General features: G+C 38.1%; 10 protein-coding genes across 17 annotated transcripts in view; 3 read left to right on the top strand and 7 right to left on the bottom strand.

Annotated features, from left to right (window-relative positions):
• The window catches only part of LOC140793642 (protein YABBY 4-like), a 2257-nt gene extending 1721 nt beyond the window's left edge, over positions 1-536 (top strand). The window contains exons 6-7 of the mRNA XM_073145253.1: positions 45-119; positions 218-536. Coding sequence (XP_073001354.1) covers positions 45-119; positions 218-298 — 156 coding nt within the window. The 3' untranslated portion in view covers positions 299-536. The remainder of the gene's footprint in view (positions 1-44; positions 120-217) is intronic.
• Positions 537-4744: 4208 nt separating this feature from the next.
• LOC140793641 (protein GRAVITROPIC IN THE LIGHT 1) lies at positions 4745-6653 on the bottom strand. Its single transcript, XM_073145252.1, has one exon. It carries the CDS (start codon positions 6363-6365, stop codon positions 4980-4982), a length of 1386 nt encoding a protein of 461 aa, XP_073001353.1. The 5' UTR covers positions 6366-6653; the 3' UTR covers positions 4745-4979.
• Positions 6654-7440: 787 nt separating this feature from the next.
• LOC140793640 (monocopper oxidase-like protein SKU5) lies at positions 7441-12408 on the bottom strand. Of its 2 annotated transcripts, none has more exons than XM_073145250.1 (10): positions 11718-12408; positions 11350-11593; positions 11083-11192; positions 10717-10987; positions 10505-10643; positions 9541-9907; positions 8890-9255; positions 8723-8801; positions 7925-8124; positions 7441-7830 (listed from the first exon to the last, which is right to left on the bottom strand). In XM_073145250.1, exons 2-10 carry the CDS (start codon positions 11482-11484, stop codon positions 7722-7724), a joined length of 1776 nt encoding a protein of 591 aa, XP_073001351.1. In that variant the 5' UTR covers positions 11485-11593; positions 11718-12408; the 3' UTR covers positions 7441-7721. The 2 variants fall into 2 exon arrangements, with proteins under 2 accessions (XP_073001351.1, XP_073001352.1); XM_073145251.1 differs by lacking the exon at positions 11718-12408 and adding an exon at positions 11684-11698.
• A 1225-nt stretch (positions 12409-13633) lies between these two features.
• LOC140794078 (putative disease resistance protein RGA4) lies at positions 13634-18003 on the bottom strand. Its single transcript, XM_073145917.1, has 2 exons — positions 14637-18003; positions 13634-13969 (listed from the first exon to the last, which is right to left on the bottom strand). The coding sequence occupies exon 1, from the start codon at positions 18001-18003 to the stop codon at positions 14653-14655; it is 3351 nt and encodes a 1116-aa protein (XP_073002018.1). The 3' UTR covers positions 13634-13969; positions 14637-14652.
• A 3784-nt stretch (positions 18004-21787) lies between these two features.
• LOC140793574 (putative disease resistance RPP13-like protein 1) lies at positions 21788-23124 on the bottom strand. The gene has a single exon (XM_073145116.1). The coding sequence runs from the start codon at positions 23112-23114 to the stop codon at positions 21822-21824; it is 1293 nt and encodes a 430-aa protein (XP_073001217.1). The 5' UTR covers positions 23115-23124; the 3' UTR covers positions 21788-21821.
• On the top strand, positions 22840-44771 carry LOC140793573 (histone-lysine N-methyltransferase ASHR1). 5 transcript variants are annotated; one of them, XM_073145112.1, is made up of 17 exons: positions 22840-22982; positions 23085-23150; positions 23683-23885; positions 23979-24113; positions 24273-24359; positions 24892-24963; positions 35280-35490; positions 36021-36139; positions 36749-37150; positions 37260-37394; positions 37646-37783; positions 42447-42602; positions 42682-42915; positions 43012-43190; positions 43272-43386; positions 43633-43713; positions 44495-44771. In XM_073145112.1, exons 3-17 carry the CDS (start codon positions 23757-23759, stop codon positions 44723-44725), a joined length of 2424 nt encoding a protein of 807 aa, XP_073001213.1. In that variant the 5' UTR covers positions 22840-22982; positions 23085-23150; positions 23683-23756; the 3' UTR covers positions 44726-44771. The 5 variants fall into 5 exon arrangements, with proteins under 5 accessions (XP_073001213.1, XP_073001211.1, XP_073001212.1 ...); XM_073145110.1 differs by having other exon boundaries at positions 23606-23885; XM_073145111.1 differs by having other exon boundaries at positions 22861-22982; positions 23090-23150; positions 23606-23885.
• A 662-nt stretch (positions 44772-45433) lies between these two features.
• Positions 45434-52406, bottom strand: LOC140794223 (probable LRR receptor-like serine/threonine-protein kinase At1g63430). The gene is made up of 13 exons (XM_073146151.1): positions 52113-52406; positions 51846-51984; positions 51696-51767; positions 51440-51583; positions 51242-51370; positions 50739-50834; positions 50597-50661; positions 49130-49369; positions 48828-49033; positions 48613-48745; positions 48360-48517; positions 46544-46759; positions 45434-45851 (listed from the first exon to the last, which is right to left on the bottom strand). Exons 1-13 carry the CDS (start codon positions 52198-52200, stop codon positions 45609-45611), a joined length of 1929 nt encoding a protein of 642 aa, XP_073002252.1. The 5' UTR covers positions 52201-52406; the 3' UTR covers positions 45434-45608.
• A 1755-nt stretch (positions 52407-54161) lies between these two features.
• Positions 54162-58090, bottom strand: LOC140794404 (uncharacterized). 2 transcript variants are annotated; one of them, XM_073146415.1, is made up of 6 exons: positions 57767-58090; positions 56366-57033; positions 56087-56279; positions 55765-55829; positions 55448-55658; positions 54162-54846 (listed from the first exon to the last, which is right to left on the bottom strand). In XM_073146415.1, exons 1-6 carry the CDS (start codon positions 57950-57952, stop codon positions 54508-54510), a joined length of 1662 nt encoding a protein of 553 aa, XP_073002516.1. In that variant the 5' UTR covers positions 57953-58090; the 3' UTR covers positions 54162-54507. The 2 variants fall into 2 exon arrangements, with proteins under 2 accessions (XP_073002516.1, XP_073002518.1); XM_073146417.1 differs by lacking the exon at positions 57767-58090 and adding an exon at positions 57118-57182.
• A 2173-nt stretch (positions 58091-60263) lies between these two features.
• LOC140794038 (heavy metal-associated isoprenylated plant protein 39-like) lies at positions 60264-61196 on the top strand. Its single transcript, XM_073145848.1, has 3 exons — positions 60264-60397; positions 60516-60594; positions 60872-61196. Exons 1-3 carry the CDS (start codon positions 60389-60391, stop codon positions 61039-61041), a joined length of 258 nt encoding a protein of 85 aa, XP_073001949.1. The 5' UTR covers positions 60264-60388; the 3' UTR covers positions 61042-61196.
• A 2915-nt stretch (positions 61197-64111) lies between these two features.
• On the bottom strand, positions 64112-66204 carry LOC140793513 (uncharacterized). Of its 2 annotated transcripts, none has more exons than XM_073145030.1 (5): positions 66021-66204; positions 65736-65948; positions 65510-65647; positions 64569-65156; positions 64112-64391 (listed from the first exon to the last, which is right to left on the bottom strand). In XM_073145030.1, the coding sequence occupies exons 1-5, from the start codon at positions 66112-66114 to the stop codon at positions 64321-64323; spliced, it is 1104 nt and encodes a 367-aa protein (XP_073001131.1). In that variant the 5' UTR covers positions 66115-66204; the 3' UTR covers positions 64112-64320. The 2 variants fall into 2 exon arrangements, with proteins under 2 accessions (XP_073001131.1, XP_073001130.1); XM_073145029.1 differs by having other exon boundaries at positions 65736-65939; positions 66021-66156.
• Positions 66205-66469: the final 265 nt, after the last annotated feature.

Raw genomic sequence — 66469 nt, 5'->3', positions numbered from 1 at the left:
CTTCGAGTTTAAAATCCTTTTTTGTTTTTTGTTTTTGTTTTCAGTGGGCCCACTTCCCGCACATCCATTTCGGACTCATGCCCGATCAAGGCCTGAAGAAGAGCAGCGTCCGGCCTCAGGTAAACTCTATCTAAAAATATTCTTTTATATTTGCGTTTCTTTTTTCTTGCAAATATTTGATGGTTTTATTTTCTTGTGGGGTTTTCTTTGCTTTTAGGAAGGGAAGGACGTTCTAATGAAGGACGGGCTCTACGCCGCCGCAGCGGCGGCGGCTAATATGGGGGTTGCTCCGTTCTAGGGTTTCCCTTTAAGGGTTTCCTCTCTACTTAGCTTTAGTATATGGTTCTAGGGTTTTAATCTTTCTTTTCTTTTCCCTTTTCTCCTTTTCTTTCGCTACTTGATGGCTTCTGTGTCGAGTAAAGGGAGGCCATGGATATGTAGAAAGGTTGGTCTGCTGCCTTTTCCTTTCAAGCCCATGTTTACTAATGGACAGCATCTATTTGAATGTATGGGGTTCCTCTTATTTTCTTCTCCAAGCTTTTTTGTCTCTCAGTTGATCTGAAACAATTAAGTAGCCTTACAATTATCATTTGATCTTATGTTAGTATAATGCCTTAGCTACATCCACTTGCTCAGAAGTCGCTTCATATTTTACAGGAGGAAGCAGAAGGAATCACATATAGTTTTGATTGGATTATTTTTCTATACTTCTTTGTTGTCAGCGTAGAGAGAATTTTCATAGTACTTCCATTGGAATTTAACAGAAACTTCTTGATGGACATTACATGCAATGAGAACTTGGACAAGAGAGCACCGTTAGGATTGTAATGTTTACAACTTTTTTAATTTCAATTGAAATAATTGCTTAATTAGTTTATTAAGGAAATCATGATTTATGCAGTTAAAAAATATTATATATCTTTTAGAGATAATTCCACTCAGACTTTTAAACTATCATCGTTTTTCACCTACACTCTCTGAACTTTTTTTTTTTTAACCAAAATGCCTCCTGAACTTAGAAGTTTTATGGGTTTAAAAGTCTGTATAGTTATTTATTTTCTTAGTCCAAAGAATATGTATGATAGGATGCATGTAGATAATAAAAAACTTTAGGAGTGTATGTGAAAATCTAAGTATAATTATCTCTAACCTTTTTATCTAGGATATATCCGAAGAAAGGGGCACAATTCTAGCACTCTATCCCAAAAAATTATTGAAGTAATCTCTATAAGATGCTTAACGTACATCAAGTAAAAACAAGAAGTCAGAAAACTATGAGCTGTGTAGAGACTACTCTTTCAATTTATTTTCTGAGCCGCGACTGTTTAAGAGAATCTTCGTGTTATTCGATCAATCAAACCTTGGAGTTGTCAGGAGTTTGATATTCTCAGTACTGATTCATTCTTCCGCCTTTGTTTCTTTGTCTCCCTCTTCGGACGAGGTGGATCAATCAATTCTTTCAACCGAAAGCATAGCCGTCGTAAAAAGATCGAAGATGAACTACACTTTGTCAAAAACTAGTTATGACATGACATGCTGAGAGTGAAATTTTAGATTCTTCTATAAGCATAGAACTGCTTACGCATGGAGGTATAATAGTAACTAAAAAACTAGTGCCATGGTCAAGAAAATGGTTAACTTTAAATTGAAATTCTGAAGAACCACTTGAGAGTGTCGTCCAATTAATCAAAAACACAAGTTAAGCCTAAGAAAAGAAAATTGCATCAGTTCATGAACAACGTTGTACGTCCAACCCTTCTAAAAGATGATGGAGCATTTGAAGAATTTTTTTGGAGGAATAAGGGCAATAAGTATATATATAACACTCATTGAAGAAAGAGAAGGTGGCAGATACTTGTTCCACTCTTTGTAAAACAAAACCAAAGAAAATGCCTGAGGCAAAGTTGTAATGTATAAAAGAATTAATATGAGACTCATGAATTGGACCTGTTCTTCTTATAACCCGAGTTAATTAGAGAAAGTGTTAGGCAGCTACCTAAAAATTGTGATCAAGAATAAGTGACATATGCGCCAATGAAGACTCTTCCTCATGTGGGGAATAAATATATATACTTCGTCTCATTCATGAACGACAACACTCTTAGGAGCTAGGACATGGGTACATAGTACTTTAAAGTCTACTTAGGAGGATAATATAACTCCCAATCATGGAGTTTTGGGTACCATGAAGCCTTACATTTATCTTGAGAGCAGAAGATTAAACAGAGTACGTACTCTAATTTATCTTAGAACTGGATTACGGAATGTTGAGGATTGCGACAATGACACACTAATTGCAATGGACGACAAAGAGGAAGAAAGGAGGCGACAATGTCACAAAGCCGGATATATCTGTCCACATGTTTCTGGACGATTTGAATCGCCTTCCACTTTTTGAGTGAGAATGATTTGTCCGAGCGAGCATTCATGCAGTGGCTGTTGACACAGTGACAAGTATGGGAGATGATGGGCCATGGCATGAAATAATGAAGCAGCTGCTACTGAGGGCTTTCTGATTCAAAGCTAGCTAGCCATATGGTATGTGGGGACTAAAGCTACATGCTTCATTAGGTTACATGGAAAAACGATCTGGTCTCTCCTGAGAAAAGCCCCTAAGTGATGCTGATAGCCTGCCATCCGACGTACTATAGCCAAATGAAAGTTAATTCAACGGGAGTTGGCTGCATTTAAGTAAGCCTTACATGAAGATTAAATGTCACAAACGACACTGAAACTTATTATTAAATCATGCAATAATAAACTATTTCATTTTTCTTCTTTATGACAACATACTGGTAGGAAAATGTCAAGAAGAAGAAGGTGGGAGAATGGAAACAAGATGGAAGATGGGTGACGGAATACATGTCTTGTCAAAGCAAAGGTGTGATGTGATGCTTCTCTGGAGAATACGGATAAGAAATGCAAATATTATAATAGCATCCATCATACATATATATATATATATATATATGCATGTCTTTCACATAAAGCAGCCAGGCAGCAGGGTGAACAGTGAACTGTTACGTGCCACGAATTGCTTGTCGCCATAATATAATCGCTGGCCCATCGACACGGGCTATCTTCTTATATATTCCCAAAATTTCGACTCCTTTCCAAAATCTGAATTAAATGGGCATCAAGTAGTAAGGCTGATGTTGAAGTTGAAGTGGCGTGGGTTGGATGTGCTGAGATTAACTATGACTGGGTTCGGGACCTTCGGGTTGAGTATAAGTCGGGTCAATTTGGATCGATCTATTTTGGTTTGGTCTGGTCTGGTCTCATGATTCTCGAAAACCAATTAAATTGGGCCCAGATCCTAGCCCAAGCCCAATACTGACATACTTCCAGCCCAATGCTCAACTAATTCTTTATCATTTTACTATTAAACTTAACTATTAGCCAACTTTCACGATAGTTGTGTGAAAATAAATGTTTTAAAGAATATCTATACGAATGCATTTTGAAGGTTATGCATATAAATATTAATTTTAGAGGAGTGAAGATTTTTTTTTAGAAGAGTATACATATCAAAAAAGAGAACCATTCGCTTATCTCTACAGTAACTTAACTGCATATATATATTTATAGATTCTCTGCCACATTACTTCAATAACTTGGGAGAAGTTTGAAGAACTATATGCACATTTGACCTTCCTGTTTTTTGGTACTACTTTCTTGAAAGGTTGGCATTGAAATAAAAGAGTTTCCGAAGGGTATGTGAATAAATTTCAAAGAATCCTCTATCAATTAGAAAAAGTAAAGAACAAAGTAGCACAAAGCGTAAGAAAGCATGCTCTAATTTCCTCAAAATTATTAGGAAACGACAAGCAAGACAAGGATCTACCAGCACTACACCAAGGCCAAAGTTGACAACCCAATCACACGATCTTGCTACTTACTGCAAGATTAGAATCTTTGACAGATAAATTAATGAACAAGCAAAGGACAAACCTACTCCACTCACATGCATGCTGCAATAAATATACTAGATTGTATTAAAATGCCAGCAATTCCAAACTGTGGCTAAACAACTACTCATGAATCATGATAACATACGTTAGAGGAAGATATTAATAGTCCCTAACAAAATTTTAACGTACGAAGTAGGGTTATAAGTACTTAACCACTGTATTAAAATATGCAATAAGTATGGTTATTCTAATTCCTACTCGATGATCATAATTCGTACCCCACTAAGCTCAAGCAACTGGAAAAACTTACCTTCTCAAATAAATGATAGATAATAGAAAATATAAATTAAATAGGGCTTGATGAGGTTTGAACTCTCTATGATATCATATTAAAAGATCTTGATTGTGCTGCAATTGTAGTCCCATAATCATGCTAAGCTTTCTTGGAAAGGTTAAGCGAGACATCTGTAATAGGCTGAAGGTTTTCCTACGGCCTCTGAGTTAATTTCTGATACATACATAAGCACAGTGACATTAGAAATTTATAGAAAATAAAATTGATAGGTATGTCTAGGTGTGATCACTTGGCTAGTAGGCTTCCCAAAATAATGCAGAAAAAGAATACAGAGAAAGTATGGTCTACATATAGTTCCAATCCCATAGAATTCAATTTACAACAGAATTTTTCTTAAACTGAAAGCAATCCTGTTCTGCCCAAAGAACACCATGATCTAGTAGAACCAGGTTTTGAAAGAATCAGAAAGCAACTTACTGAAATTTAAATCATCACTAAAGGAAGTCTTATCCGAAGCTATAGCTAAAAGTCAAGAAGCTTCAAAGCAAGCAAAGATAAATACCTGAATTTTATTACACTTATGTAATATCTGAAGTAATTGATACAATCTTGAAGCCCTTTACATGATCAGAAGACAACTATGTATTTCTTTCATTGAACTCTATACTCCTTCAAGTTATTGATACAAGCCTGATGCCCTCCATACTATCTTACTACAGCAGAAGGCAACTTGAATCTTCCCATGTACAATGTTGACTACTTTGGTAATGAAACTATACTGCCTGCTTGAAATCTAGGTACACCCTACATTGAATCGTTGTCCTTCCAACCCGAAACCCCGGAACCACAGTAAAGCCGACCTTCGGCCGCGCAGCTCGCCCACTCTCCGAGCTCAAAGGGGAAGCCTTATGGATGATGTCCTCCATGAAAACTATCGAGAATCCAGTCCCCTGACCAACCTGAAAGATTTCGACCACCGGGTCGTATGCCCATGCCAATCTGTGAAGCGTCCATATTGAGCTTGCCATGGCGATAAATGACTCGTAAAGAGGGCTCGACGGCCTCAACGAACCCCATAATGATTCCCCGCGTTCTGAATTGCAGAAGAGGGACGACTCTAAGCCTGGATGTATGAGTTGCTGATACTTTTGCTTGCAGAATTTTGCAAATTTACAACTTGGCTGGGAATTTATTAGCTCAAAAGGGTCTGCTGCGGAATGTTCGATGAATTGCCTCAAAGAAACATATCTCCTTTCCCTTGCTTCAATTTCATCCCCCTCAATTCCAAAGCCATAAGAATTGAATCCTCCAAACATCCCCAAGCAGATGCTCGACAGAATGGCATACCGGCAATGACCGGGCTTGGCATAATTCACACCCGGGTAGATCGACTCCGCGGCCAAGCCCAAATCCCACCCGCCCCTCTTCATCAATTCCACCAAGCCCTTCGCAAACCGGTGCGTGATCTGGCAAACGTCCCTGAGAACAGAATCAAAGACCCCAACTGAGAGAAGCGTCTCGACGACGTTCTCGTCGGAAGAAGGCGGCGGCACGCAGGCGATGTCGAGCCTTGCCGCAAGCTTCGCATTGCCCTCCTCGGCTTCTCTGAGCCTTTCCCTCAGTTCGGCGGCCTCGGCGTCCTTCTTGTCGATGTCGGCCTGGAGGCGGTTGATGACAGAATCGAAGGTGCGAAGCAGGCTCTGGTTCTCCCTCACCTGGGCCTCCAAGTAAGAGGAGAGAGGTGGATCTGGAGCAGAATTAGGGTTAGGGTTTTGGAAATGGGAGTAGAAGCGCTTGAGATCGGAGAGGCGGCGTAGGTGGGCCACGGCGACGGCGTCGGCGGAGCGGATGGCGTCGGGGAGGAAGGGGGAGTGAGCGGTCTGGAGGTGGAGGTAGGCGGCGTGGAAGGAGGAGAGCGTGGCGAAGAGGGTGGAGACTAGAGTCTGGGGGTCGAGCTCAGTAGATTTGGGGTTAGGGTTCACGGGCTGGTTTGGATCGGGCTTGAGGACGACGACGCGCTGGTCGGTAATGACGGCCTCGGGGTTGGGGTCCAGATCGCGGACGGCTCTGAACGTCTCCAGGTCATCCTCGTCTTCCTCCTCCTCGGCGAAGAATTCGATGGTCTTGGTCTTGAACGCTAACGCAAATTTCTGAAGCATCTCAGCTTTCTTCTTTCAAAGCTTCGTTTTGGGAGTAGAGACGACCCGAAAGAGTAGAGAAGAAGAGAGGAGAGAAAAAGAAGTATGTTGGTCGATGGGCAAAGTGGGGAATATGGAGAAGACTCAAAGAGGAAGTTTTGCCCGATGAGCTGTGGATTTCCCTGTTTGCTTCTTTGCCATCTCGGTCTAATGCTTTATTAGAATATTTTAACCTAATGGTTTCTTCTTTTTTTCTCTGTCACGCCGAATGGAAGGCATGAGCAGGTAATTGAGTAGAGATACGCACTCTTTAATGTTGAATAATTAGTAATGATCACCTTTATGTGAGGAGCTAAGATGGAAATGACTTTGGAGTTGGGACCCTATCGCCTGTCGGGAATTGGAGAATTACTTCTCTTTCATAAGATGAGAAAGCATTGCTATTATGACTCAAATCGTGGTATTGAATATAGGTGCACATCTGCAAATAGGGAATATTTTGCAAGTTGGCATGTTTGGTATCAAATTGGACATTTCTAATAGATTCAGAGAGGCAGATATTTTCTGGCTTGGATATCAAAGAATAGATGTAGGGGATAAATGAGTAAGTCCTCTTTATGAGTGAAAAAGGTAGTTCTTAAAATATACCATATTACGATCATAATAAAAGGTTATATTCATACACCCTTAAGCAAAAAATAGTGGGAAATAACAGCCTACGATACATGACTGGGCCAGTCTGTTATTAAGGTTCTGTCTAACAGGAGCCAAAGATTGACTTTTTGATCACCAGCAACAAGTTTAGACAATGTCAGTACAGAAGTTGTTAAAGGAAACAAATATATTATTGCAGAACAAGATGGTACTAGTTGGATTACTAGGCGAAACAGTGAAGTCATAAAAGGAGCATTCTTAGCTTCCAGCTAAGACTTCCACAGGAAAATCCACCTCTTCAGTGGCATGGAATAAGCCTACTACTACAGCCAATGTTTTTATTCAAATATGTTCAAGCTTTCTGAAATAGGACAAAATGATTCACAAAAACAGATATCGGATGCTACTTCATCACATTACTCAGAATTAGAAGCACAATCTCTTAAAGAGGAAAACTTCTTGGCCAATCAATAAATTAGTGGCACAACATTACAGACCTTGTCCAAAGACCAGATGGAATAAATAGTAATAACAACCATCATGAACTTGGCAGATAAATAATTAATCTTCAAGAACACTGACAGAAACCATATTGAAGGAATCCAGGGAACTCGCTAACAGTTATAGGACACTCATATAGACAAGAAGGATTTCTAGTCTAAGATTGACATTAATGTGACTCAACCAGTCGTCTAACTTAGAGAACTGAAACTACTGAAATCTTTACGTCAATTTGTGAAGTGCAACCAAGAGCAGCATCAAGATGATCAATTGCCCTCTCACATAGGTAATTGCAGAAGCTGATGAAGCTTTATGGTGTGGAGTTTGCTCTCTGAAAATATAAATCAAAAGAACAAATATCAGTAAGCAAGCATAACATAAATACATGAAGATCTGTACAAAGAATTAGTAGTTTGGAAACATACTTTTGATACTTCTGGAGGAGACCACAATGCAGCGCATTATCTGGCATCGGCAATTCTGTTTTGTTAGTATCTTCAGGATTGACAACTCTTACATAGACTTCCTGGCCAAGATACCAAGTATCAAGGTTTTCAGCACGCACATTCCAGATTCCCACATTGTCCAATGAAACCAAGATGGCAGTCCATGCTCCAGGGAAGACCTACACCATGCAGCATGTATGTACGACCAATGAGAAGTTGTCTTTTGCCATATTCTAGACTTCTAGTTTATATTCTATAGTACTAGAAAAAAATCGTTAATCCAGTAAAAAAGAGAACTGCAATACTGAACTTTGTCTAAGAGAGTGAATAGTCTTTTGACAATTCAGAAGCTTGAGTATCTTTGATATTCTGTGAATAACATGATTGAAAATTAGAACCATAGAATCATGAATGACAAAAAGTCCTTTCTAGTGAATATTTCTTAGGAGTAATATAATAATGGCCCTAGCTATGTGTATTGGAATGGCCTTAGTATGTCAATATACACTGAATTTAGGGGTTGCTATTACTGCTTTTTCTTGAAATGTGTCTCGACTCTCGCCCATATCTGTCTCTTGTTCTGAATGGAGCATCAAGTCTACCAGACACTACCTCTTAGAAGAAACATGTTACTCAGAGCACCATCTGCAGTCTCCTTGCCTATTATTCCTTTATTTTTAGGGCTTTGTATAAAAATAGAACTATCAAATAAGCATACGCAATTTTTACACTTTCTAACAGACTGAATATAGATGGGAGGAGCATTAGAGTAGCTACCTGAACAGTGCTACGTGCTACACCATCCCCTTTGTTATATGTTCCTCTACTATCCTCTGTCCACTCACCATAGTCCATCCTGTATTAAATGGACAGACATGTACCAGCATGACAAAGGAAACAGGCATTCAGGAGACAATACAAAAAAGGGAAACAGAGTTTCATACCCAACGACGAAAAATGCATATCCATCCATATGGTAACTCTGAACGTTGGTATCATTGTTCTGAAATATAATTTCCATGAATCCCCTGTATGTACCGTCTATTACAGATCTTCCAAGTTTTGGTGCACCCTTGAGTGGCCTTGTCGGGAAATCAAGTGTGTAGACACCCTTGAGATTATAGAGATCAGCTAGCCTCAGGGGTGTTTCAGGAGGAGAGTATGAAATACCATTTAGAGTAGCTCGACGTTTTCCTTTAATAACCACTGGTGGCACATTTCTCAATAAATATGCCTGAGTAACATTGATGGAAGAATATCTAAAAGATCCTTGAGGATTAGGGCGTGCTGCACCAGCACTCAGATTCCACCTGATTGATTACAAAGAGTCTTCTCAGTATTCAATATGGATAAGAAGCCATGCATATTGCATAATAGACAATTTGACTATCCAAATTATAGATAGCTCCCTGATGGTGCAACTTACATCAACAATTAAACCTTTTGAGCAATGACTAGGCATCTTTCTGATTAAAATTAACAAAAATAGGTAAGCTTTGTGGGTAGAATCCAGAAACATCAAGTTTCAGTAGAAACACAAATCTTTTAGGCACTTATGAAGAAACAAGAAAACATATTTCTTCATGAAAACAAACCTTATAGATCTTGCTTGATTCATTGAGAAAGTCTTGTCATAAAAATCTTGAGGAGGATCTGGAAGAGGGCCAGATGCTTTTCCTTGTGAATTTGAGTAGTGCAGGACTGCAACACCAGTGACTCTTTTCCACAGAGACTCATTCACAATCCTCGCACTAGCCACAATATAGTAGTCACTACTGGCATTTTGATCCATAGTAACCAAAAACGAGTATGATTGCCCAACATGAATATCAAGGTTGGTGTAGTTTTGCTGCACAGTGTACGAGCCTTCTGTCTCTACAAGAAGCATGTTATGGTTCTGGATTCTGAAGTTCAGACTGGTGGATATGCCCACATTGTGCACCCGAATGCGATACATTTTGCCTGCTCAATGACCAAATATCATTACATAGAGATCCTAGAAATAACTAAGAAGATATCACAAGATCCTGATCTTCAGCCTAAATTTGCTGATACAACCGGTCCCCAGGACCATATTCTTACAATGTTTTTCTTTCTTATGCCCATGTTCCTTTACTATTACTGCATGACAAAATTCAAGATCAGGCAGTAGATAAATAGTAACATCTTATCTCCTTTTTGGTACATCTAAGCTCATTAAGCCTATCTAGTAAAATCATAACCCAGAGGATTTTGTCTGAGTCTTAACAAATGAAGAAAGTCTTACCAAAGATGTGAATCAGCTGTATCAGATACCAGTTATTCCGTAAACCATGTGCCATAAAATATGGATACCCTGTCTGATAAGTTCCACAATGCAGTAAATACCAAGTAGCACAAATTGCAGTACTATAACTTGGTTCATTTAAGCTTACTAATACTGAGGAAAGCATTAGCAAAGGGCAAATTTTTAACTAAGTTTCTTCTTAACCATGGAAAATGTACAATCCAATACTTAACCATGTGAAAAGCTATGCCTAGATGATTATCTCATATCAGCAGTAACAAAAGAGTAATTACCAGGGTGAACATTGATAGTCTCATAGTCAATACTAGCAGGAACAAGTGTAGTATTGTATCTGTATGGCCCTTTCCCATTTATCAGAACACCATCCGGCATCCCAAGATCTTTCCCATCCTCGAGTTCCTTCCTCAGGTCCTAAACAAACCAACACTAATTATAGTTCTCATCAAAACCGCACATTGCTCTCCACTTAACCAAATGCACTAACCTTGTGGTTCTTGTTATACCAATCCCCAATGAAAATAGTAATATCCCCGTCAGGCTTCCCGAATGGCACCGGGATAACGTCCCGGTTATTGACGATAATTCCACCGTATCCACCGGCTGCTCGCTGGAAGTTGATAGGCGGGAAGTAGAAGAAGCTCCCAATCTGATCCTTAACCTGGAATTGGTAAGTCCAGTTCCAACCCGAGGGGATAGGGCAATTCGTCCCCAAAACCCCATCTTCCCAACAATTCTTGCGGTGTTGTATCCCATTCCTATCACCCAAATCAAGATCAAGATCCTAAATAAGCAATGCACAATGGATATCACGCTCTAGCAACTAATTTAGCCCTAGATTTTGAGACAATACCATGTGATGAGCAAAGGCTCGTCCAGATCGTTGAGCACGTTTACCACTACGTTCCAGTTGGTGGTGATGTTTAATATCGGACCCGGGAATTGGCCGTTGATTCCTATCACCTGCCATGAATGGGGAAGGAGGGTGTAGAATATTACTAAACGACAGGGGGTAAAATGTATATTTCCTCCTCCTTTCTCTAAGGACCTAAAAGCAAGTAGGTAAAGATAGTTGAAGAACAAAAGGAGAAAAGAAAGGAAGTGGTAAAAGGATTGTGACCTGTTGTTTGACTCCGAGGGGGGCGGCGGTGATGTAGGAGACATCCCAGTCGAAGTAAGCGAAGGGGTCGCCGGCCAAGCTTGGGCAAACCAGGGCCAAGAATACCACCAACGGAACCAAGAACGATGCCGTCATTGTGCTGTGAATAAGCTCTAGCTTGAGTCCGAGATAGTCGAAGGGAAGAGGAACGAGTAGATTAAATATTCGCCTTTGGGTGTTAGCAGCTTCACATTACTATACGGAGCTAGCAAAGGAGAAGGAGAAGAAAGGGGAGAGGAGATCAGAGATGGAGAAGGATTGGAATACAATAAAAGAGAGCTATAGTTGTTGTTACTTGTTAGTAGTAAGCAGTACAAAAAAGGGCTCACAGATTGGCTGGCTGGTTGTCTGGCCTCTTGCTGCTCTGACGCTTTCTTTTTCTTTTCTTTTTCCTTTTTCCGTACCAGCCAGAGCGCGCTCCAGAATTCAAAAACCATTTCCATTTGCTCTCTTTGCTTTGAGGAATAAATTTTCGAATAAGTAGATTTTTGTTTCTTCCTATACAACTAATTTTTGTGAACTAAGCTTATTTTTCCAAATGTTTCAAGGTCAGAATTTTTACGAATATATTAAACCTGAATATGCATGGAGTGAATAATACACCTAATTTTTATAAATTTGAAAATATACTTAATATTCATCTTTGGTACGGTTTTGGACATGATAATCCAAGGCATTAAGCACTTCTAATTGCTTCAGACCTTCAATATGTACCTGTCTCTTCAATCAAGTCGTTCGACGGTAGTTAGTTCGGAGCACCCACGTGACCCATCTGAAGCATCGAGTAGCAATGTTAGGTTCGAGAGCGTTAAATAATTTGCTTCTATACTTCTTGTGCAGGTGCAGCACTGCACTGCTTCACTAACAGGTGAGTTAAATAGTAATCACCGCCCAGGCGGAAGGAAGGAAGGAAGGAAGGAAGGAAGGAAGGAAGGAAGGTTTATTCCCCGTTACCAGCTCAAACCTGATGAAATGTTTGAATCAATATAATTGAGATACTCGAAGACGGTGGTCGTCCTTTACTCCTATTTACGAGGGATCCCAAGAACTATTCTAATTTTAAACTAGTCGAGCAGATAGCTTTCTTGCTGTCCTCTATGCAAGTGGAGGCTATTGGTTTGTAGTGTTTTTAACTGTATGCCAGCGAATCGCCAGTGAGCGCATTAATTGGTGGGGACCGGATAAGATCAGCTGCGCAACCCCGCAATCCAGTTCTCATAAGCGTCCACGTAGGACGAAATGATTCGTTCGATTGATGTGTCGTGTTCGGGGCAACAGCGCTTGGATGCCAAATGGTCAGAGAGGCATGTGGAGCGTCCACGGTAACTTGGGCCCCGCAATGTAAACACTGTGGCCCACTAGGAGTGGTTTGGGCCACTCTGGGTTGAGGTTTGGGATTTAGATCCGCTATGCGTTTTCTTACCCGCATTCGAATTTGCATGTTATCGGATCCGCATCGGATACATTTTCACCCGTAAACCCCGCAATATAAACACGCCGTCTCCTCTCTCCTCTTTGCTTCTCCCGCCTCACTCTCTCCTCCCTAATGCAGAGCTCCTCCTCTATTCGACTTATTCCCCCACTTCCACTTATAAGCGGGATATCTTGTCCTCCTATCTCCCGCTACACTTACGGTCGCCTTTCAAGTAAGACGTTGATCCCCTGTATAATTTTTAGGATTTCGTTTTCTTAGGGTTACCAATTGATTATTGTATTAATATTTAAAAGGTTTCATATCAAATCCCTCTCATCATACCATAATCTACTCTGTACAGTTTTATAGCTGCTGAATAATGGCTATGATCTAGGTTCTGCAATCCTAACTCATTAGAAGTGTGTTAAGATGCGATACTGGCTGGAAATGATGGCAGGGAATAATGCAAACAATAATTATTTGTAAATTGTTCCTTTGATGTAAATAATCTGATGAGAGTTTAAGCAGTGAATCCGGCTCTTTAGAAGATCTAAACATGTTGGAAAGTTATTGTCTCCTTATCTTTACATGATTTCCTCAGATTCATTGCAATTTATTCTAAGAAGTTGATTTTAGTGGGGGAGCATTACTTGGTCAAAAAAAATTGTTAGATGCTTAAGAACAGATGGAAGAGCAATATTTCATTACGGAAGTAACATTAGTAATAAAATTTACCTGAATTAAGAGGTGGAGAATTTATGTCTTCATTTAGGAAAGGAGGAAGGAGTGAAGCCTATACCAGAGATAAATGCAGACAAGGGAGGTGCACAAGAACACAAATCTGGATTTAACTACTTATTTGCCAAGCTAATAACTTACAATGGTATAACAATCTTTTCCAATCAACATACCTCTGATCAATTAAGAGAAATTCAAAAAGTTACCGCTTTGCAGAGTCCCCCAAGGATCCATTCATCCCATGAGTTCAGAAGGTCTTCTTCTGAGTCCTTGATCAGGCACCAACCAGAGACGATAATCACAAATCAGAGTTACCAGAGAAGTGTTCCTTTTACCAAATACCTAGAACTTTTTTCTTCGTGAAGCTTTATTAAGGAAGCTATCTTGTAATCATGCTATAGCCACATATCTATGTTTTTAAGCTTTCCCCTGAAAAGACCATCTGGTGTTACAAGGCTTTGATCAAAATGGAAATTGTAACACTGCACTGTATATGATGGTATTTAATTAACAAGATTTATTGCTAAATAAATTAATAAATTACTGTATTGTTTGAGAAAAGGACATATGGTGCACTTGATTTGACATAACTTTTGGTTTATTTTGCTTTATCCAGACCAGAAGAAGTCATTTTGATTTGTATTCTCTTTTACTGAAGATATTTGATTCCAACTTCTGTTTTACAGTTGGAGTGTATAGAGACTGAGGAAGAAAGCTAAAGAGTAAAGAAATCTGATCCTCTAGCAACTAAAACAAGGCCATGTTGTCAATAAATTAGATTACATTTTTTTTTAATTGTCTACTACTACATTTTCAAATGTTTGGGAACAAAATGGCAATAAGTTACAAAAGCCAAAAACATATGCAACCAACACTGTTTTCTTTTGCTTCAAATTCTATGTCTGGAGAAAAGAGTAGAGGAAAACAAAACTGGTGGTTCAATTGCTACTTGCTATGCCTATCTGATATGATTAACAATGCAGCTTCACTTGCATATTGATGTTAAGAATAAAGGAGTTATAATTTTCTCTAATTGCTTGCATTCAACAGAGGAAATGTAACTAAATGGAAAACTTCAAGGTAATAGCATTATTACCATGATATAGTTGGTGTTATTCTTGTCGGACATTATGGGACTCAAAAGAAGAAGAAACCACATGCTCTTTGTCAATCCAAACTGAAAAGATGCGTGTGATCTTAACTCGATCTGGGTTTCCCTCATCTTTGCAGTTCTGACTAAGCTTAGGACAGTCATTGATACTCAAGAACTGAAGTGTGGTGGGCAGGCTTGGTAGCACTGAAAGCGACTGGCAGCCTGAGATCTCCAATCTTACGAGTGATGTAAGGTTCTCCAGCTCCGGAAGGTATGTAATATTCTTGCAGTCCTGAATATTCAAGTCTTCCAATGCTTTGAGGAGCTGTATTCCCGTTGGCAAACCACAAATGCGAGGGCAGTGGCTAATAGAAAAGTATGTCAGACCACAAGGTAGGCAATCATCAGGCAGTGATAACAGTTGATAGAAGTGACTGATTTCCAGGTGTTGTATGGAAGTATGAATCCTTGACAATCCTGAGGGCATCTTTCTTGTTGGCAAGCAGCTAAGTTTCAGGGAGAAGAGAGAAGCAAGACAAGGCCATGAATCCCAAATCCACTCGCTCTCCACCTTTACTTCTAAATGTTTGAGTGACTCAAACTTCCGAAGACCAATGAACAAAGGTGATCCTTCAATTGTTAGCTTGGTCAGGGAAGTAAGATTGTGCCTCAGTTGCCGCAGGTCAACGCAATCCTTGAAGACAAGTTCACGAAGAGAAGGCATTGAACAATTATCATCATCTCCATGCCATGCCTGTAAGTTTGGCATGTTCTCGAAATGTAGCTTCTCTAGAGATGGAAATCTAATTAAGTCAGTGCCGCAAAATGAACAATCTACACACTTCACGTGATCCATTCTGCTTATGTAGAGATTTCTGAGATGTGGCAACCCACCGAGCGGTGGGAGACTCTCGCACTTACAACTGGAGATGCGCAATGTTACTAGATTAGAGAAGGCTGCATCCCCTATCCAAGTTGGAAATGCAGAAGCACCATATCCATTTATACTAAGTTCTTTGAGGTTGGTATGAGGTCGAAGACGTGCTAGAACTTCATGCTGGAAACATGTGCCATGTGATTTTGGTCCAACTTCAAGAGAACTTCTCCACAACAAATCCATCCTCTGGATGAACCGTTTTCCAGTTAAATTTGCCTTTGCTGCTTCTTCTACATTTTTAACAAGATGCAGGTTTGAAATAAGAAGCTCCCCATGGATGTTGTTTAATTCCTTCAACTCGCTTATACCGCTTCCAGCCCTTGTACCTATGACAAATCTTGACAATGTCTGTAGATCAGTCAACAGCCCTATTTCCTGCGGCATAGGCTTCAAAGTATAAATTGCTGGTGATAAGCCGGGTCGTACTACCATTGACTGGTCATCTAGATGCAAATCAAGATGTCGTAGCTTTCGAAGGTTCTTCATATCCTTTGGCAGCTCTTCAAGATAATAGCAATTCCGGAGACCCAGTGTTTGAAGATTGTAAAGGCAACCGACCTTGTCAGGCAGACATCTAATTTTTGTGTCCCGAAGCTGGAGGCACCGAAGATGCTTGAGATCACCAATTGATTCAGGTAACATAGTAAGGTCAAAACTACTCAAGTCTAGAATACGGAGGCTTCCCAAGTTCTTTGCAAGATTGTCTGGAACCCTCAGTTGACAGTTTAAAGAGCCACCAACAAGTAGAAGTGTATACAAGCCCTTGCATCTGTAGGCTCTATCAAATTTAATCTCACCAGATGAGTTTTCTAGTCCCGAATCATCATGGGCAAGCTTCCAAAAATTAAGTGTTAAATGCCTAGTATTTTCAGGGAGATCATTTGTACTGCCATGCTCCAAAATACAACATTCTTGTTCTGAGACTTTTCTGGCAACCTCATGCATTGTCTCGTACACACTGTATCTTTGTTGGCTCCTGCTACAGTCTGACTGCGGAGACTGGATGAATGACCTCAGTACTAGCGAGTCAAAGTAGTTGGCTCCTGTATCCTCGATCCGTTCCCCTTCAATAGGCTGGATGAAGCCTTGCGCCATCCAGAATTGAACTATGAGTTCCTTCTCAAACTGGAAACCTTTTGGAACTAAGGAGAAGTAGGCAAAGCATGGCTTAAGATGAAAGGGTAATCTTTCATAGCTCAATTTGATAGCATCCATGACATCACTGTTCCTACCCAAGATTCCTGACATCTCACTCTGCAGAATAGTTTTCCACTTGTTTAGGTTGCTCTCCCAGTGCAGCCTATGTCCTATACTGATTGCTAGCAAAGGTAGTCCCTGGCACTTCTTCACAATTTCGCCCCTTATCATATATAAATCAGAAGATGCTTGTTGATTTGTGCCTTCCACTTTTTCGCAAAACAAAGACCAACAGGCATCATCTGATAAACTCTGCAAACGGTAGGGAAGTGAGTTACCTACTGTGCGTGCTACCAATTCACTCCTTGTTGTAACTAAAATCTTGCTCCCTTTTGCACCATAGAGTAAGGGACGGCTGAGCCACTCCCACTCCTCTGGGCTTTCATTCCAAAGATCGTCTAATACGAGCAGGTATCTACTCCCGTGGAGTTTCTTCTGGAGATGTTCTTCTAGAACATCCAGGTTGATAAGATCAAGCAGAGAATGATCTCCTGATTCAATGATTGACTTGATGATTCTTCTTCGATCGAATTCATGAGACACATGAACCCACAATCTTGTCTCAAAATGCTTTGACACAGTTTCATCACGGAAGACTAGTTGTGCGATGGTAGTCTTCCCCACACCAGGCTCCCCAAGTATAGGAATCACCGGGATGCTGTTCTCTGGGCCTTCATTTGATGACAGCAACATGCTTACAATCTTCTTCTTGTCTTCTTCTCTACCAAAAACTGATCTTGGATTTAGTGAGGTGCTGGGGTGAAGAAGCTTATGATGACTGCTGCCCTCCCCGTGCTGCCTCGGAGCATCTTGGACCCTTAAACCAAAGGTATCCCGCCTCTTTGCAATAATATCCATTCTTATTTTTATTTCTTTTACTTTGTTCGCAATCTCATGATGAAAGATTACTCGCTTAGGATTAGCTATGGCCAAGGAGGAATTACGTAACCGTGGAAATGAAATCAGCTTTCGGCGTTGGGCTTCTGTGGCGTACTCATCCAGTACATCCATTGCATCATAAGCAAAGTCCCTCAGCTCGTCAAGCCATTGTTTCACTGCTTCGTCATGCTGCCTTTCTTCCGCAACCCTGAGAACAGCTTTGATCATGAAGACAGTGTTCATGAGATCTTTCAACTCCTTCTCAAGCCCAAGATGCAACCTCAGCTCCTCCTTTAGCAGACTCACTATATTCTCAAACAAGACCTGTAGAAAAGCTGAAAGTGCCTCATCCCCCATGATGAGAGAGAGGGAAGGGGGAGGGAGAGGGAATGGAAGAAGATCAACGAGTGGAGAATTTGGGGCTCACAAGCAGAAGAGAGCAAGCTTCAAGGGTAGCAGACTTGCGGGTTGCCTTTCACAGCTAATTGAAGTCAGTCAAGGCGTCTGCAGAAGGCATGTGGTGGATATTGTCCATGCTAATAGCAATATGCCAGCTTTCAATCTGTATTTTTATTCAGGTCATCTTATCATATTCAAAGCGGTAACATCGTCTTCCAATCTACAATGACTTTTCAAGTGAATCTTTTTTCCAGTTCCACTGTATGCAGCAAGGTTCCAATTTCACTGGGTTCCAATCTGTATCTTTTCATCTTTGGATAAATCCATCTGAAGGCTGCCAAGTTTCCATCTCATCATCTTTCTGAGACGACCCACTTGCTTATGTATTTACTTGTAAAAAGTTCTTTTAAGCTCTTATTTAAATGTCCAAATGTCTCTACACAAGTCCAAAGTAAATGCTATTTAATCCCACAGCCGTGACTTTGTCAAACCAGAGAGTTGGTCTTTTTAGAATAGTCAAAACAGATCCTATTGCTTTCCTTTGCATGCTTCAAGGGTTCCAACTCAAAAGAGATCTTTCGAGATAATTCTATCCACTTAAATTACGATTTCCGGCTCCAAATTCGTTATGTAACAACGATTCTTGAACTTAAAATCTCTACTCGACCCAAAACTAATAGATCTAGTAACTGGAGCCTGGAGATGGGCTTGGGCTGGAGTTTGCCCATTATGGTATCATGATCTCTTTAACAAAACTAATGCCTATTATTTTCACTGTTGCCATCAGTTCTCTTCCCTACCTGCGTGTGCATGTTACTTGCTGTTTGAGATGGTTTCCGTTGCTTGTTAGTTTACTCTCTACTTATCTTTAAGAGCTCATTTTGCGCAGCACTTACGATGGTCTTAAGAAAAAATTAAGATGGTAAACAACGGGAGCTGCAAAGTTGAAAATAAATCATTGGAGTACGTTAAAATAAGGGAGGCCCTTTTTCTATTCGAAACTGTTCAGTATTTGTTGGAAAACTTGGCAACCCAATGACCCATAAAACTATGAGCAAATCTCGGCTAAATTAATTCATATGCACGACAAAACACGTTGATCATATATATTTAATGCTCTTATTACGTTTAAAAAATATATATAGAGGGTCCCAAAATTCGAGAATAAAGTGTTGAACGCATTGATGTATATATCTAATGATGTGTTTGAATCGATCTATATTGGTTAGCTCAACATGACTCTCAAATACTTAACTATTGTGCTTAAAATGCAAAATCTTTCATTAATTTTCAAGATCGTAATAAAATATCAACTAGGTTTTCCTAATTTTTTTTAAAAAAATTTCTTAATAATGCCTAAAAATCGCAACCGATAACAAGTAATAATATGTTATAATGCTACTGATGCCAATTATGAAGTAAATGTAAACTACAATTACATCCTCCTAAGGAAATCAACGATAGTTTAACGGATAAAATATGATTTAATGTCCACTGTGCATTTACTTATCCAGATTCGACTTCGTACTTTATGAAATGGTAATCTCTATGACTTGGATCTGTGCGCACTAGAAATTGTTAAATTTGATCCCTCTCGTCTACCTCATTGGATGAGGTTATCACTGATATAATATAGCTTTCTATTTATAAATAAGGTAGAAGTCAGCTATTTTTATCATCACAACTTTTTATCTATATAAAAAAAATTAATGTAAAATAAAAATATTTCTAATAGATATATTCGTCGGTTTCTCAAAATCGCACTTAAGGTGGGACTCGTGTCAAAACTACGTCCGCTGAACAAAATTTTAAATTATGTTTATTTTATTATAAGAATATATGTATCTAGTATTAAAAAAAAAAGTGAATTTAATTTCAAAGAGTATTGCTTTGCTATTAATAAAAGAGCATTTATGCCAAATAGTCCTCTCCAACGGCGGTCTGTCCTCCTGTGGCTGAGCTCCTCTAATCAACTCCCCCCCACACCTTCTCTTATCTGCCTCGCCATAAGAATAAAGCGGGGTATTCTGTCCTCCTCTCGCTGCCTGCTCTTAGGATCGCTTTTCGAGTAAGATGTTGATTCAACGTATAATCTTTAGGAATTCACTTTATTAGGTTTATCGAGTGACTATTGCATTATCTTTGAAAGGTTTCATAACAAATTCCTCTTATAATTCTTCATAACATAATCTACTTTGTGTAGCTTATCACTGCTGAATGATGACTATAATCTAAGATCTGCATTCTTAACTCATCAGTAGTGTGATAAGATGCGATGATGTGGCTGAAAATGATGGAAAAGATTTGATGCAAACAATTATTATTTGTAAATTGTTCCTTTGCTATGAATAATCTGATGAGAGTCTAAGTAGGTACGATGATGAGAAGATTTACACATGTTGGGGGAGTCTTACCCCTTATCTTTACATGGCGTTCTCGTATTCGTTGCAAATTATTCTAATTATTGATTGTAGTGAGCAGAGCATTATTTGGTCAAAAGAAAGCGTTGGATTCTTAGGAACAGATAGAAGAGCAAATTTTGATTATGTGACTGGTTATGCTTTGAGGAACTAGCATTAGTAATTGCTATAATTCACCTGAATGAAGAGATGAAGAACCTATATTTTCAAGTAGGAAAGGAGGAAAATGAAGCCTGTACTACGGTATGAAGAATATTCACCTGAATGAAGAGATAAATCGAGACAAGGTGATGCACAAGAACACAAATCTAAATTCAACTACACATACTTATTTGCCACACTAACGAGTTACTATAGTATGACAAGCTGTTCCGGCCAACTATCTGACCAATTTAGAGAACATCAAAAGAAAAGAACCACTTAGCAGCGTCCTCCAAGGACCCAAAAGTTCCAAGGTTTAAGAAAGTTTTCGTCTAGTCCTTGATCAAGAACCAACTAGAAAGAGAATCACAAATCAAAGTTACCAGAGAAGTGTTCCTCATTGCCAGATACCCAGAACTTTTTTCTTCCTGAAGCTTTAGTAAGAAAGCTGTCTTGTAACCATGCTGCAGCGACATATCTATATTTTTGAGTTTTCCCCTGAAAAGACCATCTGGTGTTACAAATATTTGAATTAAATGGAAATATTAACACTGCTGTGTAGATGATGTTATTTAATTTACAAGATCAACATCAGATTGCTAAATAAATTACTAATTATTAAAAAAATAACATAGGGCGCTTTGATTTGGTTGGCATCACTTTTATTTTATTTTGCTTTATCCAGATAAGTCATTTTGTTTTATTTTCAGTCCTTTCTATGATTCAGAAATGCATCAACCACAAGATATTTGATTGCAACTTCACTTTTACAGTTGGACTGTGTAGATATAGAGGAAGAAAGGTTGGGAAACCTAATATTCTAGCAACTAAAACAAGACCATTTTGTCAATAAATCAGATTACATGTTCTTTTTATTATTATTTACTACGATACTTTTCAACCATTTGGGATCAAAATGACACTATGTTGCAAAAATTAAAAGAAGCATTCAAACATGTTTTCTTTCGCCTCAAATTCTATGACTGGAGAAAAGTAAAATGAAGAAAAACATAATTGGTGGTGAGCTTGCTACTTCCTCTATCTCCAATTTTAACATGTTTAACAACGCAGATTCACTTGCATATTGATGTTAAGAATATAGGAGTTATAATTTTCTCTAATTGCTTGCATGCATCAGAGGAAATGTAACTAAACAGAAAACTTCAAGGAAAGAATAATAGCATTATTACCATGATATAGTTGGTGTTATCCTTGTCAGATATTATGGGACTCAAAAGAAGAAGAAACCACATGCTGTTTGTCAATCCAAACTGAAAAGATGCGTGTGATCTTAACTCGATCTGGGTTTCTCTCATCTTTGCAGTTCTGACTAAGCTTAGGACAGTCATTGATACTCAAGAACTGAAGTGTGGTGGGCAGGCTTGGTAGCACTGAAAGCGACTGGCAGCCTGAGATCTCCAATCTTACGAGTGATGTAAGGTTCTCCAGCTCCGGAAGGTATGTAATATTCTTGCAGTCCTGAATATTCAAGTCTTCCAATGCTTTGAGGAGCTGTATTCCCGTTGGCAAACCACAAATGTGAGGGCAGTGGCTAATAGAAAAATATGTCAGACCACGAGGTAGGCAATCATCAGGCAGTGATAACAGTTGATAGAAGTGACTGATTTCCAGGTGTTGTATGGAAGTATGAATCCTTGACAATCCTGAGGGCATCTTTCTTGTTGGCAAGCAGCTAAGTTTCAGGGAGAAGAGAGAAGCAAGACAAGGCCATGAATCCCAAATCCACTCGCTCTCCACCTTTACTTCTAAATGTTTGAGTGACTCAAACTTCCGAAGACCAATGAACAAAGGTGATCCTTCGATTGTTTGCTTGGTCAGGGAAGTAAGATTGTGCCTCAGTTGCCGCAGGTCAACGCAATCCTTGAAGACAAGTTCACGAAGAGAAGGCATTGAACAATTATCATCATCTCCATGCCATGCCTGTAAGTTTGGCATGTTCTCGAAATGTAGCTTCTCTAGAGATGGAAATCTAATTAAGTCAGTGCCGCAAAATGAACAATCTACACTCTTCACGTGATCCATTCTGCTTATGTAGAGATTTCTGAGATGTGGCAACCCACCGAGCGGTGGGAGACTCTCGCACTTACAACTGGAGATGCGCAATGTTACTAGATTAGAGAAGGCTGCATCCCCTATCCAAGTTGGAAATGCAGAAGCACCATATCCATTTATACTAAGTTCTTTGAGGTTGGTATGAGGTCGAAGACGTGCTAGAACTTCATGCTGGACATATGTGCCATGTGATTTTGGTCCAACTTCAAGAGAACTTCTCCACAACAAATCCATCCTCTGGATGAACCGTTTTCCAGTTAAATTTGCCTTTGCTGCTTCTTCTACATTTTTAACAAGATGCAGGTTTGAAATAAGAAGCTCCCCATGGATGTTGTTTAATTCCTTCAACTCGCTTATACCGCTTCCAGCCCTTGTACCTATGACAAATCTTGACAATGTCTGTAGATCAGTCAACAGCCCTATTTCCTGTGGCATAGGCTTCAAAGGAAAGGTCAAAGAGGACGATATCTGGTACTCGTTTCTCTCGTATCAATATATTAGATCTAAAATATAAGATTGATTAGAAAGTTACGACATCTGAATAGTTTAGCATTGTCGATAATTAGACGCTTATATATTTAATAATTTATGTGAAAAATATAGAAATTTATTTTTCTAGTAAAACACCAAACTTTTTTAGTATTTTGAAATAAAATAATCTGCGTTTTACTTGATAATAAGATGCTGTACTCGTCTAAAAATAAAATTACTATCATTTTTAAAATAAATGTTTTTTTAGTATGAAATTGGGTGTAATTTATTTTGATAAATAAAGTTTGGAAGAGAGCGGCCAATTTGGCCCAAAACTCGTGGGATCACTATCCACCTGACGGAGAGATCACGTGACGGCGTGATATTATAACCACCTCGAGTTGATGCCATGAAAATTGGAATAGAACCTTTGATTTATCTCTTTTCCACTGTAGTTGGTTGTTGGGTTTTTTGCGGGGTTTAGGAGTTTTTAATTGTCTCCGCGCTCCTTCGTTCGATCATCCATTCCAAGGAAAGTGTAAGAAAGAACTCCGAATCAAGAAATTGTTTTCTTTCGAGCTCGAGAAACCCTAGAAGTCGCTGGAGATGGAGAAGGTGAAATCTCTCATTCCGAACGATCTCAAGAAGGCGATCGCCGAGAGCACACCGGAGAACCTCCTGCGCACGTGCTCTTCGCTTCTTGAATTCCTTCGCTCTCTACCTCAGTTTCAGCAAGTAATTCCATCCACTTGGCCGCCTCTTCTTGATTTCCATTTTCTTTTTTGGTTTTGTGTTGGACGACGTAATTGATACAACTATGGAATTTAGGTCATTATGGAATTAACGGATCCAGAGATGGCACTTTGTCAGAAGGTAAAAGAAAAGGCTCTTGATTTTAAGATAAAGGGAAACGACTGCTTTTCAAAGGGGGATCTCCACCAAGCGCTGGGCTTTTATTCCCAGGTTGCTACTTTACCTTTTCTTATCAAAATGCTATGTGGGTGATCACAACATTTCTGCTCCCTGTCTGGGATTGGTTATTTCTCTAAGATTTCGTAGTGTTTCTAAATTTATGTCCTCGGTCTTGTAATTTTTTAAATTTATTGTACTCTGTTTGAACAGGCATTACGACATATACCAATGACATCTAATGACATGGAAGCGAACTTGATTGCAACACTGTACATTAACCGAGCTTTTTCTATGCATGTGAGTTTTTGTGTATTAACTTTGCATTCCTATATCTATTGAATATTTTCATACGTTTATATGGACCGTTTTTTTCACTTAGAAGGAAACATATAAGATCTACATGTGATCCAATTGCCTCACCTTCTGCATGAAATAAACTTCTAAGTTAAGCAATTTGTGCTGGTTGTAAAAGGAAAACTGAAGGACTGATATGAAGCACATGCTCTCTTGTATCTTGTTGCAGTTTAATGTTCAATATAGTCTATCAGTGAAATAGTGAAAAATGTGTAGATAGTGGGGCTGATCTGAAAATCTTGTGAGGTATTTGACAATTGTCATGTAAGTTCCGAGGTTTTTAAACTCATGATATTATATGGGAAAAGATTACAAGTATTTAGGTAGAACAACTGCTTAGACTGATGTACAAAGTGGAAATGAGCAATCTGACATGTTAATGCATTTTGTTTAATTTTATCACCATCATTTTAATGGCCATCACTTGTAATTTTTCTCTTGATGTTCTTGCACTTTTTGGCTTCCTGATTTCCAGAAATTGGGCCTTTTTGAGGAGTGCCTACGAGACTGCAACAGGGCCATTGCACTTTCGCCTAGTTATGTGAAGGTTCGAACCAACCTTTTCATTCTCTTTAATTTGGTGGGGGCACAAGTTAAAAATGTATAGGAACCAAAGAATATGCTCCAGTCATTCTTTTTCCTGCTATCTGGTTTTTCTTTGATCATGCCTTCAACAGCAATTTATCCCAAATTATGAATGTTTATCTTCACAAAGATGGTTGGATGCTGAGCATATTAATCTTGTTTATGACTTTTCTCAAAGTAGTTGTTAATGTTATGATTCATACTGAGTCTGACTCCGAGTTCGGAGTTGATTGCATTGAGTTTGAGTTGATAACTTTGCTTATTATGTTTGGTTCAATTATTTGTTCAATTAATTAGTTTGAGTCCACGTATGATTTATGGTTGCTCTAGTTGGGTGCTAGCTGAGTTTGCTAGTCGAGTTAAATTTGTTAGCTAGGTTAGCCTTTAGAAATATGTGAAGGACAGTCCTAGTTGAGTCAATCCCCCCCCCCCCATGTCTCTCTTTTGCTCTAGTCATCCTGACCTCCCATTATTGTATTGTAAGGCAGCTGCGGGTGGCGGACAGTCACCCCACCGCCTAGGCAAAAGGCGGGGCCAAGGCGGTCTAGCATTTTAATAGATAAAATAAAATAAAAATATTAATATATAATATATATTATATATTGGCAAATACTTCAATACCCCTCTAAAATTTATAATCTTAATCTAACGACTATAATAGCCACTTTTTATACCCAGTTCTAGTTCCAAAACTATATTATGTTAAAAGAAAATGACATATTAGTCAAGAAGATTAGATTATGTATGCGTAATTGATGCAAATCTAGTATGAATGCAATGTTTTGGAGAACAATTGACCCAAACAAGTAACTAAAGTAAAATATAGTAAGCAATAACTGATAAGAAGTTAATTAATTAAAATGATCACTACTAGATGAAAGAAGAGAAAACCACTGCAGTAGCTTCCTCAACTCTCAAATAGGTATGTTGATAGTAGAAATGCCTAAAATATGGTGTAAAGAAAGACTTTAAAGTTTAGGTTTACCAATAAATAAAATAGTAGTGCTTTTACTTTAAAAACCAAGTCCTTATTTTCACGTCCGGGCATCCAAAGATCCTCTTTCACTACTGGAATCTTCTGGACAGCAGCAGCAACCAACGAAAAAAGTAGAGATTGAAGAAGAAAAGAGGTTTATAGAGGAGGTAGAAGAGATTAGAGAAGAATATTAAGATAGAGTAGGAGAAAGGGGGGGGAGAGAGAGAGAGAGAGAGAGAGAGAGAGAGAGAGAAGAAGACCGTAGGAGAGAAAATGAGAGACTTCAAATAATTCTTATTCCAACTTGTCTTTGTTTATCATGTAATAACCTTTAAATAGGTTAACAACTTTAATTCTAGCTGATTCTAATAGAAACTTATTTCTTAATAGGACTCTAATTGATCATGTTACCTAAATTGATTGACCCAATTTAGGTAATAAATCAATGTGGACTTCCCTCACATATACACTTACCATAACTATCAATTGAGATTTTAATAGGAATTCATTTCCTAATAGGATCCTAATTGATTAAGCCTTACCTAAATTGACTAACCCAATTTAGGTAATAATTCAATACGGACATCCCCCGCATATAGGCTACCATATCTGTTAATTGACTAATTCAATTGATTATTTGAATTAAAAATCAACAATTAGACCAAAATTGGATTCGAGTAATTTTATTTTGGTCAAATTGAAGATGATGCCCACATCAGTAATTTTCAAGTTACACATTTTTTTTCTTCTGTTAAGATTTTTCTTTCTTAGATATAATTATAATATGTATGCTTATGGCTTAATTATAGGAGATATTATTTAATACTAAACAATTTAAATTTGATTATTTAGAAATAGACTTCAATTTCAATATGATTCTCTCTCTATTTGTTATTAAATTTTAGTTTAAATCAATCTTAAACTAATGAGAGATATATGTAAATAATTAAAAAATAATCGAAGATATAAAATATAATTAAACTTTCGTCAAGTTAACTATAAAACGGCATCAATACCCTTATTCATATATATATATATTACTCTTAGTTAAGAATATATGTCTTTTACTTGATAAATTATTAAGATAATATAATTGTCAAAAATAATGTGCAAGGTAATATACTTTAAAAATAATTAATTACCTATTGAACCAGTAATATACTAATATCTTTTAATTTTTTGTATTCATATTATATCCTTGAGGATCTTAACTATTAGATTTTCATCAAGCCAATTGATAACAATTACCTTTACGTTATGGAGGAAGCGCTCTTATATATTAAAATAGCATATATAGATTTTTTAATAGTAATTTACAACCATATCAACAAAAAATCACAAATTAACTATATGTATATACATATGTATGTGTGTGTATACTTTTTTATCAAAGTATGTGTGTGTGTGTGTGTGTGTGTGTGTGTATATGGAGCATGTCAACTTATGTCACCATTTCTCTTCTCTACATTGAGAAACCACAATGCTTTGAAAAGAGAAGTAATGGATTCCAAAGTAGAGGGAGAATAAAAATAAATGGGTTCCCAAGGTAGAAAGAAAAGATGGAATAAAAAAAGAGAAGTGAAAATGAAGAAGAAGAAAACGAGGAATGGTGGCCTGCTCGCCATTAGCAGGCCGTCAGGTTGCATGGCGGGCGGCCGCCTTGGCTACTTTTAAAAATGGTGCCTCATGTGCAACTTTCATCTAAACTATCGTCAACCAATCATACCTGCTAGCTTCTGACCATGCCACCGTGTCCACTGCCACCACCATCTTCTTATTGGGCCACCACACTCCGCCTCTATCCTACTACTAGCACCATCACCCTCCTCGACTAGCTACCACTCTCGTCGAGACCCATCCTCAGCCCAAGCCACACTACCACAACAACCAAGCCACAATCAGTATCACCACCTCCTCCTTCCTGCCGAGCCACACTACATCCACTCTCAGTCTCCTAACCACCACCTCTTGGTAGCCACCCCCCAACACTCCATGCCTCGGTGGGGCCCTGGCCGAAGCTCTCTATCAACCTCCTAGGCTACCGTTCCATTTCCTAAACATAGCAACCACCCAGTTGCCACCTATCCTAGCCGATTCCTTAGCCTTATCCACCACCTACCACCCTCCTTGATCTAAACCACTTGGAAACCCTAGCTAGGGTTGTCCGCACTCTAGGTTGGCCACCCCCAACCCCTAGCACGTCTACACACGCAAGGGGCAAACCCCAGACACTACTGCCTAATCCAGGGCTTTTGGGAGTTTGGTCTTTTTTCTCAGCCCAAACCCTATCCAAATCCTATCCTATCTCTAACTAAGACCCTAACCTATTTCCATACTAAATTTTAGCCTCAGACTTCATCCCTAAGGGCCTGAACCGGCCTAAAGCTCTAGCTGCACCCGCTTTACGACATACCTATAGTCACCCATTTAATGTCTCCAGGCCTAAATCTTGAGCCCACTTCATAGCCAACTTTTTACTAACCTTAACCCATCCTCTAGTTAAGCGGTAGGTTCAAATTCCCATCCAATAGGCATGAGACACCCGAAAGCTCTGGTCAGCAAGATTAGGGCGCCCAAGGTTGAGATCACCTTCCTTCCTTATTTTGGTGGTCCTTTGGTCTTTTTGGGAGAACTCTAACCTAGGGTTTTATTGATTGGTATAAGAGCCAAGATTTCTTAGCATGCCCACCACCTTTTTGGTAGCAGCAAGGAGCACCATGGATTTGAGCTCTTCGACATTGATCATGGCGTCGTATGGTTTATTGTCGGAACTCGAGATTGTGGGCTTTCCTGAGGAGATGTCGTCGAACCCAACAACACCTAATCTCTCCTCATCCAATGATGTACATGATGTGCTGAGGTTAACCATCATTGAGAACAACTGTGTCTTCCTCGAGATAAACAGCTGAGGTGGATTTGGACCTATCGCCAGTTTGTCGATCAAGCTTATCACAGCCATCCTAGTGCGTAGACCTATGCCGCCACCTCCACCTCTATCCAAACATGAAGATGTAGTCTTTCCATCATTGCTGCCCATACCAGATATGAGAGCAACTAGTGCACCAGCTGGAGGACACCACCCAAATTAACCTAGCTTGAGTACACCCACAAGCCCGACTAGGACTCCCTCTTGCGTCTAGGATGTGCCCAAGCCTAGACTTGAGTCAAGCCTTGTTCCGACACTTCTCACTACTCCAATAGGCTCACTCCTATTGGGTTTGGATTTGCCTCTATTGGGTCAAGGCATGCCAAAGCTCCGACTCATATTGGCAGACTTTGCCACAACATCCAAGTCGTGGTGAAAGCGGCTGGCCACACTCATTTGCATTCGGCTTCTAAATAGCTAGGATGATGGAAGAAAAGTTTTGGGAGCTTTGGAAGGTCTGGAAATTACCATGGACAACCGGGGACTTGGAGGACATCTTTTAGCCACACGTAACCAAGGCGAACGCATGCGAGTGGGGCTCGACCACCCATGGCTACGGTGGACATGTGTCAACTGGTTCAACCACCCAAGACCAGACCTAGACCCGTGGTAGCTTGCAGCCTTGCATGACTCGATGATATAGCTAGCTTGTATGACTTCGATGATCAATCTAGACTTGGATGATTGAGCCAGCTTGCATGATTAGGTTACTGAGTACTCACTTTGAGGGAAGGTGAATTACGATATGGTCTAAGTCCAAGTTGAGTATTTTACATCTTATGTTGGTTCAGTTATTTGTTTGATTAATTAGTTTGAGTATGTACGGTTTAGTCCAATTTATGGGTTGCTTTAGTTAGAGGACAACCTAGTCAAGTTGGATCTAGTTTCTCTTTGCCTCAGCTATCCTTACTTTCTATATACCTTTCATCTCTATCGCCGCCGACGGCGGTGGCCAATCATAGGCATTGGCTTTTGTCCTCGCCACCACCATCTCCTTGCCGAGCCACTACTACCACCACATTAGGCCTTCACCCTACCACTAGCACCACCAACCTTTTTCGACCAGCCAGCCTACCACCAGCACCGCCACCCTCCTTAATCAGCCACTGCCTTGGTCAAGACCCCCCTTAGCAAACACCCAAGCCGCAACCACCATCACCACCTCCACCCAGTCGAATGATGTAGAACAAGAGTTTCAATGGAGAAAAGAAGAAAAGCCCATGGAATCCACCAATGGGTTGAAAGTTGATAATCTCAAAAATGTCAAAATTTTCATTAAACTCCAAATGATAGCATAACAAGCTTTTATATAGGCAAACCCTGAAAAGGACAAAAGACTAAAAAGCCAGGCAAACAAAAGACTGAAATATCCTCATATGGAATCTCACGGCTTGTCACTCAACCAAAGCGTCACTAGATGGGCTGCTCTCTTGCGTCTGGGTGAGTACATGTGCATGAATGTGGTGTCTGCACCAACTCTTCCGGGGTGAGAAAAACTCGATTTTCTCAAGTTGAGCTGAAGGTGGCTCTTGTAGAACTCCCAAAGGTCATGATCTATTTACTGAAACTTTTTGTGCGTGATCCACATGCTATCAGACTTTGGGCGATCTTTTCATCGGACTAGGAATCAGTGAACATCTCCATCAGCGTCATATGTTACTTGTTCATTTAAAATAACTTCTATCTTTTCTTTTTGTGCAGATGGAGAAAGGTAAGTGGTAGGGTTTAATGTATGTATATCTGGAGGGGTAGAAATAGCTATCATAAGGATCATCAAGAATCTATACATGTGGTTTATAAGCCACTAAATCTTTGATATTAAAAGTTCAGCTAATGCTAATAATGCCTAATATGCTATAATCTGAGGGAATATTTATAACACAAACATTAGGTCTAACATTTGTCAATATCCAAAAAGGTCCAGCATTATAGACTTGCAATTTCCGTGCAGTACCCGAAGAAAATTGCTCGGGTCTAATACGAATCATGCCATAACCTCAAACATGGAATTTCTTGCACGTCGATGCAAATTGGCCTGTAGTTTATATTGAATATTACTAGCTGCGATTCACTTATCTCTTAATGCAATGAATAGATATGATATGCAAATGCTTCTGCAGATTTTGATACTCTAGAATGCGGAGACATAGGAAGGTCTAAATGTTTACGAGCTTTTACCCATGGATAACCCCAATGAACTCATGCCTATAGACCTATTAATGGAGCTATTAAATGCAAATTACGCTATAGGAAGAATGAAATCTCAGTTTCTATTATGATTACCTACAAGACAACATAAAAAATTGCTCAGGCTATGGTTGATAACCTCTGTCTGGCTGTCAGTTTGAGGATGATAAGCCATTGAAAATTTTAGTTTTGTGCTTACTATATGGCACAAAGTTTTTCAGAAGTAACTCATAAATCGAACATCTTGATCTAACACAATAGTTTTAGGTAAACCATGTAGTTTGATCTGATGATTAAACTAGAGTTTCACAATGTTTGAAGCGTCAGAGGTTTTAACACACGGAATGAAATGAGCCATTTTAGAAAGACAATTTACCACCATAAAGATTGAGTCGTGCTTGCGAAAAAGTACATGGTAAACCAAGTACAAAATTCATACTCACATCTTGACACAAGTGATTTGTTTGTGATGTTCGACCAATTGACAGGTACGACGTTGACTGATTATTTTGGCTACATCAAATTTGAGACTTGGCCAATAAAATTGGTGTTCCACTTTTTAAATGGTTTTATCCTGTCCAAAATGTCTGGAAAGGCCACCAACGTGAATTTTTCAAACTAAGAAACGTACGAATGTACGAGGAATGCAAAATTTGTTGGTCTTGATAATAATCAGTTTGGAAGTAGTTATTCTGAGATACATTCACATTATTTGACAAGGTGAGGTAGGCTTCTCCAAAATCAGGGCATGAGGCATAATCTTCTTTTAACTTGTCAAATCCCGTGATAGTGATACTTGTGATGGAAAGAAGATTGGTCCTTTGATTGAGCGCATTAGCTTCTTTGTTTTTTAATTCCAGGCATATGTTTCAGAACAAACGTGTATTCTTGTAAAAATTCAATCTAACGACCATGTCGAGCATTAAGCGGCCGCATAAAATTCTTTATCATACGTGGAATATTTTATTTTGCCTCATTTAACTTTTATTAAAATAGGCATCAGGATGACGTTCTTGAAAGGATGCTGCATATCCAATAATCTCCGAGGTGTCACACTCTACTTCAAAAGCTTTATAGAAATTAGAAAGGCGCATAACAGGAGCTTCTGTCATTCTCCGCTTGATTTCCTCAAAAACTTTATTTGTAGATCGATATTGAAAGTCACCATTTTTTAGGTTATCAGTAACTGGGGACATGATTGTACTGAACTCATGGATAAAACGACGATGGAATGTAGCAAGTCCATTAAAACTATTAATGTCATGAATGTTTTTGGGTTTAGGCCAATCAACAATTGCTTTGATTTTCTACGAGTCAGCACATATTCTTTTGGATGAGACCACAAACCCTAAGAATACAACTCGATTTACAATAAATGAGCACTTTTTCTCATTAGCGTAGAGGTTTGAAGTGCGAAAAGTGAAGCAAACTTGATGCAAATGATATAAATGTTGTTTCTTAAAGTGGCTATAAATCAAGATATCATGAAAGTACACTACTGAAAATTTGCTCATGAGTGGTTCAAGCACTTATGTCACTACAATCATAATATAATTAGAGCGTCCAAAAGACATCACCAACCATTCATATAAGCCATCCTCGATTTAAATGCAGTTTTTCATTCATCTCTTGGACAGATTCTAATCTGGTGGTAACCTCTTTTTAAGTTGATTATAGAAAAATTGTAGCTCCAACCATCATATTAAGCTTGTCATCAAGTCTAAGGATTTGAAAATGATACTTGATTGTTATCCTATTGATAGCACAACTATTGATGCACACGTGCCACGAGCTATCCTTTTGGAGTAAGGTAGGGACATCACATGGATTTAGTCTCTCACAAACGAATCCCTTATTTAACAGCTCATTTACTTGTCATTGTAATTCAACATGTTTAGTGGGGCTCATTCCATAGTGAGGCAAATTAGAAAGAGAGGCTCCAGGGACTAAATCAATTGCATGTTGAATATCATGCATGGGCGGCAAATGGCCTGGTAGATCTTTAGGGAAAACATGTTGAAATTTTGCCAAAAGAGGAGCTGCTTCTTCCGAAGGTGGAATAATAGTATGATTTTCCACTTCATGGGCTGATAAGGCAAACACGACGAATCCTTAGTTTGCCTCCCTTTTCAAATTCTTTGGGATTTATGATGTGTAAACCCTTTTGATTAGGCATAACACAATACACATTTATTTAGGCAAATCCTAAAAAGGACAAAAGATTTAAAAACCCTCATGCAAAAGACTAAAATACCCTCATGTGAAATATTTCCCTCACAACTCGTTGCTCAATCAAAGCGTCACTGAATGTGTAAACCCTTTTGATTAGGCATAACACAATACACATTTATTTAGGCAAATCCTAAAAAGGACAAAAGATAAAAACCCTCATGCAAAAGACTGAAATACCCTCATGTGAAATATTTCCCTCATGACTCATTGCTCAATCAAAGCGTCACTGAATGGGTTGCCCTTCTTGCGTCGCATGAGTACATATGCGTGAATGTGGTGTCTGCACCACCGAGCCACACCATCTCCACTCTTGGTCTTTATACCACTACTAGCACCACCACATCCTTGCAGCCAACCCCAACACTCCATGCCTCAGGCAGGCCCTGGCCGAAGCCCTTTATCAGCCCCCAAGCTGCCACTCCATCTTCTAGCTGCAACCACCACCCAATCGCCATCGGTCCTAGCTGGTTCACTAGCCTTATCCACCACCTAGGGTTGCCCTCACTCTAGGTTGGCCAATCCTAGGCCATGGCACTCTCTCACATGTAGAGGGCAAATCCCAAGCCATGGCCAACTTAATTCAGCCCATGGCAAACCCGTTGAGCCTAGAGCTTTTGCCTATTTGACCTATCTCTAGGATTAAACCTTGAGCCATCTCCATAGTCAACTCTTACTAAGACCTTAACCCATCATCCAATTGAGTGGCAGGTCCAGATTCACATCCAAAGGGCAAAAGACACCCGAAAACTCTAGGCAGCCAGAATCAGTTCAGCCGGCTAGACCAGGGCGCCCAAGGCTTGGGTTCACCTTCCTTCCTTGTTTTGGCCATCCTCTAATCCTTTTGAGTGAACCCTAACCTAAGGTTGTATTAATTAATTAACAACTTGCACAAGTTGTATTAGATACCTTGTCATACATTTCAAATTTATCGTAAAATCTATCTTATTATCTGTTTATTTATATCCATTGTTTATATACTGTAGAACTTCTAACAACAAACATATAAAGATAGTATATTTAGTTATTTATGCATATTTGCTGCTTTGCTATCCTTATATAAGTTTGCTTCATAGGTCAAGGATATTCATTCTCCATCCAATCTATTGTTGAGCAATTAGCAGGGCCCACTCATTATGCAATACTCATTTCTCAACAAGAAAAGACGAGGTAAAATCTAGGAGTTGATTTGTTAAGGAAAGGAACTGACCTGATCTTTTGCACCTTTTTCCTTTGGTTTTCATATGCAGTAAGAGATAACAACAGTGACAGAGTGGTTCATTTCGGATGTCATTTGGCCAATGAATACCATGTGAAACAGAAATGAGGTCAGTAATGTTATACAATTGAAAATGCTAGGCTACATGGAAACTCTACATAATGAAGATCAAGATAGAAGCCTGGATGATTTAGTGGTGGTATTAATTAGGATAGGGAAGTGGCAGAAGTCACATGAACAAATGCAAAATAATAGAGAAGTGGTTGAAACAAGGTAGGCTTGTTATAAGAAGCTCTATTGAGGGAGGTAGTTCTCAGATTTGTGGTGGCAGTAGATAAGCAAGAAAATATAAATTAATTTGATGGAAGACAGTTGGAAAAGCTAGTATTAACCAAAGAGCTATAATTGAAACAATTAGCAAAGAAGTGTTTGTAGAGCTATCCAATTGTTTGGTTCGAAGTTAAGAACAGAAGCTTTGATGTCATTATTAACTTTTTTTCTTAAGGACATGTCACAGACAAGCCAAACTGGTGAGTATCTTATTGGTCAACACATGTCAAATGAAGAAACTTGATTTTTAATATATATATATTTAAAGTAAATAAACTATATTTATATCCATAGATGGATGTCATGATACTACCACTTTTATTGATTCAAGTTCTATGATCAACTTTTTAGTGAATATTTATCACTGTCGTTGGAGATCAGTTTTCCATCTTAGGATTTGTCTAATTGCAGGCATGGTACAGGAGAGGGAAGGTAAATGCTTCCTTACATAATTATCGAGCTGCTGTACATGATTTGGAAATTGCCTTGAGTATGGAAGGCACTTCTTCTGGAAAAGGCAATATAAAGGAAGAGCTAAAGATGCTACAGGGAAAACTTGATAGTACAGAAGGACCTAGCATATCAAGCAATGATAGAGATGATGATAAGTTGGCTTCTTTAGGTTTTCTTCTACAGAATCTGAAGTTTCTGTACTTTTTCTTGTTGTCAACAATATTATATGTTTGATATATGCTGACTAACGACAACAAAGAAAATAAAGAAAAAAGTTTTATTGTTTCCATGGATCTTTAATGATTATTTCTATGATCTTATTATTGCAAGTCATAAACTATGAGAAAAGATCATTAATAAAGTAAATATGAAATCATGTATACTTTGTTAAGGTCTAGTAGATAAGCTTTGGTTACTTAGCAAGTGGACTAGTACCCTCAAGATTTCAGCATTTTCTTGTCAACCTTATTACATGTTCATTTTTACCAATATGATGAGGTTAAATAAGGAAGGGTTCATGAAAAGGATTTGGCATTCCTACCTGCATGACAATTTATATTAATTTACTTTGTTATGCATGTCAGATTGGCAGTTTGCTTGCTTGCCTATATGTTAGCACTAGCAGAATAATCATTTGGAACTGTTTGTAGCCAGTCATGTCCCTTTATTTAAAAAAAATGATATTTGTCCTTGTGACAGCCGGCTCACATGATTTAGTACTAAAATGTGTGTCAACACCTACTAAAGGCAGAGGAATGGCTTCTCCAAAGGATATACATCCAGCTTCACTGCTTCACACTGAAGAACCTCTTGCGGCGGTATGATTAAGATACATTTTCTTAAGCTATCTTATGTTGTACTGTTGTATGATGTATAAATGAGGGTCATTGTCTGAATAGCACTGTTACCAAACATTAGTGGAATACTGGAATCATTCTATAACTGCTTAATATCCATTGTGTTGTCCAAATTCTGAGTTTGTTTAGTGTCTGGACACTTAGGAGTTAATACAATTTAGGAAATTCAAAGATACTCTTTATCATGAAGAAATATCCATCAGAAACTCCAAATATGATTTTGTTGGATTTTGGGGCACTTGGACACTTGCACTCGGGAGTATTTAGACCTGAAGAGTCTCCTAATTGCCTAAGCAATATATCATCACCAATACCTCTGTTCTTGTGGTAGTTTCCTCACGATAATCCTTCATTGTAACAAAAGATTTATTGGATCAGAAAATTCACACTATACATAGGAGAACTTTCTAGTTATTGTTTTACTCATATATCCACATTTGCGTTTGCTCATGTATCATCAGAATACATTCATGTCTCAGTCTCATCTTTTTTCTTTTTTCTATTCATATATCCATGTTTCTGATTCTTTTCTCACATATTGATGCATATCTCTGTCACATTTATCTGTAGATTGTGACAAAATCCTGCCGAGAGACCCATTGCCATTTTTGCTTCAATGAAGTTCCTGCAGATACTTTGTTCTGTCCAACATGTACAATACCCATTTACTGCTCCCAGAAGTGTCAGGAACTAGCTGGTGGAGAATACCTCTGTTGGAGCCAAGCCTGTTCTCCTGCAGAAAAAAATCATGCAGCGGATTTCGCAGAGTGCTTTGCAGGTGCCATTTCTGCAAATTATACCAAAGATGTTTCAACAAAGGTGAACTTCAAGCATGTTCCTGAACATAGACATGAGTGTGGAGGTACACATTGGTCTGCTGTTTTACCATCTGACATAGTTTTGGCCGGTAGAATAATGGCAAAGTGTATAGCAAAAAGATCTTCTGAGGTCTCTAATTCTGCTGAAACTTTGGTAAGTGTCACTAATTTCTCTTGGATCATGACTCCAAATTCTTTAGTGTTGTTAACATATTGAATTGAAACGTTGTTTAAGCTAAATTACCAGTTTTGTTGATTGATAGGATCTTGTTCACCACTATGACCAAATTTCTCCTGCTAGCAAATTGGAGTTTCATATATATGCTGTTGTCCTGTCATTCTGTCTCCAACAATATTATAGGTCGGATCATCCATGCAGTGAAGCTTCTGTAGCAAAGGTAATCTTCAACATTTAGGCCCCGTTCTAGTTGACTTCTTGGAGAGGCTTGGGACTTATAGCTTGCTGTATATGTCTTGAGGATTATATTTCTCATTATGGGTCGAAAATCATTACTTTATGCTTGTGATCTTTTAGGCATTAATGTTGATCGTCAAATTTTAATGTTTTAATCATAGTTGGAAAAGAAAATGATTTTCTACTCTTTTTCTTAGCTTAATTTATATTCTTATTGTGAGTGTTTTTCTACAGTTGGTTTTGCTAATATGCCAAATTAGGGTCAATTCCATGGCTATTGTCCATATACAATCTGCAGACAGAGTGGCGAACTTCAAGAAGGATCAAAAGCTTTCTGCAACAAATATCATGCCTATTAGTAGCATAGAGCAGGTTAGTTTGAATTATCGAGTTATTTCTTACTGTTGTCATACGGCATTTAAGCTCTAGAAATAGAGTCAATCAAATGTTCTTGGAGGGTAAAAAGATCCAGTTATAATCTAGTTATACTCCATTTCTCTGATATTTATCACTTAATATGTGGGCCTATGTAAAAGAACCTCGTAGATCTAAATTAATGGATGGAAAGAAAATTCAAATACCTGCCACTAAAAAGGTATGCTCCTTTATGTGGATGGAACCCACGTGGTTTCCAGATGACCTGTCGATCAATGTTTCTATACAGTATTAATCGTAAGCCATCGCTCAAGGATGGCCTAACCCTGCGTCATATGATATTATTAGAGCCATAACCCATATCTCTTAATCATATGTTAAAGATCATGCAGTGTTTTAATCTCCGTATTTGACAGTGTTCACAGTCGCTCAAATAGACGTATGGATGCCCGATAGTCTCCTTTCAGCGATCTCAATTCTTGCCAATATAAATGTAGGTACTATATATACATTTTGTCCTTTGACCCCCAAGCTGAGCAAGTAAAATGTCAGACACTACTGAGAGAAGACTTAATTGCATAGTTAAACATGCAAGTAGTGCACTGGTTGACATCATCAATTATATGACATATTCATCAAAGTTATCATACACAATATATACACTCGATAATTCTATACAAAATTATGAACCATAAATAAACATAATTATGATGACTAGTAGATAAGCATATACACATGCATGACATTGATGTGATGAAGCATAAAATAGAACATCACTTCAATAGTTAATATTACTCCTAGGCTATAAATGATTCACTTATCTGACATTACTTCTTAGTTAACCGACTCCTCCTATACCACTTGATCATTCTTATATGGTAATAGATCTACTAAGAAAATGAAAGAAATTAAAGCATAAGTACTTAACCTACCTAAAATTAATTACTTAAATATGCCACAAATTGTCGCTATAGGTTCGGGCAGGTCCACTTGAGAATTCTTACAGATATTGCTCAAGTAGAATTAGTATAATATAATAACAATAATGGTCTAATACACTGTTATAATTAATTAATGCAAATACATTCATATTCACTATTGTGCTTATTATTATCGATTTGTAACAATTATAATAGATAATATTTATTTAGCTTACTTTACTAAATACTGAACCATGCTAAACAAGATTAACAATCTCTATGTCCACATAGAACTAATTTGTCATTGAGAGTAATCAATAGAGTTATCCTCCGATCCACAATTTAATTAATGTGAATTATAACAATTATTGTAATAAACAAAACTATACACTAATGATGATTAATGCTAAGTGGCCCAAAAAATGACAAGGTCGACTAAACAAAATGACTAAAATAAGTTAAAATAAATTAGAGATCAATCAAACCCACTTGGACCAGCCTAAGGCCCAACAAAACAATGAGTTGGGCTGCAACCAATCTAGTGCCCCACTAATAGTATTTTACTAGGACAGGTCTAAGGCTTAACCCACAAACAACTTGGGCTGAGTCGCAACCTAACTCAAGCCCAATTTGAGTTGGGCTGCAAGACCACCTTGGCTTGGGCTATAGCCCAAACCAAGCGCTACTCAATCTGGGCTACCTGCAGCCCACCTATTAGTAATCGGGCTCTGGTTGGGCCTAACTCGGGCTAGGCTATCAACGACCCAACCCACACACACCCAACCCCCTTACTCTCCTTTGACAAGCCGAGATAGAAGGAGATGGCTACTAGCGGTCCCCATCGTCAACAGCTGGTAGCAACTACGTTAACAGACTCTAACAAGGTGCAGACTCGCTCGGAGTTGATGTATTGGGTTCACCTCGGTGGGAAGAAGCTCAATGACAAGGAGGATGTATCAATCAACAAATCGAGCGTAGATGATCGGGGAAAGAATCCAAATGAACGGGAGAGTCGAGGGGAGTGACAAAGGGGGAGAGTATTTGCCGGATGGGTTAGCTCCTATCATGATGATAGTCAATCTATAATATATGTCAAATATAGATAAATCTAATGCTTAGCAAGTGACACTATGCTCGCATGATAACCTAGATGTAAGTACAACTAATATGAAAAGAGCATGGATATCTAAATAGTTGAACATTGTGATAGTAATAAATCATGCACACAAATATTTTGGTTACCATGGGTTGACCTGACGCATGCTAATTCAATCCACACCCACCACGACTACTCAACACGCCTGACAGGCCCACCGGCCATAACCTATATTCATCTGACATTAATGTCCCAAGAGAGGGTAGATTCTAGCTATAGAATTATCTACCGTTATCCATCGAACAACTGACTAATTATTGTTGCCACAAACTTAGGACCTCATTCATGGGCCAATCACTATGAGTTGGCATCGTACCTCAGTGCTACCCACCTAAGCCCTCGGCTCAACATTACACACCGCCTGTGGAAATCATGAACTGCCGCTGAAGGATATCCTGCGTCATGAGATACCATTAGATTTGCGTCATCTTACTTTTGATCTCCAACTTAAATACTCTAAAGAGTTTCACTCTCGTTAATCAATAGTATAATTGACTGTCTAACCCAACGAATGGCGCGTCTAATATTCTGGGATCCAAAGATTGAGGCCTCAAGCATGGGTCCTACTATATAATAATATAATTTAATTTCTGTGCCTGTTACCCTAACTGGGGAGGCGTCAGGTACTGTCGAAATATAGAAGCCATACACGATTTATTGTAGTGCACATGTGTTAATATTATATATCACAATTAAACATAATGGAACACTTTATTATCATGGAGTAACATGGATTATCATACATGAGCATGCTAATAGCAATACGCAGAAATCATAGTAAAGACAATCATATCAACTATTATGCTAAATCATCATGTGCAACCACAAATACTAAAGCTATCATGTTAAAAGCTACTCCAATGTATATCTAGCACATCATATCAAGCAATAATAATAAGAGAATATAGTCTGCTTGCTAATTTCCCTTTGGTGACAACAATGTTCCAGTCTAATCTCAATTTATTTGGGGCTTGTGCTGGTCCTAGGGATATCTGTGACAAATGTTGAGTTACTATTCGATTTATAATATTAAATAAATAATTGAAAAATCTAAAACTATCAATGATGGGCCGGGCTAAGGCTCAAGCCGAAAATGCACGTAGGCTCGGGCTTGCTCAACCTACAACCTCTAATGGGCTTGAGCTAACCAGCCCATAGCCCAGATAGGCTCGGGCCATCCAAGCCCAACCCAGCCTGCAAAGGGGCTTGGGCTCACTTGACCCACACCCAGTAGAGAGGGAGTTCATCTCCCTCTCTTGCTCGCACCTAGCAACAAGAGATGGGAGAAGAGGACCCCGACGACTACTTGTTGTCGGGCAACCAAGAGAGGCAAGGGAAGAGGGAGGATCACCAGAGAAGATGACCTCAACTCGTAGAGCCCGACAACCACTGGGTGGCCACTGGTGCGATGAGAAAGGAGAGAGTGGAGGTCGAGATGGGTTTGGCGTTATGGAGGGAAGAAACGACACAATAAGGTGTTGGAAAATGGCGTTGAAGGTCGGGGCGGTTCGCGGAGGACAATGGTGGAAAAAAAGACGCCAACACCAATGGCCGGTTGGGCTAACTTGGGTCTCACCAATGGACAGGAAGGATCCAATTGCGGTACTCAACTCCCACAAGCTTCTTGACCTTGAAGGTTGTGGTCAGAACTCGTTCGATGGCAATGAGAAGCCAAAGCCGAAAATGCACACATTCCTACACCACTCAATAAAAATGAGGGGAAGAGGGCTCACCAAAAAACTTGTCGCACAGGTCGTTACCAAGATCCTACCAGCGACGGCAACCCGACCAAGGAGAGAGAGAGAGAGAGAGATGAGGTAATTTTCCAGCAAAAGAGAGAAGTGGGAGATGGATGTGGTTTGAGGTCCTCCTTTGCACACAAACTGAGTTCGCCCGTCGGTGGTGTATGAAGGAAAGGGGGCAGCTCTAATGGTGTCAGGATAGGGTGGGTGCACAAGCAAGTGGGGAGGTGAATAAAAAATAAACGGAGAGAAAGTGGGTTTTTGGTGTAGGGGCGTGGGGGATGGGGATGATGGTCGGCGCATTGACACGGGCGGATCAAATGGTGACGGGCATGTGCGCAATTTTTTTATAATGAATGTACAAAAATGACAGAAAAAGAAAATTGCCTTCTGTTTAAGATATTTCTTTTTTGCTGATTTATCCTTATTGATCATAGGGCTACAATGGACCTGCTCAAAGTGTTCCCTGAGTTGAGTTCAAAAGTCATCCTGGTTATTAACAGATGGCATAAGACCGTCCTATCATACATCCCTTAGATTACCTTGAAATTCAGAGGGCCTCTCTCTCTCTCTCTCTCTCTCTCTCTCTCTCTCTCTCTCTCTCTCTCACACACACACACACACACACACACACACACAGGGAAAGATACTTTGAAAACAGATAATTTTGCTGCTGATAGTATTTTGACTAAGATCTTGTAAAGATACTAGAAATATGTGTGCATGGTAATATTATTTATGATATTCTCGGTGTCATTTTTACCAAGGAATTTGACATCATGGTTTAGATTATCTAAATGTGATTTCTATTCTTATTTAATCGTACTTGGTTTGACCTACAGGTTAGGGTAGGCCAAGCTATTTATTCTACTGGAAGTTTTTTTAATCACTCATGCCAGCCAAATATTCATGCGTATTTTCTTTCGCGTACCCTTTTAATACGGTCAACAGAACTTGTACCAGCATGGTGTCCACTTGAGTTATCATATGGTCCCCAGGTAATATAATATTTACTGTTCTCTGATCATATATTAACAGTGCCCTCCCTCACTTGTGCCTTGCTTCCTCATATTTTAGGTTGGGCAGATGGATCTTCTGGAGAGACAGAAATCACTGGAAGAGCAATACTTCTTCAAATGCCAGTGCTCGAGTTGTTCAAAGTTAAATCTTTCAGACCTAGTCATTAATGCATTCCACTGTCCTCAATCTAACTGTCTTGGTGCAGTAGTGGAAATGACTCATCACAAAGTTTTTGGAGATGATTTTGTTCAAGTATCTAGAGCATCTCGTGTTTGCAAGTTATCTTTGCCAGTATGCAATCTTTACCTTGTCATGAAGTTTCTTGCTTACATAGTCTTAATTATGATGAGTTATCATTGACTCATCAATCATGTCTCCGGTCTGAAGAATTTCACATCTCACAAGGTTTCCAACAATGAAGACATTGGAAATGTGGCAATCAAGCTGCTCCAAAAATCTGGTTTCACATCCCACATTAACCCTGGATATTGCCTAAATTGTGGCTCTTTGCTTGAGATGGATTCTGCCATTGCTGCAACAAATAATGCTATGTCAAGTATCAATAGGTAAGGTTTTCTTGATCATGCATGGCTAATTTCACCTTCAGTTGTTGGTCGATATAAAGACATGTATGCATACATTGACAGGATGAAGGATTCTGTAGTTCTGGAAGAAGTTCCACAAGTTATTATGTCAAATGCATTGAAATCTCTTAGTTGCCTCAGATCAGTAAAACATCCATATAGCAAGGCTGTTGCTCAGGTCAGTTTGTTTACATGGTTAGATAACTAATCTTGAACTTGAATGTACATGTTTGGTAATGTTAACTTTTGTTATTTCCATACTTTTTATGGCAGTTGTGCAAATTTCTTATCAAAGAAGTGACTTAAAAGTTAAAAGTATGGGTGCAATTGTAGAATGTGTTGAACAGCAGCATTTAATATTGATTGATTTAGTGAAAATCATTGTGAAAGTCTTAAGTTTTAACTGATGTATTCGTTAATCCAGTCTGAAGACTACATTGCAGAGGCTTTTGTCAGGATGGGAGATCTGGAAAGTGCAATGAAGCATTGCAAAGCATCAATTAAGGTAGATTGTTATATTCATTTACTTTTGTTGGAAGTAAATGTAATGTGGTTTTCCTGGTTTTGCATACCTGCAAAATGCATGTAGCTGATCATCCCATGTTTGATGTTCTCATAAATGAGACACCATTAGTAGTAATATGAATTTAATACATGTACCATGATAGCAACAATGATAAATCAATTAATCTGAAAAACTGAACCTGGTCTTTGGATGTTAGTGCTGAATTTTAGCCCTCATTTTGAAACTATATATATAGATTATTGCTTGGACAAGGATGATGCATTGATAGCTTTTCCTCTTCAACTTGATAGAAAGCCAATGTTGCATATTTATTATCTTAAACTTAAAGTCTTGTGGTTCGGACAATTTGTATGAAAAAACCCCTAGTTATGGTATTGAAAGTTTTGAGCTCCTTAGTTTTTAAATAACGAATTTGAATCTTTTACTTCCTTATTGATAGCGTATATTTAGATGCGTATCTTGATAAATTGAAAATGTACATTTTACATATTCATTGCGTTTAGTTTGGATAGGTAATACGTATCATTTTTTATTAGATTTGGATACGTATCTTGACAAAAGTAAAGACTATTTTTTATAGTTTTTACATATACTTTTAAAATGCTGCAGTCTTTTTTTACCTTGCTAAAGGGAAATGGATAAGAGGCATGAAAGTGTAATTTGAAAATTAATAAGCCCAAAACTATCAATTTCATAAAGAAAGGGCTTTTTCAAACAAATTGCTAGTTGTTGATGAACTCTTTTATTAACGATGTTACAGATCCTTGAAAAGCTGTACCACACGGAACACATTGTCATTGGCCATGAATTAATCAAGCTTGCGACCATTCAGCTGTCTCTGGGTGATGGCACCAGTGCTGTAAATAGCGTAAAGCAAGTCGATGTAATATTTTCACTTTATTATGGGGCTAATATGACCAAAAGATTTCCGTATATTGGTTTCCTTAGAGAACAGGCTGTTATCCTTGCTTCATGTGCTACATCAATATAAAGAAGAGCTCACCATCCTTTAGTGATGATGAATGGGGCATTGCACTTGTGCTAGTTGTCTGCTGATTCTGAACTTTAGATGATTCATGAGTAATTGCCAGCTTTAAAATTCTATAGATCAAGTATCATTTTTAACTACACTCACTGCTTAACCAAATCAAAGAAGGAAATTAAAATTTCCTCATTTCACACCCTTTACTCCTTTTGTTCGTGTTTGTTGTGGCTTATACCTTCTCTTTATTTTCTGTTTTTTTTTTATTCAAATCATTCCTGCATTTTCAATTTAAATATCCAAAGTTTCATATTTGTCATTAGATTCCAGAAAATATCTTGAGTAGGGTGTTTTCTGTGGTTTTCCCAATTTTAAAATCTGACTGACATTTTTTTAACAAACAACAGAAAACGCAAATTAGGATATGAAATATTAAAAAAACTCCATTTCTATTAAATTGTTGTGTGCCAGAGTGCCGTTCGGGTAACTACGATACAAGTACTTACTACGGTTAACTACGGTACAGGTACTTACTATATGGGTGTTGGCATTTAAATCAGCAAAAAAATTCGTACATGCTCATACATCGTCTACGAAAGCAAAAGTCTTCACAGGAACGTAATTAGTCGATCTTATCTTCAAATTTTTGTGTTGCATTATTCAGCCTAATAAATTTTCCTTCAGCTTGAGCTTCATATGAAATGGAAGAACTATACATTTGCGGTAACAGGAAACCAATGCTTTGATTAATATATATGATTACACAGAATGTCATTGCTGGCAAACATGAAATCTGGAAATTGACCATTTGCAAGACTGCTGTAGAACAAATAGGCTTTACTATAAAACAAAAATGTGAGATGAAGGCATTTATCGTGCACAATATGAATAACTATGATGATATGGCAAGCTCTGCCCATGCTAAAGGAGAATCCTTTAGAATTGCACCTACTGAGGTGTCCATCCCCTCAAGTATGGCAGTTATTATGTGCATGGATGGCCTCTTTGTCGGCTCAGGTTCGATGCAGAGGCTAACTGCACTGCATATTATGGACAGGGTTTCAGGCCCGACATTCTTTAATTCAGGGTCAACAATCTTGCCAATCTCCTGTGGATGCTCCAAATACTTTAGAGCCTGCAACAAAGAGGATAAAACATTCATATTTGTTGCAGAAGTAATTCATTCAACTAGTTTTACCATTCTAGATAATATGATATTTTGCAGCGTTAGGAAAGATTTCCCAAACAATTACTTTTGTTATGCAGGCCCTTCAGTTATCTTAGAACACAATGAAAGAGATCAAGCAGGATAATCTAGCAATTAAATAAAAAAAATTTAATATCATAGACTACATGCCGATCCATTGTGGAAAGAAAAGTTAATATCTGAAGGACGAGAAGAATGTGGTTTACAGAATCCATGCGGTTCATATAAAACCCAATTCATAATGAACTTCTTCGACTTTGGAATCAGAAAGAATATTTCTCTTTCAACCTGAAGCTCTTACCAGACCTTCTGTAGATAATTCTATGAAAGATTAAAATGATTTTTTTTTCTGATTGAAGATTAAAAATGATTTCTGAGTACTACATAAAACCCCATTTGAATGCAGAATAGAACTTTCATCGTAGCGACTGGTATCCTGACATTGAAATATCAGACCTGCACCCAGGACCCATCATACACCAAAACATTTTTGGGTAATACTCTTTCACTATTGCAACCCTAAGAACTTGTCACTGTGAAAAATAGCATGCTTTCTAGCAAAGAATGAAACCATCTAAGACTAGTTGTATTCCGGATTACCATATAAGTAAATCACCTACCCAGTCCACCAAGCACCCTCGATCTTTGCACGATGGAGGTCTCCCACTTATTAGTTCCAAAAGAATAATTCCAAAAGCAAACGTGTTAGCCTGGACATCCATATATCGCCTCTGACGTGAGTGCATAAAGCTGTAAAATGAACCTCCATTGACTATGCAACCAGAGTTCATCCCTGGTTTTGAGAGTACAGTTCTCCATCTTTCAAAATCAACCAACTGGAAGATAGAAATGAAAGCCACACTTATTCTTATGACCAGTAGACTCAGTGACACCTTAATAAATCTATAAATCAAAGATCATAAGATGAAGTACAGCAAGACACAAGGAGATTTAACAAACTAAAATAATAATCACAAGCCTGTGGACTACGGTTTGTAAATAAAGCCATCAATTCAGCATAACACACTGTTATTGTCATTTACAAAGAATTGCAATAAGCAGCAAAAAGGAGCAAATAGAATTTTGACGAGTAAACTCAAAGGAAAAAAGCAAATTACTTGTACATGAGAAGAAACATGCGATCATGTAAATCAGACAAAACATGATAAGGTCAGTACGAAAAGAAAATTTCAATGAAGAATCAAAGGTCCAAATGGCTGATAGATCTAAACTAGAAAATCAAAAAATTAAAATTGTACGTTAGTAAACTCTCAACCATAACTGGGATTCCTAACAGAAGTATAGAACTGCCAATAGCACTACTGTGCTATACACCAAAATCCTCTAATTTATTATGATTTGTATATCCTAAACATGTATGAACAAAATACTTTAGACGCTCCAGTGTATCAAAAGCATGAATCATGCAATTTGTAGGTCAAAACTTAAAACATAGGTCGCAGTAAAGAATCACAACAAGCCACTGAAACTATGTTTTCTCATTCACTTTCTTTACACAGAAGAAGTTTGAGGAACATAGAGTCAAAATAAAAACAGGAGCACATGAAATAAAGATCCACTTGCTGTTATTAATACAGCCATAATAAAAAGAAAATTAAATGGCTAATGTCATGTGTAGTAGATAGTGGAAAGCTCAAGTATGCCTTCCCACACGGATAAGTTTATCAATTAGATGAACTATAAATTTGGAATTTGCTGCTTATGTGGTCTACTGTAATATCTTACATTAGACAGTTAAAGTTGTTATCTCTGCTAATGCACTAATCTTCATTTGCATGGTACATAAAGGATTAGATTTAAGTAAATCTAAGAACCTAAATAGAATTGAGTGTAGCCCATTCTCATGTTCGAGTTATAAAACTTACGCTAGCTGAAAAAGCAACCTGAGCAAAGCACTGGTTAAAACTTAAAATTGAACTAAACCAGTCTCAAACTCATTTTGTATATAAGCAGAGCCTCAGAGATTTCCTGGACTATTGTTGTTGAAAATCAGAAACAGACAGACTACCAAGTTAATATGGAGAGGAACACATCATGACTGATATACAAACAGCTTGTATTACTTGAGAAGAATCTAATAGTGCGGTTCTAGTTGTCCTGTCTACAAATTCTAAGGAAACATCATCAATTTAGATAATTTAACTCATCTCCAAGTTTTTGAATACCAGATCAAAGCAAATGTATTTCCAAACTTAGGCTGCTTTAAACTCAAGAATTTGTTACATCAAAGAAGTAAGGGATCTGGGTTCAGCTCCAGTGTAGATGCATAGAAATATCAGATCTAAATCATGGGTACCCTGAATGTGAGTGAAGCTGTTTGAAACCAAACTACTTACCACATCTTTAATTCATTGTTTGATTAGACAAGCAAGAGCTAGGAGGTTTAAATAATATCTGATAAAATATATTCCATACCTTTGGAGAAAAATCTTCAGTCAGATAAACTGCACTGGAGGTTAACTCTGCTATTGCGAATGGAGGTTGCAGTTCAGTATGTAAGTATCTCAGCCCGCGAGCAATACCCAGAGCAATTCTCATGCGCCTAGGCCAGGATAATTGGGATCCATCACCATCTAAAAAGAGAAAGTGCAGTGGACTCTTGAGCTCCTGGATTTTTTCAAGATAATCAATCCTTACACTACAAGTGAATGAAATGTCCCTAGCTTACAATGAAGGTGCTCATAGAGTGTTCCATTAGATGCGTATTCAAAAACTAGCATCCTTGAAAATGGATCACATTCTTTGCAGTACCCTATCAACTTTGCTATATTTCCATGGTTTAGTCTGGCCAGATCTGCCACCTGAAGCATAAGCAGTGTCTCATAAACATGCTTAAATTCACCTAATTATTGAAATTTAAAATGAATCTGATAAAGTAATCACCTCTTTCTGAAAGTAAAGCTCGAGAGAGCTAGTCCAGTAATCCTGTGAGATGCAAAGTGATATAACGGCAATTTCAGGCCCAGCCTTCATAGTGCCTTTATATACTACAGTCTCTGAAGAAGATCCGATAATATTGCTGAAATCTTCGCAAGCTACATCAAGTACTTGGCGATTTATTTTCAAGACATTTTCCAACAAATCGTCACCTGTAGGCAGTAAGAAGAATTAACCACATGTTCCTTCTACTATTACTCAAATCATGAAGAGAGGCAGCAGAAAAGAACAAAGTAAAACTAATCAACCAATGGGTATTCTTGTCTGGTCCTTCCAAATCCTTGTTCTTCTCCATGGAGGAATAACACAGAATTCCTGTTTGCATCCTTTGCTGGAACTTACAATGCCCACTATGAGGAAAACAACTAAGAAAGCTCCTGTAGTGATTTCCAAAATCAAAAGCCACAATGGTTCCTGTAGTGTTTTGTGCTTAGATCTTTCCGAGGAATTACCATCTGTCTCTTTTGTAATTTCCTGGCCATTTGTGCCTGAAATACAACTTTATTAAGGCTCAAATGCAAGTCAAAGTGTTATAGAACAAAAACAAATTCAAAATTTTGAACACATGTGAATATAAAAAGTTGTGGCAGCATTAACAACTGTGACAAACTCAAGAGTTGAAGAAATGTAGGGTTCACATTTTAGGTCTAAGATGAACTGGATTATAGGTAAATGTAGTGAAAAATCCCAAGGATATATATGGTTGTGGATTTCTATGGTAAATGAATGGCCCAGCTCTGACGCCAGTGCTCTGTTTTGACAGTAAGCTATGTACCATGTATGATTATCCATTGGGTTCCTCAACGATAAATGTGGCTGTGGATATCCAGGGTAAATGAATGGCCCAGCATGATGCCAGTGTTCTGTTTTGACAGTAAGCAATATACCATATATGATTATCCATACATAGGGTTCCTCAAAGGGCAATGTGATAAACCAACAGCACATTGAGTCTCAATATGATGAGATACTATCATTCTACCAAGAACCTCTACATAAGATACTTAAATAGGAAAGAGTTAATTAAAGGTTGGGAGAGTTGAGGTCTTGGAACCAAGCAGCTAACTGAAATAAAGTGTACCTGTTATCTCTAAGAGAGGTACTACATGAATTAACAGATGCCTGCATGCTTGGAGATAGTTCCAGAAGAAGCTCCTTCATATTTTGTTTATTTGTTTTGAACCAAGCCAGGATAGAGATTGAACTAAAGTAGAACTTATTCTACTTTTAAGGATGTGCTCATAAAACTGAAACTTACTCTTAGAATAAGCTTTCCTCCTACTAATATAAAATTGAATTTCCATCCAGCCAATCTAGAGTTAATTCTCTCTAGAGTCTCTACTAATGTAACCAATCAGACTAAATAAATTATTGAGGTAGGGGACACCCTAGATATTAAGGTGGTCAGTTTGCAGTTTTGGTCAGTCCTGATATTAACTATTAAGGATTTGCTTCTATGTAATATCAGGATAAATTGTTACCCGCATGAGAACTACAAAAATAATGTACATTCTTTGCCAAAAAGTGATGCAACAAAAGAAGAAATTTACTGTCATCAAACTTGTGTTAATTAGCTCGTTACACATTATGCATAATCCTGCAATATTATCAGGACGATTTTTAAAGAATAAACCATTTCCAAACATAAGGCTTTTTCAGTCAATGAATGGGAAAATAACTTCTTTGTCATAAAATGTTGTATAAAGTCACCTTACATTCTTGAGCAGGACGGTTCAAGTTGGAGTTATTATCCTGGAAACAATTTCCTTGGAAGCTTGATCTGTAGAAGGAGGTTGTACAATATATAAAGTACAGATAGTACAAATTGCTAGCATGCATTCAGCCAAGAATTTGTACCTTGAAAATCTTCTTAAGCATGAAGGAATTTCTCCAGCAAAGAAGTTGTATGATAAGTTAGCATCTTTCAACCGAGATAATCGGCATAAGCCAGATCTAAATAAGAAAGCCGTCGATTAAATTCCATGCATGAAATATTTAAACTGATATGGAAATATTGAAGTATCAAATAACTTCTTACAAAGCTAGCCACAATCTTTATATGTTTAGCAATATCAACCATGACAATATCATGACATACAATGTGCAGGAAAATGTTGAAGAGATCCTTAATTTCCTAATGCAAAATCTTATGAAAATGTTCTATGCTGGAAAACTGAAAGTACTTGAAACTCAAATACATCAAGTATATCAGACGCAAATGTTACAAATGCATGCTCCAGATCGGAGTTGATTCACTTGGTGCTCTCCATCATCATACTTAAACACTAGCTTATAAATTGCAACATTATATGACAAATATTCATAGTCCTATTCTAGAAAGACAGAAAAACATCACTTACATGGTTGGACCATTGGTTCCAGGGATAATTCCACTAAGGTAGTTATTATCCAGCCTTAGTTCCACAAGGTTCGCCAATTTTCCAAGCTCAAGGGGAATAGTGCCAGTCAACACATTCGAGTGAAGATCTCTAAAGATAGTAATAAGAAGATTCAAATATCTGTATTTAAAAAAAGTATAGCGGATAGTCTATGCTTACAATTTTGAGATGTTAATCAGGTTTCCAATCACAGCAGGAATGGGGCCAGAGAGTTGATTTACGCTCAAATTCAACAGAGTTAAGCTTTTCAACTTGCCAATTTGTTCAGGAATTGGCCCAAGCAATAAATTGTTATCCAAAATGCTGCAAAAGGGGCAAAATAGTACAGGATTCTCATCAAGCAGGTTCCATTTCATGGAACTGACAACTATAAAACTGTCGGGAAAAGGTCAACAGTAAGAAAAATAAGGCATACAGTTCTTCCAAATAACTTAAAAGCCCAAGAGCCGGCGTGAGGAATCCCGTCAACGATGAATTGGACAAGTTTCTACATAATCCAGAAAAAGAGTGATAACAAGAGAAATCCACAAGTAGCAACGGGAATTAAGTTTGATAAATTTCTTACAGTAAAACCACACGATTGTGAGGAGGGGAGCATCTAACACCAAACCAGCTGCAAGGATCATCATCTCGGGCGTTCCAATCTGATAGCGTCGACCGAGGATCATCATATATGGCTTTTTTGAAGTCGCTGAGTACGGAAACTGCGAAAAATTCAGGAAACTATCACCCAAATCTCAAATATTGATCAAGAAAATACGGAAAAAGATCCAGAGAATTTTATTTTTTTGATACGCAGATCTATCACTGTGGGAGATGAAAAGGAACATACCCTCGTCTGAAGTGGACTCAAAAGAAGGGAAGAGTGACGCCCAAGTGACAGCTAGAAGTAGAAGAGGACGTCCGAGTGACCTACTCATGTCTCACTACCTTATAACTCTTCAAGAAATACAAATTCCAAACAGAGGAAATAGAACCTTAAACCCACCAAAATCCAGAATTAAATCAGAGAATTAGAGGATTGGATACACAATTGGAGAGCGAGAGAATGAGAAAGTAAAAGACGAGAAACCTAAGCAGAGGGTATAACAAGAGAGAGAGAGAGAGTGTGTGTGTGTGTGTGTGTGTGTGTGAGAGAGAGAGAGAGAGAGAGAGTATTTATGGATTAAGAAATTAAAACGGTAGGGAGGGAAGGGGTCAAACTTAGATCCGATGTAATACTGCGAAAACTTCGTAATTGTTTACAATATTATCTCACGAAACTTGCCAACTTCGAGGCAATGTGGAGGTTATATATTTGAAGAGACATTAACCAATAGCATAATTATCGAGCAGTTTATGATTAGTTTATTTACTCGATTAGGCTTGCTTGGTCTTTATTTACAGACATTAGACATATGTCTTGTCCGTTCCAGTCCAAGTTTAGTCTTCTGGGAATCTTGTAGAATAAATAAAACGACCAGTTTTGTAGAGATGGACAAAAAGGAGATTAGCTTCTCGGGCGCTATTCAAAAATAAATTCTAACTTCTTGTTCACAGAGTAATATGATCTCTTCCATACCCTCTCTTTTATTTGCGTATTTAGTATGAACTACTATCTCCTGTACCGATTAGAGAGGGCAACTATAAAACATTACTATTATAGATATTACTTAAAATACCATGAGAGACAATATATTTAAGTTAAATTCTCTATTAATTTGTCAGAGTTGTATACACGAATTGGTAACTACCTAGAATATGAAAGGGTGTGAAATATAATAGAAAAGGTGGGTTGGAAAATTAATAGGTGGCAGGTGAAATGCTTGACTGTTGATTTGTAGCTAGGAATGGTTGATGATGTAACTATGACCAGACAAAATTTTGTGGTAGAGCAGGTATAGCTACCATTTTGATATATATAGCCACCTCAAATCACAATCAATATTCAAAGAGAAAAAGATTGCGACTGTCGAGAAGTATATTAGGTTCTTTATAGAATTTATAAGAAGATTCAAGGAATTAGGACAAAAGACTATCTATTAGGTAGATACTAAGCCTTATAAAGTTTTCTTTTTTATTTTTCTGGGTAAGATAAAACTAAATTAAGCACCTTCCTTGATGTCACTTGTAGATACGCTTGTTATTAGACTATATCTACTTAGGGGATGAATACAATTAATATTATCTCATAGGTAATAGTCGAGCCACGTGTTTCTGGAATAAGATAGTATCGTATGCGGTTAGCTCAATTATTACAAGCCTTCTATATGCAAAGAACTCGTTTCTGAATTCAAGTTCTCACATTCTCTATGATTGCTTTCATGAAATAAGTATCTAAGGATGTTTAGCTTAAAAGGTGGGTACCAGTAGTTAACATGACAATGCTTCTAAGCTAAAAATACTGGATTAATAAGAAAGGTCCGATAGCCTTCAAACAAAAGATTTAAACAGCTAGATGCAAATGGAGTGGTAGGCCGTCGGCACTAGACAAATTGCAATATTGGTGGGAGATCTCATCTCTTCCTGCCCCTTGAAATCCATACTGACCCATATGCCTTAACTCAGGCAGAGGGCCCTCTGTTCCTGTGGTTGTCCTCTGAGCTTTCCTCGTGTCTATAATAAAAATAAAATCGCCATCATATTTGTTTTGTCGTTCTCTATCATATTGAAATAATTCACTACTCCAGCTTCATTAAATTCAGAGAGTTACGCACTCTAATTTGTTTACCAACTTCTTAAGAACATGGGCAAAATTTTATTATTCTAAAGTTGAGAGATCCGTAGGTTGCTCTTTTTGTATAGATTACACCAGTAATTGCAATCTTTCGAAGTTACTAGATTTCAGATAAGGCCATCTCATATATTGGGTAATTATAAAGGACCATTTCAGATTGACCCATTTGCAAACTGGGACATCTTTTTTTAATTAATGATTGCGACAAACCACATGTCCAACAGTATGAATGGAACAAAAGAAATCTTGATATAGAGGTGACTGTTTTTCGAACACCGAAATAAAGATTCAGATGTATATCAAGATTCTCCTTTTCCACTAAGCAACATTAAGGTTCATAAAAACTTGAACACTAAAATATTGCAGATGATAAATCCCGTGATTAACTAGTTCTCGAAGTAGGGATATAGCACAAAAGTTGACTATTGAGAAGGGAATCCTTCTATATGCAAATGTGAGAACATGTACATCTGGATGACTACATCTCCTACTGCTTGTTGGCCTCCCTTTCCTAGGCTCTTTGCTCCCACATCTCCACTTGCTTTATTGAATTATCCTTTCTCCTTTGTAACTTCTTCAACTCCACAGGACTGAAGGGCGGAGGCATCTTGCAAGGATTTGAATCTTTAGGAGACTTCACCATAGAGTCCATCATGAACTTCCTTTCGAGTCCTTTCGCTGGGCAAGCCATAGATTCGGCGCAGAGTTCGATGGCATTAGGGAGTATAGTTGGTTTGTACCTCAGCAGCTTGGCGTACTCGGATAAGAGGTGAAACATGTAATCATAGACATAGTCCATCTTTAGATTTTCTTGAATGAAGTTGCTTGCTTCCTTTCCTATATTTTGTGCCTGTCAAAGTGTCCATAGACAAAAAAATAGTACATCTTAAAGCTTATATAAAATGTGGCAGAAGCAAGATATATAACAACATTACAAATATTCAATGGCTATTGTAATGTTTACCGGGATTTTTGGTTATGTTATAGACAAGAATAGATATGTACACTGAACAAGTGTACAAACTTACATCTTTCTGTAGATATGAACATGCATATACACTACACAAGCTATTAGCATCAGTAAATATCAATATCTCTTGACGAATGCAGTCAATATAGGTATAACCTATAGACTAATATCATATTTATAGAATTTATATTTATAAGTATCAGCTCTTCTAACAGGTCTAGCCAAAAGGATTGAAAAACTTTTTATTATCGAATAGTGTATAATAGAATTTTTAAATTTTTTTTAAACAGCACCCAATAATTCAATTTCGAAGTTGCAATTTATGCAACTAAATTTCAACCTAGAATTGAAATTTATACACTGTTTGTACTATAGCTGTTATCAGTGTTTATTAGGAAGACCTGACCTTGAGCTAATATGAAGCAGCATAGAGAACACATGACTTCACTATCTAGCAGAGGAAATTAGGATAACACAGTACCTTTTTCTTGTGTGAGTTACCCCAATCCACAGCAAACTTTATGGACCTGCATTTGTCATCCTCCCTTATTGGCCAGTAGTGCTGCACCGGCATTAAACCTCTCGTGAAGAAATCATAGTATTTTGGCTTCACCACCAGTGTAAGTGAATCACATGCCAAGATGTACTTCTCACTAACTGACCATGCTGACCCTTCAATGTAGATCTTGAATCTTCAATCAGTTTTTGTGCAAAGCCAGACCCCACAACCAACCAAGTTTCAGCTTCTATTTGATATTAGGGAAATAATATACCCCAGGAACTAAAAAGTGATTTTACCTATGAATGCATTGCCTAGCCAAATTTGACTCCTTGAACCCTTCCTGGCTCTCTTTGAACCAATCCTACAATGAATTTAGCAATAATCAGGCAGAACATTCTAATACAGCAATAAAGCTACTAAGAATTTCTTCAGGAAAGAGATTATTTGTGCTGTGCAAAGAAGTGATAGCACTGAACTGCTCTTATATTGACCATCCATCAGAGAAGCTTTGTTAGCTCATCAAGATATGCTTGTTTAAACAATCTGTATCATAACTAGTTTTTTAAAAGAAAAAGAAAAAAGCTGCCTCCCAGAATAGAGAACAGAAATTGTATGTACCTGAGCATAAATTCGAGCATTCCAATCATGGGAATCAGAGACATTACACTGGAGCAGTTGTTGTCGAGTCACGGCCACTGCTGGATTTCCCTTCCAGTAGGCATGTGGCTCTCTATTCATCCAGCTTACCTTCTTGCTCCCTTTCCATAACTCCGCCCTGAGTGCCTCCCATGGCTTTATATTTATCTCCGGCCTGCCAATTACATATAACCAGTTAATTATCCCCTGTAGACTGAGACACTGGATAATTTTAAAGTTCCAAGGGAAAGATCGAATTACCAACCCCAGAAGGACCAGTCAGGGAACACAATGTCGAGGGTGGATTCATCACCACAGTATCGGAACAATGGAGGTGGTGCAGAGGCATTGTGACCTCGGTAGAATTTAGCCTTGACAACAGGCCAGTCAACACAGTCAAACATGAGGTCAATATCAGGAACACGGCCTGGGTAGCGTCGGAGCAGCTGGAGGATTCCCCAAATAGTAAGGACATCTCTTGATTGAAAGGCTCGCTGGTAGCGTTCTACATAGGCATGGCCATTAACCACCACCAAGCGGAAGTTAGCAGTCCGACGAGCTCTCTCAACCATTTTTCTCGTTATTCCAGTGAATTTCCATGGGCGAAGGTCTTCGTAGATCCAGCGGAAGTAATCCGGGCATGATCCTGAAGGAGAGGAGCCATCAGGGATTGATGGAGATATAGATGGGCAAGTGTTGGTTATTGTTTGATTTCCAATAGGACAGGAGAAGGGTATCACATTTGGTGCTGCTCTTGGCTTTTGTTTTTGTGGATATGTTTTGGGAGGATGGCTATGGTTGCTTATTGCTGGTTTTGGCTTTTGTTTCTGAGGGTATTTTTTGGTTGGGTGGCTATGGTTGTGAGCAATGGTGGTGTAGATAATGGGATTATCAGCATTAGCAATGGTGGTGGTAGTGCTCAGTATAGTCTGCAAGTAAGAAATTAATAATCATAAGCAGAACATAAATGATAATTGACAGAAAACAAAAAGACTTGGCATATAGAACCTCACATAGACCAAAAAAAAGAGGAAAGGGTAAAAGTTATTGAATGTGCGGAGCAATGCGAAGCTCAATATAACCTGTTGCTGACAAAGCACTTCTTAAACTACGGAATCCAAAACCAAATTTCCTGGACCAAGAAAGATTCTTTACAAGAGTTCAAGTGAGATTAGGCTAAATTTTGAGCGTAGTTGGCTTCATAATATTAAAAAAAATTGCTTTATTTAGCTAAACATAATTCAAGCTTGTGCATTTTTCTTCAAATTTTCTCAAGTGAACCTATGCAACATAGAGGATTCAAGACAAAGTGACAGGTGCCTTGAACAAACTCAGCTATCATGCTCCTTAGTGAAAGTAAGACCGTAAGAAGAAAGGAGTGCTAAGTAAAGAAAGCCCAAAATCTGGAAGCTATAAATAAAGCCACATGCCATCACATGCATGCTCTCCTTCTCCCGCTTATCCGATAAATGCTTGCAGAGTAACCCAATGAATCCCCCTTACCTTCCCAAAATCGTTTATACGATGATTAATGCCTCCGAACAAGTGTAATTTAGGAACCTTAGAACTCCGGTAAATTTTGCATCTGAAACCCTACATTTCAGCGAATTTATGGTAGAAGAGCTGCCCTAAAAACTGAAAATAATTGAATGTGGGGCTTACAGTACTGGTGATCCAGCGAGCATAGATGAACGCGCAAAGGGCAATGGCGAGGAGGAAAAGAAAGAAGGCGCTGGTAACCGGAGAGGAGCTCTTCCAGCTCTTCTGCAATCGCCGACCCATCGCCATCACCTTCATCATGTCCGCCGATGAGACCCGATCCATTCCTCTTCCTCCCAGTCCAACCATTTCCTCTCTGGGAAGTGGAAGTGAAACTCGTGAGTCGTGACCGCTTTGTTGTTTGTCTTAAAACCTGGAGAGGAGTCGAGGAGCATTTGTCACACTTATAGCGATCACAGGTGTCAGCAATAAACTTGGAAACGGCGATTAACTATTGCAAGTCTGTACATAGAACACTGTAACAGCTATACTTATTTATGGGATTAGAGTGCGTTTGGTTGTAAGATACGATATATTCGGACCGGTAACATACCCTTTGATACTATTGATTTCATATTTTCATTTTAGTTAAATGCTTGACTTATACATAATTATATATGAAATAACTAAATAAAATTATATTTTATCTTTTGTGATTTGACTCAATTTCATAAGACCCTCGAATATTTTAATTTATCATAAGACCCTCGAATATTTTAATTTAACCACTTAACCAAACTGTAATCGATTGAAATGTAATTTCTATTTTTTCATTATATTTAGTTAAACTAGATATCAAAAAAAATTTAAGACAAAGTTATAAAGTATTAAATAAACTTTTGAATACATTTAAACTAATACTTATTGGATTTCGAATGGCAAAAATATGATAAATATATAATATTTTAATTATCTAAAATTTTAATCAGTATTATTTTAAATATTTTAAAAAGTCTATTCAATTCTTCGTAATTTTATTTCTAACAAAGATCTACGATATTTGATTAAGTCAAATATGACGAAAATTATAATTATTATATTTTGATTAAGATCAAGTGTATTAAGTGCTTAAGTTAAAATTATATAATTTTTCTTTATGAAATTAGCCATACCACACCGGGCAAAGTACAAATAACCAAATTTATATTATTATCCTCCGTACAAATTAGAACGTACTCGTTGTTGTCAAAATTCCAGGCAACCCAACAGTATTTACGTGACTTTCATTTCTCAACGTTATGCTTTTGTTCCCCTACGAGGAATTGAGGATCCATCAAATATTTACCAATTTATAAAATGATTTCTTAGGGCAAGTGAAGTAACCCATGAATTGGACGATCAAGACTTCGAGTTCCCATAGATTTTTTTTTTAAAAAAAATAGCTCTTCTTCTATGCCATTCCTATCCTTCTTAACAAAAATATATTTAAACGGTACAATTTAAAAGTTAGATACACATAATTTAATTTTCTTAACTAATATATTATTTTATATATATAATATAGTATTAGAATTGGTACCGGATATGAAAATTAGGTAGATTATGATTGTAAATTTTAAATAGATATTGAAGTATTTATCTTAAAAAAAATATTTGACTGATTTTAAAGAAAATAAAATCCGATGGATTTTTGTGAACAAATAAACCTCAAGAAATGTTCGTCGGATGGCACTCGTAAGATTCAGAAAGAAAAAAAAGAAAATGAAAAGCAGAGCAACCATGAAAGCAGAAGAGAGTACCTCTTCTAGCCTCATTTGGCAACTCGAAACCATTAATTCAACTGGAGGTGAAAATTTTCCTTTCCCTAAGGAAACATTAATGCTAAAGAAAATTTTACGCCCTTTGTATGAGATTGCGCGCATGCCAGATCCTTGGATCGACGACCGCTATGAATGTGTGGCCCAGCTCGCCTGCTCACAAATGCATATCCTCTAATAGGAACCACCCTTTGCTCTACCTAAAATTCCACTAGTGCTATCAACAAAATAAATAACAAAGGCAGCTTGAGCTTGGCTCAATATGGCTCATCAAGTTCGACTTGAAAATGAGTTAAGTTTAAGATATGCTTAAAAATAATTTTAAGCCAAGCTTGATCATATAGATTTGATAAGACTCAAATAATTATAATATATATAACATAAGTAATATTTTTTATACTATGTTATAATCATGTAGTATTTTAAATTTTATTTAAGTAGATTATTATGTATTCTGATCTTATAGAGTTTAGTTTTAAATTTTAATCATATCATATTTTTTCTAAATACATAAATATTTTTATTAGTTTATATTTTTAAATGGTCTATTTTAAGTTTGATTCAAGCCTAACTTAAGCTTAATTTAATTCAAGTTTGTTAGATTCAAATTTTAGTTTAAATTAATTAAGACTTAAAATTGCTTATTCAATGGCTCGTTAAACCTTGAGCTCGGTTTAAGCTTGAAATTAATCCGAATTAAAGTTATTTTAATTCACGATCATAAATATAAGCTTAAAATTAATTTAAATTCAGAGCTACGCTACATCAAGCTCGGCTCAATTACATCCGTAAGCTCCGCTCTATTTGGTGACATCAGACAGCACCAAATAGAAAAGGACATCAGAACTCACCTTGGGTCTTGCACTAATCAGCAAGGACAACAAATATATACCACGAATAGTCCACTTCCCCCATCTTTGCCGGTTGCTATTGCTCGTGCCATAGAGGAAAGCATCCTAAAAGCCACTCTCCCTTTTCTTCCCGTCAGATGGCGCAAGTAAAGTTCTGTCATCAGATCATCCTCAAATCCAAACTTTTTTCAGTTTTCAATTCTGCACTAGTACAAGTTCCATGCCTTCTAATTCTGCACTCATTCTGGTTTCATAACATAGCAGAAAGTGGTGCTGAAAATTCTGGCCATGAATGACGAGAAGACAAAGCAAAAGGCTATAGAAGCTGTTGCAGACATCTATGGTAATTATTTTGAAAAACTGATATTTCGATGATTTATATTCTCAGTTGTTTCAATAATTTAGCAATAAATTCTCTTCTATCCGTTGAGAAGGAAAATAAGGTAGGAGTTAATTCTATGAAAATAAGAGATTAATTACATATAGTCGGTGAAAATAACGTAGAGTTCAGCTGCGTACACATCAGTAAATAAGCATGTATTATCTAGTATGCGTATCTAACGAATATAAGATTTTATGCCGTATAATATAAAAATGTGTGCATTATTATTCTGGGGCAGGGATTGATTCCATAGCTGCTGATCTGAAGGAGCAAAAGATGACCATCACAGGTGAAATGGACACAGTGGCGATTGCCAAGAAGTTGAGGAAGATTGGAAAAATTGACGTTGTATCAGTTGGACCTGCAAAAGAAGAAAAGAAAGAAGATAAAAAAGAGGAGAAGAAATGATGCAACATCAAAACATCACGGGAGCAGTGAGGTAAATTATGCAAATAATTTTACATACCAGAAGGAAAAAAGAATGTTCTACGCCTCTGATTCCAGAGTCTACTATTATAAGCAAAAGATGGCTATTATAAAGATATGAAGATCTCTATTATAAACTTCTCGTGTACTGGTGAAATTGTTGCACTTAAAATTAGACAAATCGGCGTATAAGTTGCATGCACGCATGCTAGATTTCGTATTATGACGAATGGCTTATTATGCTTAACGTTGATATCTTTACTTAAACGACAGATGTCAGAAAGCAACACAATAGGATAGTTAACATTCAAGAAAAAAAAAACCTTTAGTTAAAACTACCTCCAGTATAATTTATGACCTTTGGTGGGGTGAGTACACAGTGTTTTGCTTGTGCAATATCACCAAGTAATCATATTCGAATGGGCTTTCTAAGCTGCACTGACAATTTATATTGCCCACTAGAAATCATATTCGAATGGCATCATGTGGTATATATAATTATATATCACCCGTTGTATCAATGATGCGCTGCCTCCTTTTATCTCTCTTAAAATATCGTCCAAATAAAGAACTGAAGCCGATGCCTGCCTTAAGAAACAAAGTAGAAGTACCTGTGTGATTCCATATTCTTTTACCAGTGATTGTGTGATTAATTGTATGGCAGATCCGTTATCCAGCATTTGTTGGTCAGATCCCGAGAAGTTCATTGCCAAGCCAAAGCTGTTGACGGATACTTTTAAACGCCACATATCTAATGTCCATTTACCTTGAAACTCGTATGTTATTTGTTCTGCAATCCTCTTTACAGTGACAGTCGATAGAAGGTTCTCCTTCCCTTCAAATTTACACCACTTTCTGTTTCAAGTGCTTACAGAAACGCAGCAAACATCTTCGCATCATTCTACATGGCTCAAAGAATCCACCTTATTCAGATAAACTACAGAATATTATGTCACTTGGCTTTTTATTAATCCTTACTATCAATGGAGATCTTCTCTCCCTAAAAACTAACCTGCTATATTGGCAAAAAAGCAGCACATTTTCTCTTTATACAATTCATATCTTTGGTAACATATTTATTCCATTGATATGGGATTAGTGACATGTCCTAAGAACATGACATCACTCATCTCCTCTGTTGTGGCAAAAAATGAATGGATGGTCTGCTACAAAGTTTTTGGGAGACGTAACACAATGGCCTCGAAGGTAATGCAGTTGCAGCGGCAGCTGTAGTGCCTCTTCTTGGAGTTCGACAGTTGCCTCGTGGTGAAATAAAAAGCTTCTCATCCGAAGGTTCTTAGGATGGTTACACCATTTTTTTTAAAGAAAGTCTATAGATTATTGATCCTATTATTTATTTCAAGCAATCAATTACAACATAATACAATAGAAGAAAGAGAAAATAAAATAAGAACCCTAAGAACAAGTTATATACTTGGCTGCGTTACAAACCATACAACACATATTTAAACAAGCAGTCAGGTACAAAATTACAAAGGAGAGAGCAGACACTTTAAAAGCAAGCCTCTCGCTTGGCCATTCGGTGGCACTACGCGAAGAACAGTATGAATCTTGAAAGACTGAGCAGTCCACCAAGACACAAACTCAGTAAGAAATTCAGGTTCATTGGTGATAGAGTCTAATGAGTTTAACAAAACACTTAAAAGATGTCATTTGAGATGAAATTCTCCTCTCTAAGCTGCAGACCTATCAAACTTTTCAGCCCACATGCCTTTGACGTACAACGCATTGACAAGTATAATCCTAGTGTTTTCATCCACGGATTGACTAGGAATGAGATCTTTAATGCGCCCACCATTGTCTTTCTCAATCCATTCATTCACTTCTCTTGCCACTTCAACTGATTTCACTTGATACATATCTTGATATGTCTCAATATATCAATCGCTACCTATCTATCAACAGGCACGATAGGCTTGCGAAGAAATCTAACTAATTAGATCCTAAAAATGCTAAATAATTAAAAGATAATAATACTTTTTTTTATAGAAGAAAATATATTAATACTTAGCCAGAACTACTAATAGAGCCGCTACTGTCAGCGATCAAAAGCTGCAAAAAGGTAATAATACTCAACGTTATAATAAGAATGTTAAAAAAAATTAATTTTTTTTAATATTAATCTCCTTCCTTTATATTGTTTACAATCTCTCTTCGCTTCGATTTTGGGTAAATTAAGACCAAGCCAAACCAAAAGCACAAACCATTCTCCTTGGTCACCGTCGGTGCATCTTCAGAGCTAGCGAATCCTTTGGTCATCATACAATATTCTGATGAGGCTAAGTTTTTTGTGTTTTATTTTTGTCTGCCAAAGTCACGGACGGGCAATACTAGGCGATTGACAAACTGCGATTGCAGCCGCACCCGTGGCCCTCTCAAGTTATCCTAAAACACAGATTACTGTCAAGTTGTCCTAAAATACAAATTACTGATAGAGAGAGCAAGAGGGAGGAAAAGGAAATAGAAAAGGAAAAGGAAAAATGAAGATTAGGAAGATCCACCAAAGTGAGAAAGACAAAAAGAAAATGCTAGAGAGATTTTTTTTTTTTTACTTGCTCCTAATCTTATAACTCCATATTAAGATGAATTTTTTCTTTGCGTGCAAACACTTTATTTATAAATCTAGTCTAATCCTCTATAATCAAAATTTTACTTAACTACCAACTTCCTCGTCCAATTGAAGTTATCCAGTTAATTTGCTAATGATTTATTAGTTGTTTATCTAAAAAATAAACATTCACAATTAAATTTATATACTAACTAAACATTCACAATTAAATTTACATACAAACTCCCATGATTAGTATAAATAACTGTAATCACTTCATCTCAATTTATAGCATATTACTCTCCTCTCAGTAGTAAGGATATTAAAACATAAGTGTAATAAAAAAGTTCTAAGACCCATAGTTGATAACATCGCATCGAAGCAACTTGTATACCTATGCTACGAAAAGATGGTCGAATCACCTTTGGACCGATCATAATGTGAGACTGCAGACCGCAGAGAGTTACGGTCGCGTGTTAAAGATTTGCAACTGTTAACACCAAATATTATTCTCATGGACATACATAAATTATCATTACAAAGCTTTAGAGATCCATGCAACATAATTATTCCATCCAAGTCCATCAGCACCAACAAGAGCACAAGAGAACAAACAACTACTTACAATATCTAGCTATTAACCAAACGGTAAAAACTTGGCCATGACGCTTTGCACGTCTTTTACTGCATGTCTACATATCGGATTTTTCACCGATATCCTTTACGGGGCTTGGATTCTGCGGCGAGCCCTCAGCTACATGACCTGCAAATAAAAATAAAACAGAATATCCATTCCAAAATAAACAAAAAATTGGTAGAGTATTTCATCAACTATATATGTTTCATAGGAAATACGCGCTCGACTACTAAATTTCCTTCGGATAGGACAGTTGGCAGCCCGCAATAAGATGGAAAAAGGTATAATATAATTAGGTTATACCTTCCACTTCCGTTTTGCCAACCGGCGAAGCATGGGATCCAGCGTTTCCACCGATCAATGAAGTCATCGCTCCACGTATCTTCCCAACGACCCCCGCCCCCTCAGTTCTCCCTTCGTTTCCCGTCGCCTCTTCCCTAACCTTGTGTTCGATCTCTTCGTTCCTCTTATGGATCGCGTCGGTTATTACATCACTCAGCGCCTTATCCTCCTCCCCCGGCTTGAGCTTCTCCGTGATGTATTCCTTCATAGACACCCCCTTATCCTGATGCGCCACCTCGCCACCCTCCGTTACGGTGGTCCCGCTAGGATGAGGATCGTGCACCTTCGCCATTACGGCAGTCCCTGCCCCTGCAACCTTATCATACACCGTTGATGCGATCTTCTTACCGTACTCGGTGGTCCCCAGAGCTGCGGACTTGAGCTTCTCTGCGTAGCTCTTCTGATGCTCCTCTCCTTTAGACGTCTCATCTGGGTGGGGCAGCGTGGTGGGGGAAGTGGACCCCGCTTCTTTACGGTCTTCGGGCTGGTCGGTGACGGTCATCGCCTCGAAGGATTGGATGACAGCTGATGTTCCTATTTCTTCTCCACCTGTACGACACGTCATCGATTTGTCCAGTTAAGTTAAGGCCAACTTTCGAGACAAAATTTCAAGTAACAAGTCCTGTATTTTACATTTCACACCTGCATTTTGTTACTTACGAAACCCCTACATTTTCCATCGTATAAAGGGAAAAAGTTACGCCAACGGACGTCACAAAATAATTTAATCCTAAGACTAGTATAAGTTATTTCGAAAGCGTTAAGCTTAAAATCTAGGCAAACTTAGCTAGACATGAAAAAGTAAATGTCACTGCACTGGAAATGATCAAAATGTGGCTTAAACTGCAAAGTTGCCTTACATGGGGTTCTATGTGCAAAATTTCTAAATTAGAATGAAGTACCTCTTGGTGCAGGATTCGCGGACATCGGTGAAGAAGGGTCCTCTTCAAGGGGTCCAGTGAAGTCTCCTAAACGGATCCTTTCCGGCTCTTTGTTCATTTGGTCGGTTACGATATCTGAAATCGCGGTAGTATCGTACACTGCCATCATCACCGTAGAATCACGATCATACGGTAATCAATATAGGAATTACGTACATAATTTGTGCATGAGTATATTAGAACATACTAGGGGCACCATGGACCTCCGGGTCGGGTTCTACTAGCTTATCTTCGTCGTCCTCATGGTACCCTTCCTCTTCCTCCTCCTCCTCTTCTTCTTCTGAATGGTGATCATGGTCGTGCCTCTTCTTGCTGATGGTATCCTTAATCTTCTTCACCTTCTCCTTCACCTTCTTCAAGACCGGTTTCTTTTCGTGATGCTCTTCTTCGCCTTCAATGACTACAAACGAAGTTAATACAAACAAACGCTAGCTTTACTTGCTAGTTTACTGCATGCATATGGTAAGCGTACCGGCATGCAGACCGGATCGGTGTGGGTCGTCTTCGTAGACATGGCCGGGAGTAGGAACCGCGTGGGCAACCGTTGCTTTAGCCGTTGCCTGCATAGCTGTGAAGGACGGGGGACTGGAGATGTGAATAGAGAGATATAAACGAGGAAGAGGATAGAGTTGAGGGTCTCGGTTGCCAGCACCAGGAGCACGTGGACACCTGAGGATGAAAGCGGCATATTGCTGGAGATACGTGGCACGCCTGGAGATTACGTGATGAGATGAACCTGGAAGTCTCCCTATCAATCATCATTTAATGCGGAACAACTCTGACCAGAAAACATCAACTAGTAATTACTTATGGTTCGCCATTTAGTTTTAAGCTTGTTCACATCATTTGCATGTAATGAGGAAGAAATTTGAATTCAATTCTTAGATATTTTGAGACGGTCCAGAGTGAGCGATGCTTAAA

The sequence above is a fragment of the Typha latifolia genome, chromosome 8, assembly GCF_019914945.1.
Source record: "Typha latifolia isolate L0001 chromosome 8, TyphaL0001v2, whole genome shotgun sequence".
NCBI classification, from domain to species: Eukaryota; Viridiplantae; Streptophyta; class Magnoliopsida; order Poales; family Typhaceae; genus Typha; species Typha latifolia.
The sequence above is the reverse complement of the archived record's forward strand: the minus strand, read 5'-3'. Positions and strand labels throughout refer to the sequence as shown.

Excerpts from the sequence above, each read along its gene's own strand:
- LOC140794223 (XM_073146151.1), bottom strand. The coding sequence starts at position 52,200 with ATGAGTAGGTCACTCGGACGTCCTCTTCTACTTCTAGCTGTCACTTGG. Across the intron at positions 51,584-51,695 it reads TTAAGTTATTTGGAAGAACT|CATTTTGGATAACAATTTAT; the intron begins GTATGCCTTATT and ends CCCCTTTTGCAG. Across the intron at positions 45,852-46,543 it reads GAGGGTGCTTGGTGGACTGG|GCTCTAAAGTATTTGGAGCA; the intron begins GTAGGTGATTTA and ends TCTTTGTTGCAG.
- LOC140793641 (XM_073145252.1), bottom strand. The coding sequence starts at position 6,365 with ATGCTTCAGAAATTTGCGTTAGCGTTCAAGACCAAGACCATCGAATTC.
- LOC140794078 (XM_073145917.1), bottom strand. The coding sequence starts at position 18,003 with ATGGGGGATGAGGCACTTTCAGCTTTTCTACAGGTCTTGTTTGAGAAT.
- LOC140793640 (XM_073145250.1), bottom strand. The coding sequence starts at position 11,484 with ATGACGGCATCGTTCTTGGTTCCGTTGGTGGTATTCTTGGCCCTGGTT. Across the intron at positions 11,193-11,349 it reads CCCTCGGAGTCAAACAACAG|GTGATAGGAATCAACGGCCA; the intron begins GTCACAATCCTT and ends CATTCATGGCAG. Across the intron at positions 9,256-9,540 it reads AATCAAGCAAGATCTATAAG|GTGGAATCTGAGTGCTGGTG; the intron begins GTTTGTTTTCAT and ends GTAATCAATCAG.
- LOC140793573 (XM_073145112.1), top strand. The coding sequence starts at position 23,757 with ATGGAGAAGGTGAAATCTCTCATTCCGAACGATCTCAAGAAGGCGATC. Across the intron at positions 42,916-43,011 it reads TTTGCAAGTTATCTTTGCCA|AATTTCACATCTCACAAGGT; the intron begins GTATGCAATCTT and ends TCCGGTCTGAAG. Across the intron at positions 43,387-43,632 it reads ATAGCAAGGCTGTTGCTCAG|TCTGAAGACTACATTGCAGA; the intron begins GTCAGTTTGTTT and ends TCGTTAATCCAG.
- LOC140793513 (XM_073145030.1), bottom strand. The coding sequence starts at position 66,114 with ATGCAGGCAACGGCTAAAGCAACGGTTGCCCACGCGGTTCCTACTCCC. Across the intron at positions 65,949-66,020 it reads CCGATCCGGTCTGCATGCCG|TCATTGAAGGCGAAGAAGAG; the intron begins GTACGCTTACCA and ends CTTCGTTTGTAG. Across the intron at positions 64,392-64,568 it reads TGGCAAAACGGAAGTGGAAG|GTCATGTAGCTGAGGGCTCG; the intron begins GTATAACCTAAT and ends TTTTATTTGCAG.
- LOC140794404 (XM_073146415.1), bottom strand. The coding sequence starts at position 57,952 with ATGGTTGGACTGGGAGGAAGAGGAATGGATCGGGTCTCATCGGCGGAC. Across the intron at positions 56,280-56,365 it reads GACTGGTCCTTCTGGGGTTG|GCCGGAGATAAATATAAAGC; the intron begins GTAATTCGATCT and ends TGTAATTGGCAG. Across the intron at positions 55,830-56,086 it reads ATGCTCGAATTTATGCTCAG|GATTGGTTCAAAGAGAGCCA; the intron begins GTACATACAATT and ends AATTCATTGTAG.
- LOC140793574 (XM_073145116.1), bottom strand. The coding sequence starts at position 23,114 with ATGCCACAGGAAATAGGGCTGTTGACTGATCTACAGACATTGTCAAGA.
- LOC140794038 (XM_073145848.1), top strand. Across the intron at positions 60,595-60,871 it reads AGCTGTTGCAGACATCTATG|GGATTGATTCCATAGCTGCT; the intron begins GTAATTATTTTG and ends ATTCTGGGGCAG.